Here is a 72,089-nt window from a genome sequence, read left to right on the forward strand (position 1 = left end):
ACGGAGTGGAGAGGAAACTAGTATAAAACCTAGGGTTAAAGAACTAAAGAATGAATAAGATACGATGCTAGAGCCCTACCCTAGGATCTACGGGAATGATACATTTTTTTTCACGTTAGTACCCTGCTGAAAACTGTAGGTTCTCACTCCCTTCCCTCCACTTTTTTACAAATGGAGAATTCCATATTGATCACCACAACACGGGTACTATTCGTAGAGATTTTTGAGAAACATTCATATGAGGATCATTTCTTAGATACAACTATTGTTTGGGGAGAGCTGTGTACTCAGATGTACATCGGCTATGGTTGTCTGTTCTCCTATCCACTGTACAGTTCGTAGTTCGATCCCGACCAACCCTATGTGACTACGAGCTTGCTCAGTTCTACCCTGATCGTGACTATCATACCTTTTCACCATAGTATTTTCATGATCGGTTCCACCCCTATTCGAGTTATGTCGACTCTCAGCCCGATCCTCCATCACAGCCTCAGCCCACTCCTTCACCAGAGCCTCAGCCTAATCCATGCTAATCGACTCCTTAAATGCTCAACTCGATCCTCTGTGAGAGAAATTTGGACCGACGAAGCCTGTCCGAGCTGGATTTATTTCTTCTTCTTCTGACGAGGATCTCGATTAGGATTCTTGGACAACAATTGGCTCCGATGCAGGAGACAAAGTACTTGGTACAAGTACAGTTCAAGACAAGCCCCATGAGGACGACCGTTGACTGATTTCTCGACTGGGAGGCGACCTGAGGATAGATCATCTTTTGTTGTTAGACTTTGTTTCCCTCCTTCTATAGTATTTGTGAGGGATAGGACTTTATTGTCTTTTGCTAGTTTAGATACCCAACTAGGAGTTTCCTGAATAGACCAGATTTCTAGGAAAGTTGTATGTCTAAAGAGTCTATTATGAACTGACCTCTGGTATATATATATATATATATATATATATATATATATATATATATATATATATATATATATATATATATATGAATGCTGGTTTGACAATCTGTGATGACTCTCTAAATTCCTGTCATTTGATTAGATTATATTCTATATTCTTAATGTATATCCTTATCTATGAAAGAACCATATGTTAAAAAAAATGGCTAACCTACAAGACACTGATAGTGCAACAGGCTCATATGTATATAAATAATAAAAAGTCTAGAGTCCCATTGGGTCGTTACAAGAAGTGCTTATCAAGATCGGAAAAAGAAGTGTTAGTGAAATCAGTCACCTAAGCCATTTCAGGTTACATAATGGGCTATTTCTTATTATCGAAAGGTCTATGCAACCACTAGACTATATAGTAAATTAGTTTTACCGGGGGAACAAAGAAAGGGAAAAGAAGATCCATTGGGTCAATTGGGATAGAATGTATAGTCCAGAGAAGGAAGGATGATTAAATTTCAGTAATTTTAAAGCTTTTAACTAAGTGTTATTAGTAATTTTAAAGCTTTTAACCAAGTGTTATTAATTTCAGTAATTAATAACGCATTCCTGGTTTCTCATCAAATCCAACATTAATCATCAAAATTAACAATCATCATCCTTTTATAATGATCAAAATCATACTCCAACATATACAAACTCATTCAATCTTCATTCACAAATCATATACCACACACACAATTCAATCAACAATTTCTTCAGTTCATTCCTATCTTAAGGTCTATTAGCCTAAGTTTTCACGTAATATTATACATTAACTACGAGAAAGTAAAACCATACATTGGCCGATTCCTTCCTACATCCAAAACACCTCAAAAACCTCTCCTCCACAAGCTCCAAGTCTCCAATTATCAAATCAACAAGCTCAACCACCGAAATTTCATTCCAAACCACCAATTGGACTCCAATTCAACATGAAACACAATCTAATTCATATAATATCACTATAATTAACATAGGGTTTACTAATCAGAAAATTCACAAAGGTTTAATAATTTTTTAACCTTACCCATGGATTAATTGGCCAAAAACCAAAAATTTCTTCAAGCTAGTTCAATCCTAAATATCAAGACACCACAATTTTCAATGCCCAAAACCAAAAAATTTGAAAATTGAAAGGAGGAAGAGATGGGTGAGAAAATTTAAATTTCTTACAGCTTTGTTTGGATAGTTTTGAAGAGCTCGATGCGGTGGTCACGTGGCCACAAACAGTGCGGCGATCGGAGCCCCGGATTAAAAGATATGGAGGATTGAAATTGAAACAAGGGCTAGGGTTCTTATTTGCTCCCCTCACTCCCAATTTCAGCATGATTCCTTTGTAAATGAAGGGAAGAATGGCTGAGTTATGTATTTATATGGTGGGTCTTGGGTCCGGTTTGGTTCGGTCCGATCGATTCAGCCCGTTAGCTCGATTTTGGAACAAAATTTTTAAAATTAGTGTCTAAATTCGTATTTTAAATATTTTTACTTTCACAAAGTATAAAATTTAATTTCTTAATTTCTTTGAATAATAATTAATCTATTAGCTAATTATTTATTAATTACCCGAAGTTTATACCAATTTTTTGACTAATTGCAAGTGTGGTTGAAGAATCAAAGAGTTACTGTAGTGAACCTGTTATGTTACCATAATCTTACACTTTACATTGCTACTGCTACAAGAGTGTATTGAACCTGTTACTGCTATAATCTTCTGAAAAACTTTCAATGATACTGTTAGCGTTATATTGTTTGTTCATTTTTCATTTCTATAGTTGTAATTTTGGACCGAGGTATGTAGTGCTAAGCATATCTCTCTGTAACCAAGTATTCAGAGTTACATTCTTCGCGTTATTTACTAGAATGATGATCTTATTGTTTCCTGATTCACTAGTGATATTGTTAACTATGGGTCGTTAAGGGATCAGGAAAATAAATACTAAAGTATTGAATAACACACATTAAAAAATAATAAAAAAACATGTATTATATGTTTATAAATGGGTGAACCTTACCATTATGATAAGTGTAGCATTTCACCAAACACTTAGAAAGCATGTGAAAAATAATAAGATACATAGACATAAACAAGGGAATGAAAGAATAAAATAAATCATAGTGTAATCGGCAAAGGACCCAAAATCCTAAGGCTCCACCAACACTGTATATCCCAGTTGTGTGTCTCATCAACCTGCAGCAAGGTTTTGCATCAAACTTCATCATCTCGTCGTCGAAAAATCTCAAAAAATGCCACAACGATATCTTATTACTTTAGCTGACACAATTTATTAGCATCATATTAGAAGAATGAATGATTATTCAATCTAGTTACTAGTTCACTGAATCAAAAGTTCAACCGTAGTTCAATCGGAATAACCGAATTATAATAAAATAATATATAAAATATAAATAAACACAACATAATTATATTCTAATATAAAATTTAGAATTTCATTAAAATTAAAAATTATACATCAACCAAAGTGTTATATAATCTCATCCAAGTCTGCATAAGTCAAATAACAAAAGAAATATCCAAACAAGATTAACAAGTAAGCAGTAATTAGTATGTAAATAAATAACAGCTAGAACAATAAGTAGGCAGCAATAACAATAACAGCTAGGCAAATAAATTCAATAATTACATAACAAAAAAATTAATAACATCTAAAAAAATAGCAAGAGAATTATTAGCAAGAAATGAACAATTATTAGCAAAAAATTTAACAAATTAACAAGAACAATGACAGCAACAACAACAATCACTAACAAATCAACAAAAGTCATAACACAATAACTACGAGAACCGAACAATTATTAGAAAAAAATTAAGTAATCAAGAAAAATAACAGCAAATAAATTCAATAACTACAAGAACTGAACATCTTTGCAACAACAACATAACAATTAACAAGAAGAATCAGTAACAAGAAGAACAACTAACAGAGACGGAAGAAGAACAATTAACGACAAGATGCTAAAGAACTGAATCGAGTAACAGAGTCGCACAATATACCTGAACGCCGGAAGGAATGGAGCTGGAGGTGAGCAGGTCTGAAAGCGACGACAACGAGAGGCAGAAGACGACGACAAGGCAACGACAGAGCTCGCAAAGTGGCAAATAGAAAAACTCGCTGCTTCAAGCTCTGGGAGAGGAAGGGAACGCACTGTCGGAGAGGGCAAAAAGGGGTCAGGATTTTTTATTAAAAAAATGGAAAGATAGAATAGGGAGAGGGATGAGTACAACCTACCTGGACGACGGAGGAGAGACACAACTCTGATGACAGAGGGAGCGGCAACGACAGCTCTTTCAACAGTGGCAAAGACAAAGAGAGCAATTTCGTTTGAGGCAACGATACACGATACACGCGACTTGAGGCACACTTTGGAGGAGAATGGAGGTGGACAGCGCTGACGGAGGGTGGCCGGAGGGGTTGCCTGAGGTAGTTGCAGGGGAGAGAGAAGAGAGAGGAGAATGGGAGAGAGAGAAGAATGTTCTTGAAAGTGAGGGGAGAGGGCTGCGCATTTTGAATTTAGATTAGGTTTACCGTCGGATTTACCGGTGGATAAATCCGATGGTAATGCATTGCGTATAACTAAAACATAGCATTCCATTAATTGAGTTTTACCGGTCCGCTGGTGATTTCAATGGTAATGCTCGCGTCAATTTTTTCCCTCTAAATATTACTGGCGGATTTACCGTCAGAAAATCTAAATCGACGATAACTTTTTTACCCACGAATTTATTGTCATATTCGTCGATAAATCCGTTGATAAACCCACTGCTAATATCCGACGCTAATTCCAACTGTATTCAGCGTTTTTCTTGTAGTGAAGGATAGAACACTAGCAACAATGCGATGATAAACACAAAACCAAATTGGAGCATGCTTTGGAAGCTCAAAATTCACCCAAGTGTCTTGAATTTTGTGTGGAGATTGATGAGGAATTCCCTCCCAACAAAACTGAATTTGCAAAGAAGAGGTGTGAATTGCCTAGCCCTTTGTCCAAGATGTTTTCGAAGAGAAGAATCAGATATGCACTTGTTTAGGGACTGATTTCATTCAAAGATTTTGGGTTTTGACTCCTTTTACCTTAAGGCCAAAGACTGAAAATGGGGTAAGTCTCCAAACCTAGGTGGAAAATATGCTGAAAAGTCTAGATAGAAAACAAAGAGAATTGTTTTATACTTGTTTGTATGCTATTTGGAAATCCAGGAATGCTCTGGTTTTTGAAGATAAAAGGATTGATGTGTTATAAATGATAGAGCTAGCTGAGAAAAGCTCCAAGGAATTCTGCGTAGCAAACACAACCGAGATTGCTGTTGGTCTGAGCATTTCAAATGAAGTTTCGGAGTGCCAAAAGTCATGGTCACCACCTCTTCTAAACCAAATTAAGGTGAATACAAATACTGTGTTGGTAGTGAATCAGGTGGCTGGTGCGGGTGCAGTAGAGAAGGACTCGGATGGGAATATTCTTGCTGCAGCGACCTGGAAGTTAGCTTTGGAGGTGGAATCTCAAATAGCTGAAACTCAAGCTTGTGTTTTGGGTTTGAAATTAGCTAAATATTGTTGTTTTTTGGATATTGTTCTTGAAAGTGATAATGCTGAGGTGATACTAGCTCTCAAGAATAGGAAGGTGGGAGATGACTATTTTGGTTCTTTATAGCTGACTGTCTGACTTTGACACATAGTTTTAGATCAATTGTTTTTTTATATGTAAAGAGGGAAGGGTAATAGATTTGCACATGGCTTAGCTAACCTTGCTTTTATCAGTCCTGATTTGTTGTGGCTAGAAGAAGCTCCTGATCATATTTGTAACTTAGCATCATTGGATTGTCTTAGTCCTATGTTGCCTTAATCAGTAAAGATTTATTCTTTCGGAAAAAAAAAATTAAATGTGAGTGCAAATAATTACCATTTATTTTTTAAGGTACATGATAAATAAATTTTAAATCTTAGTTAAACAAATTAAAATTAGATAAAGAAGACTAAATGATATATATATATATATAGAGAGAGAGAACGAAATTAAAACATAGGCTAAGATACAACAAAAAAAGGCTTTGCCGCTAGTAGTTACAGATGTACTAGATATACATTTATATGGCTATTGACATGTTTCAGTGAATCATCAAAGACTTTTGCCCCGAGAAATTCTTAGAAACTTGCTCTGTTATATTCATTATTTGATACTTGATTGTTTTATTTCTATATATTAAGACACTAAAAAAAATTGACCTTACATGTATGATGTATCAAATGGTGAATGTGAGAGAGCAAGAGAAGGAGCAAGCGATTCCTACTAATGTGCACTGAAATATGGAGTTATATTTCATATGTCATTCCAATCTTGAGAAGTCTCTTACGAGGAATTGCCATCAACTTGTCCCCTTGGCGGAAGTTCTTTCTCAAGAAGCTGTAAGCATAGTTGACAACTATCTTATTGAGAAAAGATGAATTTGGTTGAGCCACCACCTCTGCTTCGCCTAACATATACACCACACCCTTTTCCATTGCCTTGTCTATGAACTTGACCTCATCTTCAGCACCCTGGATGGGCGGATCAGAGAAAGTGGACGACTTGTTAGGTGCCACATGAACAATGGGATCCGAGGAGGCACGAGACACAATGCCTTGATTATTATTGTTTGGAATTATTCTGCTGGAAGAATTAGCAGACCTTACTTTAGTTCCTTCCTGCAATACTTGTGCTTCTGCTTCCTTGAGTGCCATCTGATCACTACTTTCTGCTACATCAGCCCCCTCAGTAAGCATAAAACTCTCTTGTTGAATGAAGGCCTTAAGATTTTGTATTAATTGGGATTCAAACTCGATAGGATCTTCAAGTCCATCCTTGTAACCGTGCCTCACCACACAACGGAACATTCGGTACTCTCTAGGCTCGACATGGCGAAATAGGAACCTCTCCTCCAAAGCAACTCGGCTGACAGGGATGGCCTTGATCGAAACAAAGACAAGGACTGAATGGATGGATGACACACTGGCAATAAGATGAGGGAATATTGGAGGAATCCCCTGAACAAGCTCAGAGTAGAGAAGCCCCATTCCCGGAACTCGGCTTATGTCTGGGTTGACGGCCAATTCTCTTATGTACTCACTGGAAACCTTGTTTCTGAGCTCAAACATGTATCTCTCTTTGTGCACGTAATGCCAGATTCCCATTACTGTTGTTACGAACAAAGCAGAAGCAATTGGAAGAAAGCCTCCACCCGTGAATTTGGTTATCTGAGATGAGAAATATAGAGCTTCTGTGCAACCGAATACCAAAAAGAAGATAGCAACTTGCCATATACTCTTCTTCCATATCACCAGCATTATCAACGAAACTAACGTTGTTGTGATCATCATATCCCCAATAACGGCAATTCCTGTATCATCCACATAAAAAATATTTAGAATTTTTTTGTAATGCAAAGTAATATATGCAGACATTCAAAAATGTTATGTGCAAATAAAAAAACATACATTAAATCAGTCATAATAATGAATTTTTGTTTAATTTATTTCAATATATATTTTAAACAAATAACTCATTTGGTGATTGATTTTTGGTATATAGCTAACATAGTTAGATAGATATTATAAGCAAAATTAATTACCGTATGCGTGACTAATCTTTTCTGTGGTCTTGAAGGCAGCACAAACAATAATACATGCAATCATGAACATATAGTTGACCTCTGGAATATACACTTGACCCTGGTGTTTAGTAGAAGTATGCACAACCTTAACTCGTGGGAAACAACCTAGACTCAGGGCCTGCGATATGATGGAAAATGCTCCTGAAATCATTGCTTGGCTTGCTATGATAGCAGCACCAACAGCCACCACAAATGTTGGCCAATATATGGAGTCTGAATGTTCATCACAAACCACAATAATGTGACAAGTCAATTGATTGATAGGACTTTACTAACTAATGATCATAAATTCCAGGAATTTTCTCTGATCGCTCAACTTACGTGGTAGACTTTCGTAGAAAGTATTCTTCACTTTTCCAGGGAACTTCCGTAGAAATGCTGCTTGCCCAATATATGCAGCTAATATTGCAGGACATGTAATGAAAGAGAAGCTCATCTGCGCCATTAATGATAGTGATAATGATAATGTATGTTAGTGAAAATTAAATCACACTTTGCTATAATTTTTTTTTTTAGAAATACTAGAGTGCCATTATAATTTATTAATCAAAATTTTAATATGTATTAAATAAATAAATGTTTAATAATTTTTATTAGAAGAAATTTAGATTCAATAAATGTTATTATAAGTAAAATTTGTTAGAAGAGCAAACTATCCAATTTGAAATTCCTTGAAACGAATTTGAGGGTATATTCTAAAATTTAATATTAAAGAAATTGAATATATTCACAAAGACAAGTTTAAATTTATTTATTTACTTACTTGGATTGCTCGTACATTAAAGTGACCCAAGTCTGCAAACATGGCTTCAGATCCTATGATTATAAGAATTTTAATTAGAATTAAAGAACATTACAACTTAACTAACAATATTGATAAACAAGGCATATAGATGCAACTCACCTGTTATACATAGAAACACTCCACCAAGTGATAACCATCCTTGCTTACCGTTGCGTTTGAAGTAATCGACTATATATTTTGGATTAAAAGCCCGTAACACTCCAAGGTCATATTTGAATAAATTGTAGAGGCCGATCCCCCCAATGAATGCAAACCACACAAAGATAATTGGTGCAAACGAGAATCCCACTTTATCCGTACCGAATCGTTGCATCGAAAATAGGACAATTAAGATCACTATAGTGATCCCCACTACAGCTTCTGATTTAGAGGAAAAGAAAGATATATGTATATAAGTATTAATTGAAAGTTTGTAACAAATTTCAGTGAGTTTACAGGAAATAAATCTGTATCACTTAGAAGTAAATCGATAAAAACTCAGTTAATTATTTTTATGTAAAGTTAATAATTAAATTTTTTTGTTAAATAATAATTTAATTAAATTTATCAAATTATTTTATAATTCCCATTTTATTTGTAAGTTTAAACATGACTAAGGTTTAAGTACCTTGACCCAGTGACGTACTGATTCCACTTACGGCAGAAAGGACTGCATGTAAAATAATGAACAATTATGTTATATACATATCAAGGATCCATTCAATTCGAAGTTAGGAGAGGTTAAAAGCTAGAGAGAATTAAAAACCTGAAATTGAAGGAGTAAGAATCCCGTCTCCTATGACCATGGAAGTTCCTGTTATGGTTGCAAGCAAAAGAAGAATACGAGCAGTGTGACTGTTCTCAAGCATCTGCTTCAGTCTTTGGGCTCGTTTTAACTTGTTAGACGGTGTGTCCAGTTTATAGTTAGAAAGTTCTCTGTCTTCTGGTTGTTGATTTGGAACCAAACTAACCTTTAAGTGTCTGCATATCAGCGAATACAATGCAAATGCTCCACCTACACACACAAGATTTTTCTCCTTCAAATATACATACACATCTCACTTGAAATTAAATGCAAACAAAACAACAGACACTATGCGTGAATGTATTGATCTTTTTTTTTTTTAATTTATATTATAGATTAAAAATAATGAATATTACCATATTAAGCAATGTGAGATTAGTGCGACAATTATAAGTTCCTTGATTTCATAATATTAATCGTGAGTTTAAATCATGTAGATAACAAAATTATTTTTCCAGAGAGAATAAAAAATTAAAAAATGATAATCAGGATTCAAGAGAGACCAAATATTTTGTTCGGTTTAGATGTTCTGTTTTTCTTTTTTCCAAAAATAAAAAAATAGTATAAAAGACAAGTTTGGTTATTTATTTATTTATTTTTTTTATTTTTAGATTTAAAAAAACAAACCCAAAATTTTAGAAAATTTTGAAACGACAAAATGACGATTTCTATGTTTTCACTTTGGGGCCATGGCACTTTTGTAGTTTTAAAGAACTAAATTCTTCTCTAACAAAATCCCACATGGCTTTGTCACAATCCAATGGTGGCTGAAGACTTCGTTTGTTGTCAACAAGTCAACAACATCAACATCCATCTTCATTGGCGGAATTTAGTTCATGAAAAAAGGGCACATGCCCCAAATTTTTTATAAAAAATTTAGTAGTATTTTTTTAAAAGATAAAAAATAGTTCAATTGACTTAAATACTTTATTATGACTTAAAATATTTAATAAGTTTAATAAACAACACTCTTTTTATCTTTAAGTTCAAATATAAAAAATGATATTTTTATTTATTTAATTTAATATTATTTTATATTTTACTATTTATTTAATTTAATTTTTATATGATAAAAAATAATAGAATATTCAATAAATATTAATATTATTGTATTTGTATAAATTGATAAAAAAAATTCAATAAATATTATAAATTTTAATATTTGTCCTTCTAACTTCTTTTTTACATATTTTACAGGATATATATTCAAATTTTTATATAAAATAATAATGAAAAATCAAAGAATTGATACATTTTTAAGAGAAAGGCTAATATTTATGAAGGAGAACATATAATTTTTACAATATCAACACATGTAGATAGTTCTTCTACTTTAATGAATCACGAAAAAAGTGAAATATATCCTTCAAAAGTTTAAAAAGTTATATCTGGTAACTTTAACCTTAATTTTTTAGAACGAGATCTTGAAAAACGGCTTTAAATTTGATAATATTATCCAAATAAGAGAGATGAAATTAGACGAACTTATCTTAAATAAAATTTATATCAAAAATATTTTGACAATTATTTTCTATCTAGCTCTCCCAAAATTTTGTTTCAAGTTCCGCCATCTTCATGTTGTTCACGTTCATAACTATGACTCTATGAGTTATGAGAATTATTATTCTTCTTATGATTGGTCATGTTACCATTAGATATTTTCCTTCTCTATTTAGCACTAAGAGTTAGACCTATAAAGTAAGGATATTTTTTTATTTATTGTGATTTTTTATCTTAATAAAAAAAATTAGACATATTTAAATAATTTAAATATTATCACGTATTAATGTGTTTAACGTATATTTTTTAAATAAATTTAAAAATAATATATATTATTAATTATTAAAATAAAATATAAATATTTTATATAATTAAAAAATTAATTTATATTTTAATATTAATAAAATATTAAAATATTATTATAATTTATTAAAAAATATTTCATATTTTTTATATAAATAATATTTTTATATTTTATAAAAATTTTAAATTTATGTATTCACATATTTTATATCTTATCATGTCCTGTATCTATACTAGTGTTTATAGAACTATCCATTTTCTCCTTTGATGCTTGAGACTATTTATTATTCAATTTTTCAATCAATGGCGGTGTTCAACAGGATAAACATGACAAAAAGTTGGAAAGATAATCAGATTTGGTTGAGTAACAACTAGTGACTGACACGGGAAGGTTGTTTAGTGTCATGATTGATTTATGGCGAGCGGTGACTTTGTTGTGACATGTACGTGCGGTGGTGTGAAAAGTGAAAACTGAAAAGAGAAAAGGGTAGGTGGGGTGTGAAAAGATAAAAGGGTAGGTGGGGGCAAGAAGCAAGTGGAAAAGTGTATAGTAAAAGTGGAAAACAAACAAAACAAAAGTTTTCAAACATTGGAAACTGAAAATGGAAATAAATCTTGAAGATATCAAATAGAAAACGAAAATTGGAAATGTTTCTTAAACTAAATATGCAAAAAATTTTTATGGTTTTGCCGTTTTGCTAATAATAAAAATATAATTGATTTGGTATCTAAAAATATTTGCTTAATTTATTAAAAATTAAAAAATAATATTTAATTTTAAAAATATAAAAATAAATAATTATTAAATATTTAAAATTTACTATAAAAATTAAATTAAACAAAAATTACTAAATCATAAATACTATAAAATTCACTTAATATAAAAAGGAAATGATTTTTTAAAGAATCTGAAATTTGCTTATAAGTATTTAATGCTATTGAAATTTTTAAAATTTTATTTTTTTTCTATAAATTTATTTAATTTTATATTCTTAACAAATACTTGAACAAAATCTATATATTAAAAATATCAAAGAATCTTAAATAAATATTTTTAATTGACGCTTATTAGTAATATTAAAAAATATATATTACGTGTATAGCCAAAAAAAAAATACTGAAAAAATGAAATAATTTTCTGTCTTTAATTCACACATAAAGACAAATACAAAAGAGAAACTTTTCTGCTTTAATTCCACATAAATGAGCGTTTGAACTTTGACCAATTTATAGATTTGGTACATGAACTTATGAAAGTTACTCGTCAACATAAAATTTCAATTTCACATTCAGCAGTAAAATACATCTTTTCTTTCTATACATAGAATAATTTTATGAGGTTTAAAATTGATAATTGTCACTTGTTATATTTTTTAAAATTGTATTCTTTAATTTTTTCAAGAATAATTTGTAAACAACATACAATAAAGAGTAAAGACTGGTATTATCAAATTAGAGATGACTCTCTTATATCTTCTAGAATTTTATTAATTTATCCTATCTGTGACGTTTTAATTTAAACTATTTTATATTTATATTATACGAGGTATATCAAAGCTGTATAAAAATTAAAAAAGGATCAAATATTGTAATTTGTAATACGAAAGAAGAATGAACAGGGACGCGAGCTAAGACTATCAAAAAGAAAAACAAGCGAAAGCTAACAAAGCGTGATTTTTTTTTTTTTTTTAACAAAGCGTGAATTTATTAGCGAATGAATCTCGTACCTTTATCTATAATCTAACAAAATACAAATTACCATTATCATTGATAGATAATAAATTAATAACAAAGTAACAATAAAGCACATAAACTAACTAATGCATTTGATAAAAACAAGAATAGATCGCTCTTGGCCGTCCGTTTTTGAAGTAATTAAAATAAAATATTAAGAATTAATGATGAAAAAATTTTGACACCAAAACTAACAATAAGAATCAATTAAGATATTTCTCTCCTACATAACCAAAATAAATAATAAATAAATAAAATAAAAAGAGAGCATATAGGAGGGAAGAAGATCAGAAGAGGTTACCGTTGCCGTTGTCATTAGCCCATAACACAATGAAGACGTATTTAAGCATAGGAATGAGCACAATAGTGTAGATGATTAGGGATAAGACACCAAGAACATCATCATTGTTTTTTATTCCATCAGTAAAGGTGCTGGCATACACATACAGAGGAGATGTTCCAATATCGCCATAAACAATTCCTATACTTTGAAATGCCAAACTCAACGTTGTTCTCCAACTCAACTGCCACGTTAATTATTTGTCATCATTAAAAAGTTAACTATAATATTAAAAAATTAATATTTTTTAATTTTATTTTATATTTTAATTAATATTAACAATTTTTTTATAATTAATTTTATAAAAATATATTCGTTATAAAATTATTAAATAATTGAATATATTTAATTAAAAGTGTTTAACTGAATTTTAATGTTTTTTCTACGATAAAATATCTTTTTGCAGAAGTATTTTTTTTCACCTAACATTCTCTTTCAGGGGTAGTGAGTAGTACTTAGTAGTTAGTATACCTTAGAGCCATGGCTGCCGCTGAGAGAAACTCTTCCAGCTTCTAAGTTGAGAGAATCTACGCGGCGGAGCTTAGCCCAAGACACCTTTCGGTCTTTGAGCTTATTGTTGGTTTCCACGGCGGTGGCCACCGTCTCCGTCTCTTCCTCTATGCCCATCCGATCTGCTTCCACTGACATATTTATCGCACTGCTTGCACAGTTTCCCTCGCCTGCGTTATTTATTTATTTTGTTGTAAATAAATAGAGGGATTGCTGGGTTTTGCAGGAGATGTTCAACTCGCATTTCGCATCCTCCGTTTTTATAGGCAAAAAAGTCAGATCTTGCTGGCTCACATACATTTCCACATATTTTTTAATCATCAATAATTGAACAACTTTATAATAAACAAACACCCCCGCCTCCCAGAACACAAAGTCTAACGTTGACTTTAACTTGCCATATGTATTATGAAGTCACTGGTTTGGTTTACTGCATATTCCAATAATGGGAGATCAATTTGAAACTGAATCATTTATTACATGCTGCGTCACTCATGGATTATAGTAGTACGTCTTTGAAGTTAAAGAGTTACCATGTATAGACAAATTCCGCGTGGCATTAATTATATATTATTGAGTTAACTGCACTTGCAATGCAAGTTGCTTTTACAAGTCTGAAAATATATGTAAAATTTCGTGTATCTAAAAGTAGCGCAACAATTTTATGCATATTTTATTTTATTATTATTATTATTATTATTATTTTTTTACCAAAGATATGAAATTTGAATCCGCAATTTCTTAATTGAGTATGGGGAGACTATGCCATTTGAGTTATAACTCATTGGCTTATGCATATTAAATGTGTTATATCTATATTAATGATTAGATTTTATTAAATAAAAAAAATTATTATTAAAAAGAAGAATATTAATAAATTTTAATAAATATATATAAAATATTGTAATACATAAATAAATATTTTTTAATAATAATATTTTAAATAATAATATAATTTTTTATTTTTAAATAAATAAATATAAAATATATTAACATAAAAATATAAATATTTTTTATTAATTTAAAAATATTTTTTTATTTATTTTTTGTTAACAAAATTTAAAATCGGGAGGGAGGGTCACTGACTCACTGCCCCCCTTCAACAGTAAGAAGTAAGAACCTCCGTCCCTGGTGACCTTTTGTCACTGTAAGTATATATTATTAGTTCAAACATTCACAACCTTTTATGATTGATGACTTTTCAAACCAACAAATATAATGGTTCATATATAACCGTTATTATTTGAAGTATCTCAAAATAAAATAGTTAATAACTAACCGTTTACTTAATTAATATTAATAATATTTATAATAATATTATTAACATTAATTTTTTAAATTTGTAGATACCTTTTAATCTCCTACTATTTACAAAATTCAAATATCATATAAGTATATGTATAAATAATATGTCATTAAGATTAAATATTCTTTTAGTATAAATTTGAGTAATACCTCAAATAGGTCCCCAAGAAATTTATCATCCGACAGTTTTGTCCCCCACAAAATTTAACTAAGATGGTAAATTTTGTGGGAGACAAAACTGTCGGATGGTAAATTTCTTGGGGACCTATTTGGGGTATTACTCTATAAATTTTTTTAAAATTCTAACAAAGTAATAAGTGTCTAATTGATTAAATCTAAACTTCATATATTAGTATAAAAAAATCACACACATTACTTGTACCTTCTAAGTTCAATTCAAGAGCCTATAATTTTAAGCACTTATATGACCTTGTACTCATCTTGATTTCATGAATATTTACGAGAATAAAATTTCTTAAAATTCTTGATTAGAGCGGCACTACCCTTATATTCATATAGGTGGAATCTTTTGATAAATAATATTATCAATTCATTAAAAGCTTCAAATCACCCTCCTAATTTATTTAGGGTTAAGTACGATTTTGACTTCTAAAGTATAGGCTGAAAATTTATTCGTTCCCAACTTTTTTTGCACACAAAATCATCCCTGAAGTTTAACTTGATTTTAAAAGCGTCATTTTTACTTAAATTTTAAAATTTATTACCAAATTATCCCTAACTAAAAAAATTATAAAATTAAAAAAGAAAAGAAAAAAAAGAGAAAGACAATGGACGAGAGGGAGAAAGGGAATCACGGGGAAGGGAAGAAGAAAAAAGGGGCCGGGGAAGGGAAAGAAAGGAAGAGCGAGAAAGGGAGATGGTGCCGGCGAGGCTTGGAGCCGCCGTCGTCGTCAGGAATCAGAATCTGTAGAAGAGGAGAGAGCTCGCGAGGGAGAGAGGAGACGCGAGCCAATGACGCACTGAGAGAGGAGGACGAAGGAGGTGTTGTCCCGTGCCTGGCCGCTACGCCTTGCCGCCGTTAAGGAGCTCGCGAAGAAACAAAGAGAAAAAAAATGACCAGGGAGAAGAAGAGGGGTGCCTCGTCGCCGTCGTGCTCTGCCACTGCTGCCGCTGCTACTGACCTTGCCGCCGCTTCGCGTCCTCGCCGTTAGTCCCCACCGCTGCTCTTTCCTAGGCTTTTGATTCTACTTTTGATTTGTTGATTTTGCTAATTACATTGTTGATTCTTCTGCTCCTGTTTCTTTTGTTAATTACATTGTTGATTTATTGATTTTGTTAATCACATTGTTTCTAATTATGATTATATTGATGTTGTTAATTTTGATTCTATTCTGATTTCATTGTTCTTCTGCTTCTATTTTTTCAACTTCTGAATTTGATTCTGATTTCATTGTTGTTGCGTTTATGATTCTAATTCTGTTTCTTTGATTTCATTGTTGCGCTCCTGATTTCATTGAACTTCTGATTCCATTGTTCTTCTGCTTCTATTTTTTTATTTCTGATTCTATTTTTTATGTTTATTACATTGGTTCTGCTTTTGATTTTATTGTTGTTGCTACTGATGTTGTGATGAAGAAGAAGAAGAAAAAGAAGAATAGAAACTGAGTATTTTGGTGAAGAAAGAGAAGGGTATTTTGATTTGAATGGTGATTTTAAAACCAAGTTAAACCTTAGGGACAATTTTGTATGCAAAAAAAAAAGTTGGAGACGAAAAAATTTTTTGGCCTATACTTTAAGGACCAAAATCATACTTAACCCATTTATTTATATAGCACTAAATCCTATACCTTAGTGCTCTGGTTGTTAAATAACTTGATATTACCCATTAAATTTCAAAACTAATAATCTATTAGAATGAGGTTAGGTTTCTATTATTTAACAACAATAGGTTTTAATCTAATTTTAGTAGTTATATCTTCAATTTTATCCCTTGACAATCCTTTAGTAAAAAAATCTGTTAAATTTTCTTGAGACCTTACACAAGTAATGGTAATTACACCATCCTCTATTAATTACCTTACAAACTGATATCTCAAATTTATATGTCTAGACTTTCTATTATTAACTTTATTTTATACTTGAGAAATGATTGATTTACTATCACATAAGATTGAAATGACTATCATTTGTTGTGGCCACATCTTTATATTATATAACAAATTCTTGAGCCATTCTACTTCTTTATCTACGGTTGATAAAGGTACAAACTCAACCTCCATAGAAGAAGGTGAAAAGCACGTTTTTTAAGCCCAATTTATTGCTCCACTACCTATGGTAAAAATTCATCCTGAATGAATTTGTTATGACTAAGATTTGTAATCCAACTTGCATCAGAATAAACTTTCAAACTGCAAAATAATCACTATAATATAATTCAAAGTTTATGGTTTTCTTGAGATAACCAAGAACTCTTGTTATAACTTTTCAATGTTGATTGCTATACTTTCCTGTAAACCTTGATAATTTGCACATAGCAAATGTTATATTAGGTCTGATGTAATGCATTGCATATATTAAATTTTCTATAGCACTAGCTGAAGAATTATTATGTGTTCATAACACACAGTGGAGGAAAAGAAAGTAATTTTAAAGATCTATTTTGTACTTGAACTTTATTCAAATAATATGAATCATATCTAAATATTTGAGTACACTAGTAAAATAACTTTCTCCTTTGATGGTATGAAGGCACTATACGTATCCACATCGAGACCAACCTTTACTATAAATTTTTTTATTAATGGATATCTGGTCTAAATTGAGAAAACTTCTTTGCAATTCTTTGCCCACCATAAAATTCTTCTCCAAAAATTATGATAACATATATTTGTGTATGTGGAGGTAAAGGAATAAACCTCTTGTATTAGTCTCAATTCCCTTTACTCTTGTCTTTATATATAGTATGAGATTGTTATTGATTTTAAATTTAAATTGTTTAATTCAAATTTAAATCATATCTTATTTCAAATTTAAATCTTATCTTATCTTATCTCAAATTGAAATCTTATGAATCATATCATATCACAATTCAATTTAAACCAAAATCGAGTAAGATCTCATCCAAATTTAAATTCAAATTTAGAAACAAAATAACCAATTATTCTTGATTCTCATTATCATATTATTATTATATTTTTGGTTCCAACAAAAAATATAATAATATTATATTTAAATTAATATAATTATTTATTTGATCAAATTAAAATAATAGTTAAATAATTCTTTAGCCAAGATTAGAATACTCGTTAGTGTGTGACCCCAAAGGTTTAACACTATACAGGTAGTAAATTAGTCATACCAAACTTATTAATCAAGGTTGGCATCTAGCAACTCTCATTATCGATCTGATAGTATGAAGTAATATATTTTTACTAAGAACCCGAGAAAAATAAAGTATACTTCCTTCCATCTTTTCACCTCTTGGTTAACCCTTAGAGTATGGTTTAATTATCAACTCTAACTTGTTACCATTATTATAACGAACCGTGAATAACTTAAGAAACTCATTCTTCATCCATTCAATCTCCTTGGCCAAGGTTTTATTCATTGTAACCATTATAATCATAGAGCTCAAACTTTTTACTGAGAGTTGATGGATTTTGTATTGACTAATCATTAATCCTACAAGTATTTAAATCATATCTAATGTCCATTCAACTAGCACCATAGGGTATTAGGTATTCGGAATCAAAGTGTAATAAATACATTGTTAATTGTTATGATAGATGATGAGATATTTTGGAGGAAAAATAAATCTCTCCCAAAACACCCAAAACTAACCGGCAAGTGCACCGGGTCGCATCAAGTAATAAAAACTCACGGGAGTGAGGTCGATCCCACAGGGATTGAAGGATTGAGCAATTTTAGTTTAGTGGTTGATTTAGTCAAGCGAATCAAGATTTGGTTGATGGTTTTGTGACTTGCAGAATTAAATTGCATTGAAGTAAAGAGAACAAGAAATAAATTGCTGAAATGTAAAGAACAAGAAATTAAATGGCGGAAGCTTAGAGTGCAAGAAATGTAAATTGCGAAATCTTAAAGTGCAAGGAATGTAAATTGCTTGAAATGTAAAGGGGATTGGGATGTGGATTTGCAGAAATTAAACAAGGAAAAATTAAATTGCATCAAACAGAAGAGGGAAAGGAAATTGGGATTGAAACGGATATAAAGCAGAAAAGTAAATGAATATAGAAAGCAGTAAACAGAGAAGTGAAATGGGAAATTCAGATCTCAGGACCCAGAGACTAGAAAAACAAGTCTAGATCTCAATGCCTTCCTAGATCCAACAAGAACAATTGCAAGGAAATTGTAAATTGCAAAGAAAAGAGATGAGAATCAAGTAACAGAAACGGAAATTCAAATTCAATAAATAAAGCAGAGAGATCCAAGATTGAGATTGAAACAGAATTTCTTCAATTCTCTAATCCAAGATCCAAGACAAATGTAATTAAAATTGAAAGCAATGAAAGCAAAGAAATTAAAGTTCAAAAGCTCTCCGAAAACTCTTATGAAAATTCCAAAAGGAAAGCTCTCCGAATAACTTGAATTCTATCCTATTTATACACTTTCAAAAATGATCTTCAAGCCTTGAGTTGGGCCTTTACTCTTGGTGGAATTGGGTTGAAAGAGGCCTTGGTTGATTGCTCTTGAAGTTTGAAGAAGAACCAAAGTGAACCAATTGAACCGGGTTTGAGGTTAGCAAAAGTTGGACCAAAAGTTTGAGCCAAAGTTAGGGGTCTAACTTTGACCCTAACGTTGGCCTTGTCTAGTGTGCTTGTGGTGCCAACGTTAGCCTCCAAGTTAGGGGGCTAACGTTGGCGCAAACGTTGGGCCCTCTCCCTTATGTTTTCATGTGCCAACGTTAGCCTCCAAGTTAGGGGGCTAACGTTGGCGCAAACGTTGGCCCTTCTCCCTTATGTTTTCATGTGCCAACGTTAGCCTCCAAGTTAGGGGGCTAACGTTGGCGCAAACGTTGGCTAGCCAGGGAGGAATTCATGTGCCAACGTTAGATGGCCAGGGAAGAAATTTCAAGTTCCAACGTTAGCCTCCAAGTTAGGGGGCTAACGTTGGGGCTAACTTCTTGCTTCCTGGTTCAATTTCACTTATTCCATTGTCCTCTCTTCACTCCTAGCCATTCCTCTTTGCTTCAACCTTTCTCCAAGCTTTCTTCACCTATCATTAATCAACCAAACTCATCAAAGCTATGCTCAAAATCATGAGATATTCATTCTTTCATAATATGCAACAAATATAGCATAAAACAAAACCTCATGAAATGGCATGAATTCATATATGGTTGGTTCAATCAAGGGAAACATGAAAATCTACTCAATTAGCTTGCTTGTAGCTCAAGAAAGTGCATAATTCTAATGAAAACAAGAGAAAAAGACTAGCTAAAATAGGCTAGGATGACTTGTCATCAATAGATGCAGGTCAAAGAAACTTTAGTACCATCTCCATCTTGAGAATATTTTATTGACAAATATGTTATAATTATAACCATTAGAAATTCTTAAAATGAGTCAGTTCAATGGTCATGTATCTATGTACACCATCTATATATAATTTAATAAAGGAGATCTATTAATCTTCATCAAATAAAAATTATTATATATATATATATATATATATATATTGATATTTCTGGATTATTAATGTCCTTTTAATAATCATATGATTAAGAACAATTTAGATTAAATTATAAAAAATTTATCTCTCAATATTATGATCATGATCACAATTATAAATCTCTAAATTTAATCAAGGACCTTATTATATTAACCTTTTAATTGAATAATACATACACTAATAATAACAAATTATTTGACACATGATATATTATATTGTGGTCATACTATTTATTTCTAACACTAGCATATTCTAATTGTACTATGAGTATCTCTATATTTTTTTTAATTTAAAATTAGAATCATATGGTATATTGGACTCTTTAATTGTAAGATGATTAAACTTTTTTAATACCGTTTTGATATAATGAGATTGACTTAAAATAAAGCCAATTTTATTCTTATGCATTTTTATTCTTAATATTATATCAACTTCATTCAAATCCTTCATCTTGAATTTAGAAGTTAGATATTCTTTCGTTACACGAATTCCTTCTAAATTTGTTCCGATAATTAACATATCATCAACATGTAGACAAATGATTACTCCATAATCCTTAGTAAATTTTGAGTATATATATTTATTCGCATTATTATGTGAGAATCCATTTAATAACACCACTGCATCAAACTTTTCATGTCATTGTTTAGCCGTTTGTTTTAAGCCATACAAAGACTTAACTAATTTACAAACTTTCTTTTCATTTTCAGGCAACACATAGCCTTCTGATTGCTCCATATAAATTTTTTCATTAAAATCTTTAGTTAAAAAAGTTATTTTAACATCTATTTGATATATATAAAGCTTGTGAATGGATGTTACTACTATAAGAGTCTTATAAGAGTCTTAATAGAAGTCATTCTTATCATCGGTCTATAGGTATCAAATTAAAATAGTCTAGACCTTTTTTTTGGTCTAAATATCTTGGCCACTAACCTTACTTTAAAGGTTTGTAATGAACTATTAGTGTTATACTTTCTTCTAAATATACATTTACATTTCATAGGATTTGTTTCTAGAGGCAAATCAACCAAGACTCAAGTATTGTTTGATAATATTGAGTCAATTTTATTATTTGTTATTTTTTTAAAAAAGCAATATCCCTAAAAGCCATTGTTTCTTTGAACGTTTGAGTATCACCCTTTATGTTTATCACAATAGGAATCTTGTTTAATTTGTTATAGAATCTGTAGTTCCTTCTACTAAAAAAGTGATAGTTTGAGAAGAAATAAAATTTAGACCTAAGTCCTTTTCTTTTCTCACTTCAAACTATTCTTTGATTCAATTAATTCTTTGTCACTTAAAGGTTTATTATTTTTTGAAGAATTAGTATCATTTTGGGATACTCTGAATTAGAAGTTGAATTATTGATAAATTTATTTTCTATAAATTTTATCTCTCTTGATTCAACAACTACATTAGATACTAAGCCTAATATTTTATATGTTTTAGAATTTTGAATATATCCTATGAAGGTGCCTTTTATGACTCTTAGCCCCAATTTAGTTTTCTTTTGATCATGAACTCGATAAAACGCTAAACACTCCCACACTTTTATATAATTCAAATTAGGTTTTCTTCCTTTTCATATTTTATAAAGAGAAATATTTCTATATCTTGACGGTATCCTATTATGGATATAACATGCTGTCAATAATGTTTCACCCCACAAATTATAAGACAATTTTATATTTAGTAACATTGAATTAACCATATCCACTAAGATACGGTTTTTTTTTTCCATCAAACCATTTTATTGCGAAATATATGGAGTAAAATTCACAAAAGTTATCAAATTCATTAGAAAATCTATAATTGAATTATCTATAACATTGAGACTTAAACATCTCACCAATCGCTTGATCAGTCCACAGTCAGAATTCTTTTAAGTTAGGTCTTGGACGACCTCAAAATTGTTGAGCGAGGAACCCCTTTCTCTAACTCCTCCTCCAGAAGCCCATCAAAGGTAGGCGCGCAAGTGCACACACATACGCACGCAAGCGCGTACTTTATCTCGTGTGCACGCATCGAACAAGAAAGCTACAAAATAGTATACCCTTTAAAGAAATGACCGCCGTTCTTTGTGGTATGTTTTAGGGTTAAGGCGCCCAAAATTCTCTTATTACTAAATTTGTACCTTACACTTGGTAGGTATATATATATTATGGTCCTTTTATTAACCATTCCTTACTGCCAAACTAAAAGTTACTACCCCTTCGAACCTTATTTCTTACTACGAAGAACTTTCCTCTTCTTATCATGCATATTCTCTATTTTTATTTTATATTTTTTAAATATTTTAAAAATTTTATCTTTATTTTTAAACAAATATACATAAATAAATTTAGAATAATTACCAATAAAAATTATAAAATATATTTTTCTTCCTCTAGTAATATTGTCATTTAATTCACAAATATCACTATGAATCATTTCTAATAAATGTGTATTTCTTTCAACTTTAGAAAAAAATTTAGTAATTCTGGATTGTATATAAATATCACATTTCTTTTTAAAATTCTTATTACTAAGATCAATATAGTTATTTTTATGCATATATTCAATTGATTTGTAATTTAAGTGTGCTAATCTATTATGTCATAAATCACAAGAATCAATAACATACAAAAAAAATTCATTTTATTATCAATATTAAGTTTAAATATGCTTTCAGTATATTATCATTTTCCTATGAATACATCATTCTTAAATAAGACCACTTTATTAGATTCTATTAGAACTTTAAATCCTTTTTTTATATAAGAGACTAACATAAACTAATTTTTTTCTCAAATTGGGAACATGAAGTACATTTATTAAATTTAATTTCTTTTTAAATGTAAAATTTTATTCCACAATTCTTTGACCACAAACTTTGGCTGAGATGTCATTACCCATTAAAACTTTTCTGTTGTTCACTTCTTCATATGTTTTGAATTAGTTGCGATCATTGCAAACAAGAACCCCAGAATTTCACCACCATTCAATTTATTTTTTTTTGTGTTGCCATATTGAATTCTTTAACCACAATATATATCTTTTGTATTTTTTCTACAACAGTAGAAATTAGGTCCTTTTCTTCCACTAAATTGTCCTTTGGTGCTTCTTTTTTCAGAAGTTTACATTCTTGTTAAATATAGCTTATTCGGTGTACCTGTGTATTTCTGGAGACGATGATAATGGTTGCCATTATTAAATATAATTTTTTTTAATTTATAATTAAAAAAATTCTTGAAGAAGCCATACTTGTTACTTGTGTATTTTTGTGTACTCCTATATACGGTTTGTAGATCTATATACTATTTGACATGGTTCTGAAAATTGGACCGGACCGGTCGGTTTAACCGGAAAAACCAGGAACCGGTTACCTGGCCGGTCCAGGTAACCTCAAAAATCGAATGGCAAAGAACAGGTGGAAAAACCAGTCGAACCGGCGGTTAACCGGCGAACCGGAAGAACCGTCCGGTTTTTTGACGGTTCAGTGGTTTGGAAATTCATAAGCCAAACGACGTCGTTTTGGCTATTTTTAAAAAAAAAAAAAAAAAAACTGGCGTACGCGTTAACCTTAACCAACCTAACCCTAATCAATCAGCCACCCACCAAACCCCCGAAGCTCCCAGCTTCCTCCCCTTTCTTCCCCCCTCATCCACCAAGGCCACCATTGCCACCACCCGCCAAGCTCCAGATTCCAGCAGCGCTCCTCATTCGCGACCCAGCATCGCTTCTCATTCGCCACCCAGCAGCGCTCCTCAGCAGCCGCGACCACCACCGCGTTGAGCCCGCCTCTCATTCGTCGGTAAGACTGATTTTCTTGTCTTCTTGATTTTGAACATGCTTCCTTCTAGCTCGCCTGTTCTGTTTGAAAAAAAAAATAACAGGGCATCTGATTCTGTTTGCTGGTTCATGGATAACATGCTGATCTTAATTTTTGTTTTTGATTCTCTATGATGCCTGTTCTGTTTGCTGATTCTGTTTGCTGGTTCATGAATATGCTCTATGCTTCTGTTTGCTCTATGCTCGACCATTCTGTTTGCTTCTGCTTTTTGTTGCTTCTGAATGGAAATAGTTTTAAATTTTTATTTTACCTGAATCAGTTGATTTCTGTGACTGTCAAGCTGCATGAAGTTGATCTATGCTGCCTGTTCTGTTTGCTGGAATCTGGAAATAGTTTTTGATTCTCTATGCTGCCTGTTCTGTTTGCTGGAAATAGTTTTTGATTCTCTATGCTGCCTGTTCTGTTTGCTGCTTCATTATTTTCATGGTTTTTTTGAAGTTGATTTCTTGTCTTTGATTTTCTTATTGTTATAGATGGAACAATCACAAAGTAACTCACAGCCACAAGATAATGCTGCTCAAAATTCTCAAACTGGTTCATCTAGAGGTAAATCTGATCCAGCTTGGCAATATTTTACAGTGAAGTATGACAAAAATAACAAGGCTCAATATACATGTATTTTCTGCTTGAATACTTATAATGGAGGGGGGATATATAGAATGAAATATCATGTTGCAAAAATCCCTGGACAAATTAAAGTTTGTACCAAAGTAACTGAAGATGTTGAGCTTCAATTCAAAAGGCTTTTGGAGAAAAACAAAAAAAATAAGGCAGAAAAAAGAAAATTTACATCTGAGTGTTATGATGTGGAAAGTGAAAGAGAAGCGGAAGAAGAGGGTGAGGCGCCTAATCCTGTACAACCTCCGGCTCCTGCAACAATGGGAGACAAAGGAAAGAGAAGAGCGATTGCTGCTACTCCAATTGGAAGTTATTTTAAGGAAAGGACTACGCCAGGCTCTCAACCAGCTTTGAAAAGTGTCTTGGCCAGTAAACAAGTTAAACACAAGGTTAAGTTGGGGCTTGCAAGATGGATCATTGATGCACGGATTCCATTCAATGCAATTCAATCGCCTTACTTTCAACCTGCCTTGGACGGCGTTGATGCAATTGGACCTGGTTTCAAGGGACCGTCGTATGACGAAATGAGAGTTCATTTGCTGGCCGATCTTAAGAAGGAGTGTCAGTTGCTTGTTGAAGGTTATAGGAGCTCGTGGAAAAGGACTGGTTGTACACTGATGGCAGATGGCTGGACTGATCAAAGGCAGCGTACGTTAATTAATTTTCTAGTTTATTATCCTGCTGGTATGTCATTTGTTAAGTCTGTTGATGCTTCTGATATGATAAAAACTGCCGATACCTTGTTTAAATTGTTTGCTGAGGTTATTGAGTGGGTTGGGTCTAGTAACATTGTGCATGTGGTTACTAATAATGCTGCGAATTATGTATCTGCTGGAAAACTCATTCATGAAAAGTATCCAAATATTTTTTGGTCTCCTTGTGCTGCTCATTGCATCAATCTTATCTTAAAAGACATAGCAAGTCTTCCTCACATAGCTGACCTTGCCTCTCGTGCTTCAAAAGTGACTGTCTTTGTTTACAATCATATGATTTTCTTGTCATGGCTTAGAAAAAGAAAAGAGTGGAAAGAAATTGTTCAACCAGGTGTAACACGTTTTGCTACTGTTTTCATTACTTTGAAAAGTATATATGATCATAAACAAGACTTGCAAGCATTGGTGATTGACAAATATTTCACTTCTCATAAATTATCCAAGAGTGTCAATGGGAAGATGGTTAGTTCAATTATCTTGGAAAGTAAGTTTTGGGAGGATTGTTTTACTATTGTTATGCTTGTTGGTCCTCTAATTAAGTTATTGAGGCTTGTTGATGCTGATGAGAAACCTTCTCTGGGTATCGTGTATACGGGCATGCAAAGAGCCAAAATTAATATCAAGACAATGTTTAGAAATAGGAAATCTGCATACACACCTTATACAAGTATCTTGAAAATGCGGTGGGATAAGCATTTGAAGCGTGACCTCCATGCAGCAGCATACTTTTTGAATCCAGATTACTTCTATAGTGAGGGGTTTGTTAAGAAGGCAAATATCTTGAGGTCTTTGCTTGATTTATTTGATATTGAAACTCTTTGTGATGACTCGGTTGCCGCAATGCAAGAGATACAGTTGTATCGAGATCGAAAAGGAAGTTTTGGAAGGGAAAGTGCATTGAAAGCAATTAAGAGACTTGAACCTGGTAAGTATTTATATTTCTATGTTCAATTTACTTTGAATATTTTTTAAATATAGAATGAGAATTGATAGTTGAATTTCATATTCTGGTAGGTGAATGGTGGAGGCTACACGGTGGGAGTGCTCCTAACTTGCAAAAAAATGGCAATTCGTCTTCTTCATCAAACATCTTCATCATCCGGCTGCGAGAGGAACTGGAGCCTCTTTGAACAAATCCATTCAAAGAGGAGGAACCGATTAGAGCATCAAAGGCTAAGTGACATTGTTTATGTCACTTATAATCTACGCCTTCAATCTAGAATGCATCGCAAGAAGAAGAATTATGATCCAATTGACATTCAAAACATTGACACGGTAGATTTTTGGGTAATGCCAGATGAAGAAGATCCTGAATTTACTAATGGAGACATTGAAGGCATTGAAAATTTAATTTATACGGATAATGCTATGCCTTCATATCCTACAGGTTATTGAAATAGCAAAACTTGTTTCATTTCCTCTCAATATCTGATGTAAAGTTCTAACTTTAATTTTTTCTTGGTTTTCTATTTTATTTTATTAGATGGAGGAGATGTGGAACTTGATGTGGATTTCCCTAATGTTGCTGATTCTTCAAATACAGCTTCTTTTGGTGGTACTTCTGATGATGGTGGCTTTGGATTACCTGTTTATGATGGAGATGTTGGAACACTTAATGATAATTATGATTTTTGATGAGTTGCATCTTTGATTAGTTGAAAACTTGCTAGTAATTGTATCTTTTGAATGTAGAACATTATGGGTTTGTCATTATGTACGTTTTATTTTTTGTTTAGTTATAAACTTTGATGTTTGAAGTTGTTTGTGAACCTCTAATATTAAGTAATGGATAATTTATTATGTGAAATATTAAATTTTATTAAGTTAGAAATTATTGAATTTATATACTTAAGATTATTTTAAGTTTTTTAATAATTTTATTTAATATTTAATTAAACCGGTTGAACTTCGGTTGAACTCCGGTCGAACCAGTGAACCATTAAACCAGTGACCTCACCGATTTATTGACCGGTCCGGTTCTCGCAACCTTGCTATTTGGAGATGATGATAATTGATTAAAATGGATTAAAGATGTGGGATTCAAAAAATTTAAAGGGAGTTCGCTGGGGTAAGGTGAACTCTATATAATTTGTATAAATTTCGTCGGGGGTGCGGCGAACTTGCTCTAAAAAAAAATCGTATTTAAAGAATTAAAGTTCAAAAATGGTGTTTGGGGAAATATGAATTTTTTTATTTTATTTCTGAAAATAATCCAAAAATCATAGGGTCAATTAGATAAAGTATTGAGAATATGACCTAGACATATAAAGGTATTTTCATCGCGTTTCTTCTTTATTTAAATAATCTTTTTTTTTTTCTTTCTGTGTGGCATTTTCAACGATATCAGTAATTAGTGTAGTCTTTGGGTCAATCACATATGCAATATTGAGATTCGAAAGAAGAAACATCATCTTACCCCTCCAACAGTTGAAATTTGTTCCAACAAATCAATCCAACTTGACAAATTCTTGATTCATGACCTTAAACGTAGTGTTTTGATTTTGTGTCATCTTCACAAATATCTCTCTAAAAATGATGGATAAATTATGATTAAGAACATGACAAAACTTATTGTGTTATAGTTTCAAGGCACGATTAGATTATTTTTTGTAGAGAAATACTTGTTCCCACACTTAAACTTGGTTTGGTAAAACTTTTTGAAGAGGTGTTTGTATTTTTTAAAAGCTCAAGCTCCTCATTTTGTGTTTGGTAAATCAAAAAGACCATGTGCTTGTGCTTGCAACTTTTAAAAGCACCTAAGATAGAGCTTTTCAAAGTTGGCTTGTACTTTTTAAAATTTAAAAGTCTAATATAACCTCATATGTTAACTAATTTTCAAATTTAATACTTACATTTATGTCTATTATAATATTTTTAAATTTTAAAAGTCATTTTATCAAATGCAATTGATATTGCTTGTATTTATTGAAAGTTATTTTTAATTTGATTTATTAAACATAAATGCAATAACTTTTAAAAAGTTATCTTTTAAAAATTAACTTTTATAAGCTACTCTTAAAAAGTAAAAATTTTACCAAACTAAATCTTAATTACAATAAAATTAATTACCATACTCTTTTAAAATACAATGAAACTTATAAATTTTTTACTTAACAATAATAAAAAATTTTCACTCTCTTTAACAAAAAAAATTTTTCGCTGAAAAAATCTTTCTGAAAGGTCATTACTTTTTGTCACTGGACGTACACATTACAAATTCAAACATTCACAACCTTTTATGATTGATGACTTTTCAAGCCAACAAATACAATGATTCATGTATAACCGTTACTATTTGAAGTATCTTAAAATAAAACGGTTATAACCAACTGTTTAATTACTTGATTAATATTAATAATATTACTAATATTAATTTTCTAAATTTGTAAGTACCTTTTTAAAACCTTAAAAAATACGCTCGAATTATTTTAGCGTCGATAAAAATTCTTTTAAATTTTGTTATCAACAAAAATATTCTCAAATAATTTAAAAATATGCTAAAAATATCAAGTCGTGATTAGAGACTTACTACGATAATAGAAAAACGTAGCATAATTTATTTGTCAAGGTTAAAATTTCACTTTTCACATCAAAAGTTCTGATTATCACGTCATTCGTTTTTATTAACGTAGGATATTTTAAAATAAATGATCAAATTCGTCTCTAAAAGATCAATCGTTCTCCAAATTAGTCTCTAAAATTTTTTTTAATTAAATTCATCTTTCAAATATTTTAAATTAACCACGTTACTCCTTCTATCATTTTTTTTATTGGCGGTGCCAAAAGTGATACTACAACACACATATAAGAGTTTTAATTGACTATTAGCATGATAATTTTATGAAATAAGATCAAATCAAAATCTAATTGAGGGGAGAATTTGAGGCATTAGAATCCCTTAATTTGGGGCTGATTTGATCTAATTTCATAAGCTTATCATGCTAACCGCAAATTAGAACTACTAGGGGTGTGTTTGGGAAATCCGTTGGAAGGGAAGAAGCACGTTTAAATTTCTTGAAAGTTTCAACTTTTGGTTTGGCAAATTTTTTTCTCATGAACGCAGAAGTGATTCTGTTGCCAAAACCAGCGTTTACAAGAAGCAACTATTTTTAGCTTCTGCGTTTTCTTAACGGGCTTTTAGCCATAGATACTAACCTTTTATTTACTTTTTACCACCTTTATCCTTTGTATATGTGTGTATTATTTATAAAATTCTTGTTATTTCTATTTATATGAGCTCTAATTTTCTATTATTTATTATTTATATTTTTTTAACTATTTGTTTGACATTATACACTTTTATAATCGTGATTTTTGTGTATTATGTTTGTTATTATCTTTTTATAATATGATTTATTAATTCTATTAAGTAAAGTAAATTAAATAAAAAAATTAACTGTAAATAATAATAATAGTAAAAAATTATAACATACTAAAAAAAGAGTACTAAAAATACTAAAAATATATTATATAAAAAGATCATTAAGAACTTTTAGATTTGTTTCAATCACTATAAAGTAAATATTTAATTTTTTTTTATTATTTTCAGTACTATCTTTTATAATTGTAATTCTCCTATACTATATTTTAGTGTAATTTTTTATAATATAGATTATGATTCCATTAAAAAAGATAAATTAAATAAAAAATTAATCATATATAATAATAAAATCATAAACGTTGGATTTCAAATTAATATTAAGAATAAGATTATTGAGAGTACTAGAATAAGAGTACGATGTAAAAAAAATACTAAAGTAACATTTAATACTTAAAAAATGTAACATATTTGATTAAATATTCTTTTATATATATATATATATATAATATATATAATTTTTATTTTTATTTAAAAAAATATTTTGTCTATTTTTATATGTTATTTTTATTTTAGTAAGTAAATATTAATTTTATTATAAAATTAACTAATAAAATCTATTTAAATATCTAAATTAAAACAATAGGATAATATAAAAAAAATCTAAGTTGATGTCCATTTTAGTAATTTTTTATCTAAAAGTGATTTTGAATGGTATAAGCCAAACAACATTTATTTTACTATAATCTATTTTGATACAAAAATTACCAAACATAAATCACTTTAACACAAACTTACTTTTGACCAAAATCAAGTTTGCAAAATCAATTTTATGCAAATTCCCGTTTGCAAACTGTAATCCAAACACACACTAGATATGTGTTGTGATATCACTTAACGCACGTGTTACATCAACAAATTTTGATGTCTTTAGCAATGAAAGTGACGAAAAGACTAAAATGACTAATTTAAAATTTTTGAAGGACGAATTTAATTAAAAATAATTTTAGAGACTAATTTAAAAAATGAATGATCTTTTAAAAGTATAATTTGACAATTTACTCGATATTTCCATTCACGAATATATATTTTGTCATATTTTAAAAATAATTTAAATGAATTTTTTTGGATAATAAAATTTTATTTTTTTGAACAATAAAATAATTCATGTTTTTGTTTTTTGATTTACTTTTTTTGGTTGAGAAACCTATAAAAAAAAATCGTATAATTAATTTGCTGACGTTGTTGTTACTTCTCGATCAGTTCTACGCATATCGACACATTTCCCGAAAAACAGTGTAAATTGACATTTCTAAAAGTAAATAGTAACTTAGTAAGTATTAACATTTTTCTAAATCCGTTGGTGACTTGGTGTGAAGCGTATCTTTAATTTTTATTGTATTTTAGTATGTTATTATTCGGACAAAGTATACTAAAAATATAAAATTTGTCATTGATATGCATAACACAAGCTTTTCAGAAAATGTAACACTTATACCCCCTTCAAGTTTGTTGAAATTTCACTCTACGTTGTATATACATAAGATAATTAAAAAGAATGAAAAAGATAATAGTGTTAAAATTGGGTATCATTTGAATTTATAATATAAGATGACGAAAAGGTATGGATAACCAATAATTTTCAATTAATAAAGTAGTTAATAATTCAAAATAAAAATATCTAAAATTAGAAATAATTAAAATATCAAAAACTCAAATTTAAAAAATTAGAATTTAAAGTTTAGAATTTAAGATTAAAAATTAAAATTTAAAATTTAAAGTTTAGACTTTAGAACTTAAAATTTAGTGTTTAGGATTTAGAATCTACGGTTTAGAATTTAAGATTTTAAATTTATGATTTAGAATTTAGGATTTAGGAATTAGAATTTGGATTTAAAATTTAGGAAGACTAGTGATAAATGGCTAAAAGTGATTACCAGCAAAGATAGCCTGTCATAGTTGTTGGAGGTGGTCACCTATGACTCATGGTGGAGATAAGTGGCTTGTCATGATAGATGAAATGTGGTGTTAGAGGATAAAAATGAATAAAATAGTAGAATAGTAATTTTAAAAAAATTGTAATGAATATTGAAATTTTTTTTTTGGATTATTAGTCTATGTTAGCTTATTTTTTATACGTTAAAATTAGTCACTAAAATTAATTATTTATATAAAATATATATTAAAAATAAATTAAATTATACTTATATTTATATATAAATATATGATGACTAATTTTAATGGTTGATTTTAGTGTATAAATAATATTTTGTATTTTTTTATTGATTAGCTCGCATATCTGTAAAATGAGTTAGAGTGCAATTTCTTAAGAAGTTTGGAGTGGGGTGCAATTTTGTCAAATCCAAATGGGTAGCTCGAGCTATTTTTCCCTCATCAAAATCGACAAATCATTAGCTGATTTTCAAATTTAAAAATTAGGTGTCAAGTGTAACTTCAGTATTGGTAATATTAAAGAGGAAAAAAATCAGCAAAAATTTATTTTATTTAATATATATTAATTGTTAATAAAATTAATAAAAATTAAATAAAATAAATTTTAATTATTTTTGTCTATTTTTTTTGGTTACTAAAAATTTTTATTTAAGTAAAGGGTTTAACTAATAATTAGAACTTATATTATTTACCATGATAGTCAATAAACACAAAGAGAAGTGAGAGCTATGAGCAGCAAAGAGGTGAACGGGAATGAGAGTGGCCGTGAGAATGGAAAACACAGTAAGATAACCGGCTTCGCCGATAGAAGTAAGAAAAAAGGACAAATAGGTCTCTGACTTTTTGCTCTGTGGACATTTTTGTCCCTGATCATTAAAAAATATTTTTAAGTCCCTAACCTTCACAAAATTTGGACGGATCAGTCCCTGACGGAGGCATTTGGACGGAGGGACTGATCCGTCCAAGTTTTGTGAAGGTCAGGAACTTAAAAGTATTTTTCAATGGTCAGGGACAAAAATGTCCACGGAACAAAAAGTCAGGGACCTATTTGTCCTTTTCTCTAGAAGTAATAAGGGGGAGAGTGTGATAGAGGTTGTATCTAGTGGCATAGAGGATTCCAAAAGGACGAGAGTCCCCTTTAGGAATAAAGTGGTTAGCGTGTCTAATTCGAAACTTTTTGTAGTTGATGATTCACTGGACGGTAATAGTTTAGCCATTGGGACAGGTAAACAAGGGGATCCAAAGCCGCCGATCGTAACGTTCTCAGAAGAGGCAAGACGAGCTTTATCTGCACCGTATGAGGATTCCACTGTCATTAAAGTGCTTGGAAAGCATGTGAGTTATACGGCCATGGTTCATCGTCTCAGAAGCATTTGGCGAGTGCGCGGCGGTTATGAGGTTATGGACGTTGGCTATGGATATTTCCTTGTGAAATATGATCTCATGGAGGATAGAGATAGGATCCTCCTGGGTGGTCCGTGGAGGCTAGGAGGACACTATTTGGCAGCCAAGTCTTGGATATCTGACTTTTTCCCTTGTGAGGAGTTTTTTGGATCCACTTTCGTGCGGGTACGCATTGTGGGGTTGAATATATGGTACTATCAAGAAAGAGCAATGAAAAGAATTGCTGCGGCTATTGGCACACCCATGAAGGTAAATATGGCAACAAAGGAGGCGAAACACAGAAAATTTGCTAGAATTTGTGTGTAGATTAACGTGGGACTGCCGGTGGTGACATACATCATCGTTGACGGTCACAAATATCAAGTGCAATATGAGAACTTAGAATTAGCATGCGAATAGTGCAAGTGTTTTGGGCATGAGAGAATAGCCTGTACAAAAAAAATAGGTAGAACAAACTGTGATGCGGATAGCCAATGATAGAATGTTGAGTGAAGAGGTGGCATCGCCGAACAAACGGTGGAAGTTTCAGAGGGTAAAGAGGGGACAGTTCAAATTCAAAATTCAAAAACGCTGTTTAAATTTGAAAAGGAACAAGTTATTAATGAACCAAATAAGGAAGGTGGGGATTTCTCACATGAGACGTTGCATGGGAGTGAGGAGATCATGCAAGGCAATCATACAAAAGAGGAGTGGGTCCAGGTGAATAAAAAAAAAGAAAAAAAGAAGATTGGTGGTCAGGGGTTGAAGGGGAGAGTTCTGGACTAAAAGCACACAAGCCCAATGTTACAAAAGGGTTTGTAATTCATGGTGGGCCAAAAATAAGGAATGGATTGACAACGTATGGTTTGAATCAAAGGAATAAGGCTGACTTTTTCGAGATAGGGAGGCATGAATAATTTAAATAGAGCATATGGTTATCATGAGGCTAGGAGCGTTGATGTAAAGACCCCGGATTTTGCTTCTAATAAAAAATGCATAAGGCCCAATTTCATTGAAAATTTACCTACTGATATTGGGGCTAGAAAATGTGATGAAGCTGGAACGGAGGCCTCCCAACAGCAGGAAGAGGTGGTGGCAGTGGTATAATTTTAATAGGCAGTCCATTCTAAGCCATGATGTTGGTATAATTTATGGATAGTTGTGATTTTAATATTTTGGCTTGGAATATTAGAGGAGTCTCTAATAAGATGGCTCGTATTCACTGTAAAGAGCTTGTTCACAAATATCACCCATCTTTTATTTGTTTGTTGGAAATACATATTATTTTTGACAAACTAAAATTTTTTTGGAGTGGTTTGGGTTATTCAGCTGTAGCCATCTCTAAAGCGCAAAGTCAAAGAGGTAGTATTTGGTTTTTATCTGCTGTCCCAGTTAATCATTGCAAAGTGATCAGTATCATGGAGCAATGGATTACGGTGGAAATATCTTTAGAAAGTAAATTATGGTTATGTAGTGCTATCTATGAGAGTTCTAACATGGGAATTAGACAAGATTTATGTGCTCACTTGATAGGCTTAGCTGAGTGAATTCAAATACCATGTTTAACAGTAGAGGATTTTAATGAGATTATGCACTCTACTGAGGTGAGAGGGGGTTTCTTTCATAGTGGAAGGGTAAAGAGGTTTGTTGAAACTCTAGACATGTGTGGCCTCATTGACATTAGTTCCTTTGGAAGAGCTTATACTTGGTATAAAAGGGTTTCTAGTGACAGGGATGTGGCTAAGAGATTGGATAGGGCTTATGCAAATCAACAACGGTGTCGGAGTTTTCCAGAAACATATTCAGAGACTCTATGCAGGCTTCATTCAGATCATTGTCCTCTTTTCATTCGATATAAGTGACCTTACCACTCCAAACATGAACATAAACCGTTCTGTTTTCAAGCTGCCTGGACAACTCATCCTGCTTTCTCTAGTATAGTTAAAGATGCGTGGAACAAGAAGACTACCAATGTGATTGCCAGTCTCAAATAGGTGCAAAAAGAGTCTATTAAATTTAATAACGAGATGTTTGGTAATATTTTTGTTAAGAAACAACAGCTAGAAGATCATATCAATAAGCTTCAGTTGACTTTGAAATCCTCAGATCACCCATATCTCTTGGTAAAGGAGAAAGATCTGAATGATGAGTACAACAATGTTCTCCTGCAAGAAGAACTTCTATGATACCAAAAATCTAGAGATCAATGGGTTAGATTTGGAGATAAAAACACAAGCTTTTTCCACATGCAGACCATCATGCGTCGACGAAGGAATAAGATTCATGGTATTTTCCTGGAAGATGAAATTTGGACTGACGATATAGAGGATTTGAAAGCGGAGACTAATAAATTTTTCATGAAACTATTTTGTAGAAGAGAACGGGTTGATATTGATGCTCTTGGTGATATTTCTCTTCCTTAGTTAAGCCAGGAGGCGTGTAGATGCATCGTAGAGCTAGTCACTTTAGAGGAGGTTAAGAAGGCGGTTATAGGAATGAACTCATTCAAGGCGCCAGGTCCTAATAGCTTTCAGGCATACTTCTTCAAGGAGTATTGGAATTACATTGGGAAAGATATCCATAATATTGTGAGCCTAGCGTTTTCAGGGGGACATATGGATGCATCGATTTTTGAAACTCTCATTGTGCTTATTCCAAAGGTTGGGACACCCAAATCTTTTAAAAACTTCAGACCTATCAGTTTATCTAATGTGATGTACAAGATTATTACTAAACCTCTTGTGAATTGTCTTCGGCCTTTTCTTTCTGACATCATTGGTCCACTTCAGGGAGGATTTATTCCAGGTAGGAGAGTAATAGATAATATTGTCATAACTCAAGAGATTCTTCATTTATGAGAAAGACGAAATCCAAAAAAGGAACTTTAGCTTTCAAGATTGACTTGAAAAAGGCATATGCAGAGTTGACTGGAGATTCTTGGAGCACTCTCTTCGTAATTTTGGTTTTTCTAGCACTATAACCAGGTTGATTATGAATTGTATGATTTCTTCTTCTTTATCTATTTTGTGGAATGGTAGTAAGCTTGAGAGCTTTAGTCCAGATTAGGGACTAAGACAAGGGGATCCAATGTCGTCTTATTTGTTTGTTCTTTGTATGGAGAGATCGGCCTGTTACATTTTGCATAAGGTGACTGAAGGAGAGTGGGAATCAGTTTCTGTATCCAGAGGGGACCCAAGGTTTCTTATCTTATGTTTGCGGATGATCTCCTATTTTTCTGCAAAGCTAAGAGACAAATTATTATGGTCATGGAAGTCCTAAACACTTTTTGCAAAGCATCTGGATTGAAAGTTAACTTTGAGAAGTCTAAAGCAATATGTTCAAAAAAATATTTTCAATGTAAGGAAGAAGATGTTTATCGGCGTATCATCTATCTGTTTTACTCGAAACTTAGGTAAATACTTAGGTGTTAACTTGGGGCACCCGAGAGTGACTCGGGTCTGTGCTATAGAGATTATTGACAAAATTCAGAACCATCTAGCATCATGGAAAGGGAGACTTTTGAATTGAGTTGAGAGATTATGTCTTGTTAAATTGGTCATATCAGTTATTTCTATTTATTAGATGTAATACTTTCTTCTTCCAGGCTATGCTTGTGAATAGATTAATTCTCTCATTTGACAGTTTTTTTGGAAGGGTAATACTGATGAGAGATATCTCTCTTTGGCCAATTGAAAAACGTTAATTACTCCAAAAAATTTCGGTGGTCTGGACATTTAGGATTCTTCTCTAGTTAACATGGCAATGATTAAAAAGTTAGTTTAGCAGATGCTAAATTGCCATGACAAATTGTGGGTCCAAATTATGCTAAAAAAATATCTCAAAAAGTCCTTGAACTTAAAATTTCTTGTTTCAAAGGCTGCATCTATTTGCTGGAAGGGCATTGGGAAGATAATGCAGCTTTTGCAAGAGGGTTTGACTTGGAGTCTTGATAAGTTTGGCCAATCGATTTGGTTTGTTGTTTGGCATCCAGGAGGCAAAATCTGTGATTATCTCCCTTTTGTCCATATCTCCGATACTCAATTGAATATCAGGGAGGATTGGAGTGAGTATGGTTAGCATTTGGGACAAATTGCAACTCCCTTATCAGAGTTAGTTCTCCACATGATGCAATCTTCCAACTGGTTTTGGCAGCACACAGTTGAACCTGTATGGATCTGAACAAAAAATATTAGTAAAGGTTATTCAACCAAAGAGGGATATGCATGGTTACTGAAAAAGAAGATTCAGTGGAATGGGGGATGAAGTTGGAAATGGCTATGGCAGGCAAACACCCCAGAGAAAGCAAAACTCCTGGCGTGGTTTGCCATTCATGATTCTCTACCAACGGAGACTTTTGACACCAGTGTGGACTCTCTGAGTCAAACATGAGCCCTCGATGTGGCGAAGAGACAGAATCGGCGATGCCTTTCTTGCTATGTTGTCGACAGGTGCAAGACATTTGGATGAGATTGGATCCATCAATTCTAGGTCAGTGTGGATATGTTTTCTTTTATGCGAGTTGCTGTTTTGGAACAAAAAACTTATTTTTTTGGCATTTGGTGGATCTGTAGGCATCAAAATCAGAAAATTTTTAATCCATATGAAGCTTAGACGCAACATAAAGTGGTGATCTTGGCTAGAAAATGGAAGATGGAGTTAGAACAGGCTCGGTTTCAACCTCGTCAGCTATCTTTGTTCAAGAATGTGAATTAGAAACTTCCTCAGCTTGATTTTTTGAAAGTAAACTATGATGCTAGCATTTTTTTTGGAAGTTCAAAAATTAGATTTTGGGTGTGATTAGAAATAATGAAGGTGTTTGGATAAAAGGTTGTTTGGGGAGGATTCCAATTTGGAGTATCAAAAAATCCGAACTCTTTGCAATATAGAGAGGGATGGTTTTAGCGTGGGAGTGTGGCTTAAAGAAGATTGTATGCAAAACAGATTCCAAAGAAGTAGTCATTGCTGCTCAAAGTGAGCCTGCTTCAGAAGACAGGGAAGATGAGGATCTGGTGGTGCGTATTCATGAAATGCTTGGCAAGGAGTGGGAGATTCATTTTTAGCTTAGTGCTTTGAGAGGAAAATAGGGTGGCCGATCTGATGGCAAAGCTCGAAGTTTGGAGTCAGAACGAGTACGTTGAGTGGTTTGATCCTCCTGATAAAATTGTTGAAACTCTTCTTCAAGATCGAGAAGTTATTTGAGTTATAAAGGTCTCTTTTGTGTCGTTTTTGCTTTTTTAATTTCTTTAATTTTTGTTTAGACACAAAAAAAAAAAAGAGTTTAGCTAGTAATATGTGTCCTAAGGACACATGATAAGCTTACTACTAGTAGAAAGTTTTAAATATTTTTATTTAATAAATACAAAACAAATGCATTGAAAACTTAAATTTTTTATATTTTTGATGAAATTTTTTTCATTTTGTACAGATAAACCCTTAAGTAAATAGAGTCGTTGTATAGGGTATGTCTAAAATGAGCACAACAATTATGTGTGTATTGGATGTACCATATTTATATACACCATTAGATTTTATTAAATGAAAATCAAAGACTAACATAAAAGAAGAGCATTGATGGACTCTAATAAATACAGAATATCCTAATACATAAATAAATATTTTTTAATATACGATACTTTAAACAACATAATCTTTTATTTTTAAATAAATAAATATAAAGTATATAAATACAAAAAATATAAATACTTTTTATTCATTAAAATTAATTATTATGCAAGAAAATTTTATAATATTAAAAATTATATTAAAAATATTTTAAAGTATAACATAAAAATATAAAATAATTAAATTTTATTTTATATTACTTTACGAATAATTAGATTATTATATTCAAAACTTATTAACAAACTATTTCTGTAAAAATATTATTATATAATATGAGTTTTTTTTATCAAAATATTTGTAAAAATATAATTTATTTAAAAATTATATATAATACATGGAAATATTAAATTTTTGTTTTTTCATTTTTTGAAAAAATTGATGAAATAATATGTATCAACTACGTATATGTATCATATATTTGTATATAATAATAACTGATGTATATTCTTTTATTTTTTAGACTCTCTAATATATATGCTATTTTATGGCTCTCTCCTCTAATCTTCCTTATTCTTATTTATCTTCTAAAATTATTTTGAATTTATGTCTCTTTTTACTTTACTTGCGTTTACTTCAAATTTGATGGAACTTAGAGAATCTGTTAAGTCTGCTTTTATTAAAAATGTAGGAGATACTTTTATTTTGTCTCATGTTGATAGAGGAGACAAAACAGATTTGCGTGGGAGTAGAATTGCTGTGACGTCTTGTTTGATAGAATAAGTAGGAGACAATTTTATTTTATCTCATAGAGAATAAAATCAGAATCAGAACAGAGAAGGTAGAGTGACACAGTCATATATCTTGGTTTAGCCACCATATGCAGTGCGACCTACATCCAGTTTTTCCCAAAAATGTAGTAAAATTTTCACTATCTTTCAAATATTACAATCACCAAATTCCCTAAGATTCAATCCAATCCTATATGTGACAAATCCAACTTCTACCCAAGCTAAAGTTGGCTAGGTTCACTCCTTAAATTTTCAACCACTTAGTGTTCACTTAACTTAGTAAGGGAATTCTCTCAAGATCATAATTACAAAATAAAAAAATGTACAAAGGATATCTGAAAAAAATATTTGATTTTTCTCCAAATCTAACTCTCTTTGCCTTTTCTTTCAAAGGCTTTTTCTTAATTCCTCACATTAATGCCTTTTTTCATTGAAACAAAAAAAGATAAAACTGAAAAAGTAGAATATTCAATAGAAAACCATGAATGAGAAGGTCTAGCTTTGTAAGTTATGAAAATCCAAACTTTGTACTCTCACTCCTTCCTTCAATCCTTGGTCGTTTACCCCTTTAATAGAGGAGTAATGTAAAAATCGAGAGATTAGTAAATAATTAGCTAATAATTATTTATTAATCAAGAAAATTAAAAAATATAATTTTATAGTTTAATGTGATAGAGAAAACTAAAACGAGAATATTGACACTAATTTTAAAAGAATTTGGCTCAAGATTGGGCCGAACGGGCCTAGCTGGCAAACCGGGCCCGTATTAGGCCCAAGGGTCAATCCAAATTCACTGCCACTTAAAGGGCAACATACCTTCTTCCTTCTCTCATTGTGTTCACACTGGAAACTTGAGGAAGGGGAAGAACACATTACAAATTCACAAACCCTCACTCATAATTTAATCCTCCATAACTTTTGATTCGGAGCTCCGATCGCCGCACCATTTGCGACCACGCGTTCAGCGCGTCAAGCTCTACAAAGCCCAACAACCAATTTTGGTAAGAAATCCCATTTTTCATCTCAGCCTCTCAATTCCCTTGGTTTTCAAATTTTTGGGGTTTGGTTATTTAAAGTTGATGTGTTGATGCTTAGGCTCAAATTAAACTTGATGGATTAGCGGGTTTCGCTTATTTGAGGTACGGATAAGGTAAGAGATTTCTAAACCTTGTGGATTCTTGGACTATTGTGTGATGGGTGTTAAATATATATATATATATATATATATATCTCCTCATGTGTATATTACTACTTTGCTAATGTACCTCCTAGAGGTTTTATGGAGAACTAGGGCTTTTAAACATGTTCCTTTGGGCTTAAGGTTGTATATTATATATGTAAAGATTCTTCGGCCAGCCTTAGCTTCGCAGGCTGAGTTAGGAGCTTGTTATTATATACCTTTGTTCTCTATTCCTAGTTTCTATTATATCATGCTTATAACTTTAGTTTTTTTCTTAAGCAAGTAATCCGCATTTCTGAGCGTTGCGCTTTCTATTTTGCGATCTTTGTTTTACCTGTTTATCGAGGCTCCTAGTATACTATTTTTATTTCATTATTATCATTATATACATTTTATTTTAGAGGTCGTAATACCACACTACCTATGTTTTATGGCTTAAGCATAAAGCTCTGTGTGGTAGGATGTTATATTATGGTATCATGGCAGTTCGTTCCTGTATAGCCTGAGGGACAGATTGACTATGCTCTTGTGCATACTCTGTGTGCGTGTCTATGTGCTACTTAGGATATCTGACGAATATGTGTAGCATACTTGTTTGTGAGCATGCATTTGGGACTCTAAAATACCGAACTTGAGATATTGAGACTGATCACCTTAATATCAATTATTTGGTGTGAACAGGGACCAAATGATGTCTCACGGATCCGAGCGAGGTATTCAGAGAGAAAATCCCGTGGTAGAACCCATGCAAGGACATCGAGATGGAAACTCTGGTTCCGGTACAAGTAACGTAGGTCGATACTATAGGTCTTTGACCCTTACTGATTTCCTCAAGAGTGGTCCACCTTGGTTTAACGGAGACGCCAATGCTTTGGAGGCTAATCAGTGGCTTCGAGACGTGGAGATATTTTTGTACACCTAGCATGTTTCTAAAATACAGTGAGTGGAGATAGTGACTTACATGTTAGAGGAAGATGCTCAGAATTGGTGGCAGGAGTTATGTCATACCTTGTAGGTGGAGTTGACAGATGTCCCTTGGAATAGGTGTAAGATAGAGTTCTACGGAAAATATTTATTGCATGCGTTTCACACTGCAAAGGAATTGGAGTTAACGCAGTTGAAGCAAAAGAATGACCATTGCTGACTATACCCGTGAATTCGACAGCTTGTGCCATTTCTCAAAAGTTTGTTAAGAAAATCCAGCTGATTATGAGGAGTGGATGTGTGCTCAGTATGAGAAAGGACTTAGGAGAGATATCTTTAACTACGTATATCCCCAAAGGCTAACGAGTTTCACTGAGTTGGTCAAGAAGAGCCAGTTCGCGGAAGATTGCTCCATGAATTGGGCGCTGCTATAGGAAGGTTGTGGTGAGACTGCTCCAGATGAGCCATACAGGGCCAAACTGGGGATGCATTTTCGATGTGGAGCACCGGGGCTCATGTCGAGGGATTGTCTGCGGGGGAGGGCCACAGGTGTAGGATGGCCGCGACAAGATCGAGGTAAGTGCGATATCAAATTTGTAGACCGAATTTGTTCCGCTTGGAGCTGGGACCCCGCTTTTGTTTAAATTACAAAATAGAGTTGACGAGTTTAGGACTGGAAAGATTGGACGTAGTATTAAACGTGGATACAGACCAGGAATTGTAGACGAGGGGAGCGCCTCAACCCGTTCTCGTTAGTAATTAGAATTTTCGAGGGCGAAAATTTCTGTTAGGGGGATAGGATATAAAAACCGAGAGATTAGTAAATAATTAGCTAATAATTTTTTATTAATCAAGAAAATTAGAAAATAGAATTTTATAGTTTAATGTGATAGAGAAAACTAAAACGAGAATATTGACACTAATTTTAAAAGAATTTGGCCCAATATTGGGTCGAACGAGCCGAACCGGGCAAACCAGACCCGTATTGGGCCCAAGGCCCAATCCAAATTTACTGGCACTTAAAGGGAAACAGTCCTTCTTCCTTCTCTCATTGTGTTTCACGCTGGAAACTTGAGGAAGGGGAAGAACACATTGCAAATTCACAAACCCTCACTCATAATTCAATCCTCCATAACTTTTGATCCGGAGCTCCGATTGCTGCACCGTTTACGGCCACGTATCCAGCGCGTCGAGCTCTACAAAGCCCAATAACCAATTTTGGTAAAAAAACCCAATTTCTCATCTCAGCCTCTCAATTCTCTTGGTTTTCAAATTTTTGGGGTTTGGTTGTTTAAAGTTGATGTCCTGTTGCTTAGGCTCAAATTAAACTTGATGGATTAGTGGGTTTTGCTTATTTGAGGTACGGATAAGGTAAGGACTTTCTAAACCTTGTGGATTCTTGGACTATTGTGTGATAGGTGTTAAAATTTTTTGTGTGTATATATATATATATATATATATATATATATATATATATATATGTGGTAATGTGAATTAGGTGTGTATATTTGAAATTGGAGCTTGAATTGTGAACACTTGAGGCTTGGTGGAGTTTGGGTGTCATTGCTTTGGTGATTTCGGATCCTTGGGATTGTGTTCAATGCATTAGTGGGTTGCCTTGGGTAATACTTGGAAATTGGCCAAGATATGATTTAAGTTTCTCGTATTTAATATATAATGTTCTATGAAAATTTTGGCTAGTGACCCTAAGATAGGAAATGGATTGTGATGTTGTGTTGGTTGAGAATGATTATTATGTATGTGATTAATGATTTGTGGAGGTTGAGATGGGAGCTTGTATGTATAATGTGTATAATTTGATATGAGTATGGTGGTTTGATGATGATTGATATGGGTAATAAAGCTAGAATGCTATATGATGATTGATGATGATTTTGTTGGTTAATTGAGAAATTATGTATGAAATTATGTAAAATTGAGGTATGGTTGATTCTAGTAGGATCTGGGGATCATGATGCTGTAAATGGTATGTTATGGTGCTATTTATATAAGTGGAATGTAGGAATTAAATTTGTTTTGATGAAAATATAAGTGGAATGTAGGAATTAAGTTTGTTTTGGTCCCCGTTTGGGGTAAGTCTCAAAGTTGTCCCTAACGTTTCAATCATCCTATTTAAGTCCCTAATATTTCAAAACTGACTCAATGTTGTCCTGGCGTTAGGGATCCGTTAACAGAATTGACGGCAGGACAAAATTGAGACGATTTAGAAATATCAGGGACTTAAATAGGACGAAAACGTTGGGGACAAAAATGATACATAGAAATAAATTTTAATTTTATCCTTCAATAATATCAATTTTTTTTACTATACATAGTATTCAATTACTTTTTAATCACATCTAAGTAAATTACACTTAGTCATATTACTTTTATTTTAAATAAATTAATTTTTTTATATAATTTTACTCTTAAAGATTTTTAGTTATCATGAAATATTTGTAGAATGACTAGTATATAAACTTGCGAAAAAGAAAAACTAATATATATACAATAAAATATAAATTATACATTTTTTCTCTAATGTATCAAACTTCTTTAAAATTATAAAAAAATAAATTTATTTAAAATGAAAGTAATGTGATTAAGTATAATTTATTTAGATGTAATTAAAAAATAATTGAATACTATCTGTACAGCAAAAATTTATATTATCGAAAGATAAAATTAAATTAAAATTTATTTTTATGTATCGTTTTTGTCCCTAACGTTTTCGTCCTATTTAAGTCCCTAACATTTCAAAATCGTCTCAATTTTGTCCGGCCGTCAATTCTGTTAACGGATCCCTAACGGCAGGATAACATTGAGTCAATTTTGAAATGTTAGGGACTTAAATAGGATGATTAAAATGTTAGGGACAACTTTAGGACTTACCACAAATGTTGGGGACAAAAACGAACTTTACTCTTTTATGAAAATAGAGGTTTATGAACTTTTGTGAAAAACTAAATTTTGGCTGAACTTCGGTGAGCCATAACTTTGCTTCCGAACCCTCAAATTGCTTCAAACTTCTTTCATATGAAAATTGGATCCGTGAAGTTTATGCTATTTGAAGAATGGATGAAAAATGTTTTAAAACAAAAAAGTTATGCGCATCGGAAGTTTGGAGGGCAAGACTGAAATTCTGTAGCACTCAGCATTTTTACTAATCTGCAGGTCTTCCGTACACGACCACTGCACGTAACGCGACCAACCTCTACCGGTTGGGCATATCGCGTACACGAGTAGGGTGCTTGTGTACGTGAGTAAGAAAACGTACGCCCACCGTACTTGTGGCCGACCCGTATGCGTGGCCCCAATTTCAGCAAACATAAAGTGTTTTAAAGTTTAATTTCAAACCTCTAAACGTCTATTTTCATTCCTTTGGCCTTAGATCTTGTTAGTAAGCCTAGTAATAGAATGAAGTTAGGAAATAGTGGTAACTTGGAGAGGAAGAAAGACTTTTAAAAAGGTAATATGTAGTTGGAGAAGATGGTACTTGATTGATAAGGATGATGAAAGTGGCATATAAGACAATTGATGATGTTAATTAATGGAGAATGATGAGATGAGTTATGAGTTAATATTGAGAACGTAAATGTTATTTCTGAGATATGATTGAATTGTTATTGAGCTTGGAATTTTTTCCATGAAATGTTATTGAGTTTGGGGTGTTGTCTCCCCCATGTCAGCCTGGGATTCGTCCCACGGATAATATTAAGTTTAGGGTGTTGTCTCTCCCATGTCAGCTTATTGGGATTCTTTCCATGGACATTGTTGAGCTTGGGGTGTTGTCTTCCCCATGTCAGCTTGGGACCCTGCCCATGGTTATCTTTGAGCTTGGAGTGTTATCTCCCCCATGTCAGCTTGGAATTCTTTCCATGGTTAATTTTCACGATTAGCTACCAGGACATGTCGGGCTAGTGAAGAACAAAACTCTTGCGCGATCTAGAATTTTCACAAATAAATTTCCGTTGTAAGTATAGCTTCTAGACCGACAAGAATTCCTTTCTTACAAAAGTTTGGTTGTCACAAGTAACAAAACCCAATAAAATTTATAACCGAAGTATTTAAACCTCGGGTCGTCTTCTCAAGAAATTGCAGGGAAGTATGATTTATTATTGGTTATGGAAAAAGGTATATTTTTTGGTTTTTAAAATAGAGAACAAGTAATTTAAATGGCAAAAAAAATAAATTAATAATTATAAAGAAAACTCTTGACAAGGTATGAAAACTGGACGTCCTATCCTAGTTATCCTTATCAATTGTGATGAGAATTGGATTTTTCTCCCACTTTGTTAACCTCTAACTATGAAGGTAAGTTAAGTGGATGAATCAATTTGATTCCTCAGGTCCTAGTCAATTCTTAAGAAAAGACTAGAGTTATTGGAATTCAAATCAATCAGCAAAGAATTCCAATTTTCAATCAACAAGGAGTTTGATAACTCAAATGTCTCCAATTTATCAATTCATCAATTAAAACCAAGAATATAAAAAGCTAAATAAAAATCATAAATCTGAAATACCTCAAATTGCATTAATAAAAGAAATCAAATCTAACATGGAAATTCATAAATTAAATTGGAAAAATAAATAAAAGAAACATTGAACCTGAAATTGAGAAATAACCATAAACTGAGAGGAATCCTAATTCTAAAGATCTAAATCCTAAATCCTAAGAGAGAGGAGAGAGCCTCTCTCTCTCTAAAACTACATCTAAATCCTAATAATTGTGAATGTGTATGTTCTATTTGTTGTTGTGTTGATGAATGGATGCATTCCCCCACTTTATAGCCTCTAGTCTGTATTTTCTGGGCAAAAAACTGGGTCAAAAACAGCCCAGAAATTGCCCCCAGCGATTTCTGGTACGTACAGGTCGCTGCAAAGTGACGCGAATGCATCGTCCACGCGTTCGCGCGGATTGCCTACGTGATTATAATCTGCTATTTTTTATAATTGTTATCTGTATTACTTGTGAACTACTTGTGTTTGCCTTGTTTTGCTTGTTTGTCTGTGCAACTCATAGGAAACGGAGGAACGGAGGAAATGATGAAAAGATTAGTGTGCAGGTTAAGTTTGGTTAGGTTGAGAACCTTTAGACGACCACCCTAATTCATGGTTTCTGTTTTAGTTCCTTAAACTTCTAGGATTGCCTCTGACATTTTCAGGACCTTATATCTTATATGCGTGACACCTTTACCATGTTGAGAACCTTCGATTCTCATCCCATACTATATTGTTGTTTTCAGATGCAGGTCAAGAGGCACCTCGCTAGGCGTTTGAATTTCTGCGGCGAAGTGGAATATTTTGGAGCGAGAAAAGGACAAATAGGTCCCTGACCTTTTGTCCCGCGGACATTTTCGTCCCTAACCATTGAAAAGTACTTTTAAGTCACTGACCTTCACAAAACTTGGACAGATCAGTCCCTGACGAAGACATTTGGACGGATCAATCCTTAACGGAGGCATTTGGACGGAGGGACTGATCCGTCCAAGTTTTATGAAGGTTAGGGACTTAAAAGTATTTTTCAATGGTATATATATATATATATATATATATATATATATATATATATATATATATATATATATATTAGACTCTATTCATGTGTATATTACTACTTTGTTATTGTACCTCCTAGAGGTTTTATAAAAAATTAGGGCTTTTAAACATGTTCTTTTGGCTTTCATTAATTTTATTTTCTATTCTATTAGAATATATTTAATAAATAAATAAAAATAATTAAATTTTTTTATTCAAATAAAATTAAAATATTTTTGATAAAGGAATGTATTTTTTAAAACTTTATACAAATATAAAATAAAACTTTTTTAAAAATATATTTTTAAGAAAATAAAAAAATAAGTATTTTTTAAAACTAATCCAAAGTAACCGTATAATACGTTATTGATAACTCTTTTTTTTTTTTTTACCAAAGATATAAGACTCGAACCCACAACTTCTTAATTGAGTATGGAAAAACTATGCCATTTGAGCTATTACTCATTGGCCGTTATTGATAACTCTTAAAACAATTTAGTAATGGTAATCAAATTTTGGAAGTTCATATATTTTCAACTACTATAGAGTACTAAACCATGCAGCTTCACCTACAGAGAATACATACAACAGGAACATTTCCGTTACGTCTCTATATATCCATATCTGTTTTATAAATTTTTTATTTTTTTAAAATATAATTGATTAAAAATTAAAAAAAATCATACTATAAAAAGATTATATAAAAAAAATCTATCAATAGATGTTTGAATGCAACTCAATATATATATATATATATATTGTTTATAACACATCACAATTATTTAATTTGCTGCAATTAATGGATTATAAACAAAAAAAAAAAAATACAAGTTGTTGAGTTGCATTCAAATATATATTGATGGATTTTTTTATATAATTTTTTTATAGTATAATTTTTTTTAAACTTTTTAATCAATTATTTTTAAAAAACCTAAAAAATTTATAAAATAGATATACAAAGTAATGAAAATATTCCTATTGTATCATTGTATACATTCTGTAGGTGAAGCTGTGATGGTCTAGTACTCTAGTTGTAGAAAACATATGAGCTTCCAAATTTTGATTACCATTACTAAATTGTTTTAAAAGTTATTAGCAATGTAAATATACGGTTACTTTGGATTAGTTTTAAAAAATACTTATTTTCTTAGCTTTAAAAAAATATATTTTTTAAAATTTTTATTTTATATTGTATAAATTTTAAAAAATATATTCAATTATCAAAAATATTTTTTGTTTTATTTGGATAAAAAAATTTAATTATTTTAATTTATTTATTAAATATATTTTAATTAATCCAAAAATTATAAATACACGTAATCCCTCTTAATATTGATGCTGCTTGGCTTGCTTCCTTTGTTTATACTACTGCTCAATAGGCACGTCAGCCGCTTTTCTATTGTTTTTAAAAAATTAATTTTATTTTTTTGTTAATATATCATTCACTCTTTAAATTTATTAGATAAGTATTTTTTATTTTAATGTTGATGTGATTTTATTTATATCATATTTTATTAAAATTAAAATTACTATAAACTAAAATATAATTCAAAAAATAATGATAATAACATTATTCTGATTTAAAAAAAAGTATATATAAACCAAAATACATATTAGTTATTTACAAAAGATAATTTTTACTTAAATATCATGGATATTCATATTTGTCTTCATCTTTTTTAAATGGTAGGCCAAAATATGAATCTAAATACGAAGAGGTCTTCATTTTTTTTATAAATAGTGAAAAATAGAATAAATGAGAATGCTTATTTTTTTCGTTTTTAAATATCAAAATATAAGAATAATTAATAAACAAAAAAGGAGAGTATAAAAATTGTGTATCTGAAAAAAATTCTTCGTAATTCATCATACATCTTCTTATCAATAACTTCTTTAATATTGAAAAACTATCAGATTTATTGACCATAAAAATAAATATATAAATCCTTCAAAACTATTCAATTAAAAATTATATGTAAAAAAATCAAAATAAAAATTTAGAAAAATTATTTATAAATTAACTATTTATAAATGTTATTAAATTTAATTATTTATTTTTTAATTAGTATTTAATTTGAAACCGAAATAAAAATTTATATTCAAAGCACTCTCTATCTTCATGCATAATTTCAATTGTTAAAAAATATTTTATTTTTTTTAATTTTATATTTAATTTTGTTAAATTATCTTTAATTTTATTATTTTTTCAAAATTATTATCCCTTACTATATCAAACACTATTCTTTCTCTTGCTATTATTCTACACATATCTGTCATTGTCTCGTCGCCATTATTATTATTATTACCGTTTTCTCCTTTCTCGTTTTTTCTTTCTCTTTCCATCTTCTGTTCACTCGACCGTCCGTAATTAATTATCACCAAGTATTATTATCGCAACTTTTAATCTTGTCTATCACTTTGATTTATAACCATCTATTCGGTTAACTTTTATTAGTTATTGAAGTTTCGCTAAAAAAAGTAAGACACAAACATTTAAAATTTTTACCCAAATTATCAAATTAACTTTTAGAATGTATAAAATTTATAAATTTAAATTAAATAAGATATTAAACAAATTTATTATGTTGTTATTATGCATAACAAAATCAAAATAAAAATTTATAAACATTATTTACAAATTAACTATTTATAAATGTTATTAAGTTTAATTATTTATTTTTAATAGTATTTAATTTGAAGTCGAGATAAAAATTTATATTCAAAGGACTCTTTATCTTCATGTATAATTCCAATTGATAAAAAATATTTTATTTTTCTTTTTAATTTTTTATTTAATTTTTAAATTTTTTTAATTTTATTATTTTTCAAAATTATTAATTTATAACTTTTATTATATCCCCTTACTATATCAAACATTATTCTTTCTCTTATTATTATTCTCTATACACAAACCTGTCATTGTCTAATCGCTATTATTATATTATTTTGTTTTTTTTCGTTTTTTTCTTCTTTTCATCCTACCGTAATTAATTATCATCAAGTATTTATATGTTACATTTTTTATATGTTAATCAAATAACCAGTGCCATATGTCAAACAAATGATATTATAGAAGTTAAAATAAATTATATTTTTATAATATAATTCATTTATTTTAGTTTAATTTAAAAATAAAAATTTATGTACTCAAATTTTAAATATAATACTCTGTATAATTAATCATTTAAAAATTAAAAAATAATATTATCCCATATGAAGTAATTTAAAAAAAATGAATTTAATAAAATATTAGACTTTTCCAATTCATCATTGATAGGTACAGACATATTTAAAAAAATAAAGAATACATATAAGATGAAAAAAATTAGTACTTCCTTAGTAAGAGAAAAAGATAGAACACTATCTTTGTACGTAAAATATTGAGAACAAATTAAAAAGGTAAAAGAATGATGAAAATATTAATTGGGTAAGTAAATTAAAGAGAAAAAAATATAGGTGAAAGTTATACGTGAATGTAGTAACTGCAATAATAAAAAAATAATGGCAGCAAGAGAAATATAACAAAGTGTATTGAGAAGTAAAAAAAAAGTAGTAGAATGGATGAAATTATAAAAAAAAATAAAAAAGATATATTTTTTATGATTACAAAAAAAATTCTAATAGAATAATTAGAATGAGGCTAAACTGCTGGTCAGACCATCAAAGTACAGTACTCACAGACATACTCAAAACAACACTATACAAACAAAGACTAACATAAAATTAAACAAAACATAATTTAAATAAATACCTCAATATAATAAGATCTATACAAAAAACTATTTATCACCACTGGTTAAATACTCGTTGACTTCTAATTATTTTTTTTCTCATTTCATATATGGCCACGAAAATAAACTTTTTGAAATCATCTTTATCTAGTTTAAGATGTTACAAAAACTTATTTAAATAATTATTCCGTACAGAGAAGAGTTCATAAGATAAAGGAGAATTAGAAAAAAAATAAAAAAAGAGAGATTGTGAGAATAAAGAATTGAATAGAAGTTATGCGTGAATTTTTGTAACTGTTAATAAAATTTGCTAGTGAAACAAATAACCGTAAAATATTTTTGAATTATGTTAGTAGGGTTAAAATAGAAAATAGAAAATTGGACACCAAACCTCCATGTTTTAACATTATATATTGTTTTATATATATATATATATATATATATATATATATATATATATATATATATTCATTCGATTATTCATATATTGTTGTGTGCTTATAAAGTAATATAAGCATATTCTATTTTTTATATAAAATGATATTCATAAAATTAGTAATTTATTCTAAAATATTAACGGACTATTATTGAATTATAATTATTTCGTTTTAATTATATGTATTATTAATTTAGTATAAAATTAATTTATTATTCTTTTAGAATATAAAAATTATTGTGTATGTAACTTATTTAAATATTAACCGATTTAAAAGAAAATTTATGTTTAGCCAAGTTATATATATACATTAAAAATATTTGAATAATAGAAAATTAAAAATAAATTAATATTTATTATTTATGCGAACAATAATCAATTTAAAAAAAGTTTGTTGTTTGACTAAATAATAAGCATTGCACACTTTTTATTTATTTTCTATTAATTATGCGGTCAATAATCGACCTAAAAAAGGTTATTGTTTTAGCCAATTAATAAAAAATATATGCGCTAATAAATAAGTTGCAAAGTTTAAGTTTTTATGTGCGCATTCAGTCGGTCCACAAAAAGACTTAATGTGTGACAAGAATTTTTGACAATATTTGATTACTGTAACGAAGATATCACTTACAGTTAATTTTTCTATCCAAAAACTAAAAATTAATGTTGTTCTATATATCTCAATATGGACTTTTTTTTTCATTATTTAACTAATGTTTATCGCATGTTTTTTGTTTTTATCTAGTTATTATGGTTTCAGCTACCAATGTTTCTGATCTGCACAAGATAACAGTATTCTTATGTTGAATGGTATAAATTTTAAAGTTTGAAAGGATACCGTGGAGATTGTTCTCGATTGTATGGATCTGGATATAGCTCTTTCGGAGTAGAAACTCACTTCCACTCCAAAAAATCCCAATGAGGTTAAAATAGAAAAGTGAGAGAGATCCAATTGGATGAACATTATGATTATTATTAAACCACTCTTCCACCTTAGTCTATGACAACAATAAAGGCGTCTCACGGCCCACAAATTTAGCCCAACAGAATACACAAATTAAATTATAATTTAGTCTTTATCTTATCTTATAGTTATCTTTATCTTTATCTCTATCTTATCTTTATCTACTTTTATCTTTCATAGGCCAATACTCTATATATACTTAATTTTACCTTCATAGTTCACAATTCATTCAATCAACAATCAATAAAATTTCTTCATCTTTTTCTTTCACAATTCTTTTATTTTCCTATTCTTTCACAATTTTATTATGGTATCAGAGCTCCTCTTGAGCTCTGCTGACATCCATGAATCAAGGAGAAAGGGCACACCAGCAACTTCATCCGGAGCCTCTTTTGGACCTTTCGTCAGCCCAACACTTTTCTTTCATGGCACTTCCTTTCAACGAAGAAACTCGTCCTTCAAACCAACTTGAGCTTTTGCCAAGTCCAACTACTCATTATCTTTGTTCTTTCAATACCTTTTCTACTGTTAACAATTCATCCACTACACACTCCATAAATTCCATCCAATCTCCACCCATTACACCTTCCAATATATGGCATTTTCGTTTAGGACACCTTTCTGGGCAAAGACTTAATCATTTACATAAACAATTTCCTTTTATCTCTATGTATCATGACGAGGCTTGTGACATTTGTCATCTTTCTAAACAAAAGAAACTTTCATTTTCTCAAAGTTTTAACAAAGCCAATGCAAGTTTTGATTTATTACACTTTGATATTTGGGGTTCGTTTCGACAAAATTCTATTCATAATCATAAATATTTTTTTACTATTGTTGATGATTTTATCCGCTTTACATGGGTTACTTTATTAAAATCAAAAGGAGAAGTACAAAATCAAATAAAAAATTTTATTACTTTAATTGAAACACAATTCAACTCCAAAGTCAAAACTATTCGTTTCGATAATGGACCAGAATTTATTTTACCTGATTTTTATGCTTCAAAGGGCATTATTCATCAACGTAGTTGTGTTGAAACTCCTCAACAAAATGGAAGGGTAGAACGCAAGCATCAACATATTTTGAATATAGCTCGTGCTCTTATGTTTCAATCTAATTTACCATCATCTTTTTGGTCTTATGTTGTTAGACATGCTGTTTATTTACTTAATAGAGTTTCATCATCCGCAATTAATTTTAAAACACCATTTGAGATTTTATTCAATCATCCACCAAATTATCATGACATTAAAGTTTTTGGATGCTTATGTTTTGTTTCTACCCAAATGGCAAACAGATCAAAATTTGATCCAAGAGCCAAAAAGGCTGTATTTATTGGCTTTCAATATGGTTTTAAAGGGTATATTGTTTATGTTTTCGAAGATAAAAGAATTGAGATTTTTAGAAACGTGATTTTTTATGAAAAGATCTTGCCCTTAGTCACAAAAAATGTCCAATTCCAGACACTCAGCCCAACATTGCCAAACACACCTTCTCAAAAACAAGATTCAGTTAGTCTTCCAGTTGAACCCTCACCTATACCCATTGTCCCAACTTCACCTAGTTCTTTATTTTCTCCAACAACCTCTCCTTCTTCCTCACTATCGTTTCCTAACCAAGTTGAACCCATGACCACCAAATCACTTTCAATACTAGACACCAGTCCACCATCACCTTCTCATCCCTCGTCACCTTCTTCACCACCTGAGCAACCCCATCCTCGTCATTCTGACCGGCCTCACCGACCTCCAGCATATCTCTCTGATTACTTGTGTAATTCCTCTTTCATCTCTACAAATCAATCTCCCTCAAAGTGCAAGTATCCTTTATCTTCAGTCATGTCTTTTTCTTCTCTTTCATCTTCACATAAAAAGTTTCTTTTATCTCTACATTCTGACATTGAGCCAAAGTCTTTTAAGGACGCCAATCAACACTCTAATTGGCGTAGTGCTATGAAAGATGAGTTGGATGCTCTTGAGCTGAACAAAACTTGGCGTCTTGTTGATTGCCCTGCAGGGGTTAAGCCGGTTGGCTGTAAATGGGTCTATCGCATCAAACGCAAGCCTGATGGTTCATTTGATCGATATAAAGCACGCCTTGTGGCTAAAGGGTTCACTCAAACTGAAGGTGTTGATTTCTTGGAAACTTTCTCCCCTGTTGTCAAGCCTGCCACTATCAGATTAGTTTTGGCATTGGCCTCTATGAAGTATTGGCCTATACATCAGTTGGATGTCAATAATGCTTTCTTACATGGGATCTTTCTGAAGATGTTTATATGACTCTGCCACCCGAATTTATATCTCCTCAACCGAATCAATGCTGTAAGCTACTAAAGTCACTGTATGGTTTACGACAATCTAGTCGTATGTGGTATGACAAACTTTCTCATCTTTTGCTATCTCATGGATATCAGCAAACCTCATCTGATTATAGTTTATTTTTCAAATTTATTGGTGATCAAATTTCTATCCTTTTAGTCTATGTTGACGACATTGTTCTCACTGGTAATTCCATTTTTGAACTTGCTGCCATTAAGTCTATTTTGCACCAACACTTCCGAATTAAAGACTTGGGCCCATTAAAATATTTTTTGGGTATTGAAGTTGCTCAATCAGAGAAGGGAATTTGCTTATCTCAGAGAAAATATTGTCTTGATCTTTTGGAGAATTCTGGTTTATTAGGTGCTAAACCTGCCTCTGTTCTAATGGATAGTACCACAAGACTATATCAAGACAAAAGTCCCATGCTATCCGACCCTTTTGTATATCGTCGTTTGGTTGGCCGTCTTATCTATCTCACCACCACTCGACCGGACATCATGTATGCCACTCAACAATTAAGTCAATTCATGGCATCTCCTACTGAATCTCATCTTCAAGCTGCCAAGCATGTGTTACGATATCTGAAAACTAGTCCCGACAAAGGACTTTTCTTTCCAAGGGAATCAGAAATTCAGCTTCTCGGCTTCAGTGACTCTGATTGGGCTGGATGTCCTGACACTCGGCGATCTTTAACAGGTTATTGTTTCTTCTTAGGCAGTTCTTTAATCTCTTGGAAGACCAAGAAACAAACCACTGTTGCCCGCTCTTCCACGTTAGCAGAATATCGTGCACTTGCCAACACAACTTGTGAACTTCAATGGATACTAAATGTGTTACAATTTTTACGCATCTCTCCTATCCGCCCACCAGTTTTATATTGTGATAATTAGAGTGCTCTTCATATTGCTGCTAACTCGGTTTTTCATGAACGGACCAAACATTTAGAGGTTAATTGTCACTTGGTTCGACAAAAAGTTCAAGCTGGAGTGATGAAACTTCTCCCAATTTCCTCTTCTGGGTAACTAGCTGACATCTTCACCAAGCCTTTGTCTCTTCAACCCTTCCATCTTAATCTGAATAAGCTTAGTGTTCTTGACATCTTTCATCTTCCAGCTTGCGGGGGCATATTAAACCACTCTTCCACCTTAGTCCATGACAACAATAAAGACGTCTCACGGCCCACAAATTTAGCCCAACAGAATACACAAATTAAATTATAATTTAGTCTTTATCTTATCTTATAGTTATCTTTATCTTTATCTCTATCTTATCTTTATTTACTTTTATCTTTCATAGGCCAATACTCTATATATACTTAGTTTTACCTTCATAGTTCACAATTCATTCAATCAACAATCAATAAAATTTCTTCATCTTTTTCTTTCACAATTCTTTTATTTTCCTATTCTTTCACAGTTTTATTAATTATGAAACGCTCAATTCCTGAGGATAAAACTAAGGATAAAGATGCCAAAATTTTTTTGAAAGATTTTAAAATTTTTTTTATCAAGAATGAAAAAGTGGAGGCAAGTAACCTTTTGAGAAAACTTGTCTCTATGAAGTATAAAGGTAAAAAGAACATAAAAGAGTACATTATGGAAATGTCTCATCTTACTTCGGAATTAAAAACACTAAATTTAGAGTTGTCTAAGGATTTACTCGTGCATTTCATTTTGATCTCTCTTCCTGTATACTTTGGATAATTCAAAGTGACTTCTAACACTCTAAAAGACACTTAGTCCCTAAATGAGCGAACTTATATCTCATTGTGTGCAAGAAGAAGAGAGGTTATAGTGAGATAAGACTGAAAGTGCTTATATGGTTTCATTTTTTCAGTATAAAAGAAAGCGTGATACTACTGCGAATGCACCTTCTCAGTAGAAAAAAGGCTTAAAAATAGGATCAAGTTTCAACCTGTTTTTTCTATAAGAGGTGGGACATATGAAGAAGGATTGTACTAAATATGTCACTTGATGTGCAAAGAAAGGTACGATTCTTACTTTCATTTGTTCTAAAACTAGTTTAAGTTATGCACCAGTTGATACCTGGTGGGTAATTAAATTCTGCTGTTACTACTCATATAAGTATTACTATGTAAGGTTGCATGTAGATCCAACCACCAAGTGATGATGAAAGATACATTTATGTGGTAGACGATAATATAGTTGCAGTCAAAACTATAGAAACTTTTAGATTATGTTGCATGCGTGAATTTTACTTGAATTTGTTTGAGACATTTTATGTACCGTCATTTGGCAAATCATGTTATTTTTGTTCATTTGAAAATAATAAAGTCAGTCTCATTTATAATTCGAATAGTATTTGCTCTAGTTGGTTGACAGATAATCTATATAAGCTTGATTTGAATTTCTATAATAATAAAATACTGCAAAACAGGTACAAAACAAAAATTAAATGGAAATTCGGCATCATTATGGAATACTCCTAAATCATGTTTCTAAATAGTAAATTCAGAGGCTCGTGTCGGATGAAATTCTTAGACCCCCTAAATTTGGCAGACTTTAAAATTTGCATTGAATGCATAAAGGAAAAAAGAACAAACGAAAGAAAATTAGGTACCGAAAGAGTTAAAGATATCTTAGAACTGATACATACTTATATATGTGGTCCATTCTCTATTATTTCTTGGAATGAACAACGGTACTTTATTGCATTCATAAATGATTACTCTCGTTATGAATATCTATATTTAATTTTTGAAAATTCTTAAGTCCTAGATATTTTGAAGTCTTTTAAAGTTGAAGTTGAACTTTAACTTGAAAAGAAAATTAAAGATGTCAAATATGATTGTGGTGGTAAATACTATGAATGATACGATAGTTTAGGTGAGCATTGTCCCGGGTCATTTGCGCTTTTTTTTTTTAGAGGAGTGCGGTATTATTCCACAATATTTCATGCCATGCAAACCTAGCATGCACGGTGTTGTAGAGCGAAGGAGTCGAACTCTTAAGGACATGGTGAGAAGTATGATTAGTCATTATTTCTTGCCTAAATCACTTTGGGGAGAAACCTTAAAGATCGCAACGTACATTCTTAATAAGGTGCCAAGCAAAGTAGTTAATAAAACTCCTTATAAAATTTGAATTGGAAAAAGGCCCAATATAAAGCATTTACATATTTAGAGATGTCCAGCTAAGCGCGACCTTATAGGCCGCATAAAAGAAAATTGGACTCAAGAACAATTAGTTGCTATTTTGTTGATTACGCTGAGCGATCACGGGATATAAGTTTTACAATTTTGCATCAAAGTCTATTTTTGAAACAGAAAATGCGAGATTTTTTGAGGATGTTGAGTTTTGAAAAATAAAATATTAGGAATGCTGCTTTTGATGAGATTCTGTAACTGATAATAATCAAGTTTTCATACCTATTATTATTCAAGATACAGTTACAGTACAAGAGCACAATGAAAATCGTATTGTAAATTCAGTTACAATACTAAAGAACAATGAGAATATTATTGTTACTCAAGATACTGCTACGGTACAATAGAATAATGAGAATTCTCCTCAACTCTAACCCATACAACAAGCTCAACAACCTCAAGAAGTGTTATTAAGGAGATCCAACAAAAAAAGAATACTGAAATTTCGGATGAATATGTAGTCTATCTCCAAGAACACGAGAAAAGCATTGGTTTGACAAAAAATGACCCAATCAATTTTTAGGGCTATTTACATATTTAAAACATTTGGAGAGAAAGTTTTTCAGATTACTATTTTTTAAAACACCAGACGCAATTGCAACTTTCTTATTTATATGTAAAACACTCTAACACGAATTAGAGTTTGCACGTAAACACTACATCCTGTCGCAGTTTATGTTTAAATGCTGCAAGTACATAAACCGCTACAGGGAACGTCTAACACAAAAAAATCGCAGAATCCTTTAACAGTTTACGTAAATTATATTGGCTTGATTTTATCTTTTACTTTAGTTCAATTTGATTTAGTAATTTAAAAAATTAAATCAATACCAAATTTATTATACGAGTATAACATTTTAAAAAATTATAAAATTTATAATTTAACGTATAAATATATAATTTAAATTATAAAAGTTTTAAAATTTAAAGAGTAATACCAAATATACTATATGAAATTATGAGTATACTATATCAGTAAGTATTATCGATTTATATTCAATTTTTAGATAAATAAAATTTAAATTATAAACCTTTTAAAATTTAAAATCAATACCAGAATTGTTATATGAGTAAAAAATATGAATATTGTCTATTTAAATTCAATTTTTAGATTAAAAAATAAATTATAAAACTTGCTGTATGAGTACATATGAAAACTATTCATTTAAATTTGAGAAATGATAATATTATTTTTATTTTTGTTTAAAATTTTAAAAGTTAAAAAATTAAATTATTTCTTTCTAATAATTTAAAATTTTAAATTGATTAAATTAAAATAAATTAAATTAAAAAATAAAAATAAAATCAACATTATCCAAGTCGATTAAAATCACACTGCAAACATTTTTTATTGTATATAATAAAAGATTTTTTTTATTTTTTATTATGTGGTTTGATTGTAAAAAAAAGGTTTAATTATTCTATTGCTCCTATAGTTTTGCAAAATTTTCAATTAGGTCCCTATACCTTTCTTCCTTTTAATTGGTCCCTGTATTAAATTTTTTTTTTAATTAGGTCCCTTTTAGCAGTAATTGGCTTAATTTTGTAGGGACCCAACTAAAAAAAATTAATGCAGGGAGCCAGGGACCCAAATAAAAAGAGAAAGAAGTGTAGAGACCCAATTAAAAAAAATTTTGGTACAAGAACTCAATTAAAAAAAAAAAATATAGAGATCTAATTAAAAATTTTACAAAATTATAAAGACCAACAAAGTAACTAAACCTAAAAAAAATTGCTATATAGAAGATATTTTGTATAATAGTAAATGACTAAATGTTATTAAACTCAATAAAAAAAATAAAACCAATCCTGTCAAGTATCAACGGATAAAAATAGCTATACAAACAAAAATTATGGCCATGTAATAGTCTAGCAGCAAATCCAAACGAATCTATTTTTTTTGCAATCAAAAGTTTGAGGAATTTTAAAATAGAGAACAAAGATTAATTTACTGTTGTTTTAAGTGTGAATTTCTAAAGGAGTTGAACATTAACAAATAAAATTACCCAACACGTTGATAAATAAAAAAGGAGAGAAATAAATACAGTAGATCTCACATAAATAATTTTTGTTATTTATATGAAAAAGCACAACAAAGTATAAACATAGATCTATCAAGATCTATCAAAGATAAAGTGAAAAATGTATAAAAATTTATATTTTTTGGTGCACGCCATTTCTTCATAAACCGCCACAGGGTGTAGCAGTTTACGTGCAAACTTTAATTCACGGCAGGGTGTCGCGGTTTACATATAAATAGAAAAGTTGCTTCTGGTGTTTTGAAAAGTCTTAATCTGGTAAGCTTTTTCTTCAATTGTTTTAAATATGTAAATTGTCCTACCAAGCCATAATTTGAATGCCATTAAATCGATAAAAAAGATTTTTTTTTTCAATGAAAAAAGATATTTTTTTTAGTGTGTTTAAAATTTCTAATAGTAAAAGTAAAAGTATTAGAAAAATAAAAAAAATATTTTTTTTGAGAAGTTACAATTTACATATTTTTTAATAGATATTTTTTTCTTAAAAAAAAGATATTTTTCACATAATAAATGAAAAAAAATTACTTTTATCTTATTTTATCCAAACATAATTGATAGATAAAAATATCTTTTTACATGAGATATCCAAACATAAAATTACTTTTACTTTTGTAAAAGATCTTTTAAAAAAACATCATTTGAAAAAAGATATTTTTCGAAAATGGCACCCAAACAAGCCCAAAGTTCTAACTCTGAAAAGTGGATCAATGCTATGAAAGAAGAGATAAAGTTTGTAAAAGAAAATGATGTTTAGGATCTCGTAGAATTATCTAAAGGTGTGAAACCAATTAGTTGTAAATAGATATTTAAAACTAAAAGGGATTCTAAGGGTAATATCGAGAGAGATATAAAGCTCGTCTAATCGGTAAAGACTTTACTCAAAAGGAAGGCATGGACTATAAAGAGACTTTCTCTCCGGTATCATCAAAGACTCCTTTAGAACCATAATGACACTAGTAGCTCATTTTGACTTGGAGCTACATTAGATGGATGTAAAGACAGCGTTTCTCAATGGTAACATTGATAAAATAATGTATATGGAACAACCAAAAAATTTTGTGTTAGATGATTCAAAATCTATGATTTATAAGTTAAAAAATTTATCTATGATCTCACACAAGTTTTCCATCAATGGCATCACAAGTTTTCATTAACTCATTACCTCGTATGATTTTGAGATAAATATTATAGCTGAATGTGTATACTGTAAATTTAGTAGGAGTAAATGCATATTTTTTGTCTTATATATTGATAACATTCTATTTGCCAGTAACGATATACACTTATTGCATGAAACTAAGCAATTTTTATTGAATAACTTGAAATAAAAGATCTTGGTGATGCTTCTTATGTATAAGGAATTAAGATAATAAGAGATCGCTCTCAAGGTATTCTTGGATTATCACAAAAGAACTATATCAAAAAGATTTTAAGTAACTATAGCATGAAAAGTTGTAGACTAATGGACACACTCATAACTAAAGGAGACAAATTCAATTTCAAGCAATGTCCCAAAAAATAATCTTGAGAAGACTGCAATGTATGATAAACCTTATGCATCAGCAGTAGAGAGCTTAATGTATACTCAAGCTTGTACACATTTTGATATATCATTTATAGTAGGAGTGTAGAATAGATACTTGCACAATCCTGGCATGAATCATTAGATAACTTTAAACGCGTAATGCGTTATCTGATGAGAACAAGAGATTACATGCTTACTTATGGTAGATAAGAAAATTTGGAGATCATTGGGTACTCTGATTCCGATTTTACGGGATACCATATTAGTAGATGCTCTACTTCATGTTGTGTCTTCATGTTGGTTGGAGGAGCTATTGCATGGAAGTCTAACAAACAGATTCTTGTAGCTTCTTCAATAATGAAGGTAGAGTACATTGCTTGCTTTGAGGCATCCAAACATGCATATGGCTGCGAAATTTTGTTACTGAATTTCGTATAGTAGATGACATTGAAGGGCCATTGAAAATATTTTCTGACAATAAGTTAGCAGTACTTTATTTTAACAACAATAAGAGCTCAACGAAATCGAAGCATATAGACATCAAATTCTTAGTTATCAAAGAGAAAGTTTAAGAAAAAAGATTTTTATAAAATATATAGGAACATAATATATGCTAACAGACGAATTGACCCTCTAAAGTCTTTCATGAGCACACTACTCGGATGGGTGTCAATATATATGATGTCTTGCTTTAGTGGAAGTTTATTTCATAATGTCTTATGACAGATATTGAAATCTTTCTGCAGAATTAAGTTGATAATTTATTTCATGTTATGTGCAGCATTTATTTTGCAATATTTGTTTTGTATTTGATCTCAATAAAGTTTTAAAGTTGGACCAGCTGGAAATAGACATGCATGAAATCACTTGGCATGTAATTTTCATATTACTCATCCAAATGTGATCTATGTCGTTAAGTATATTAGTATAGTGATCATTGAGGTTTTGTCACGATACTAATGTGATAAAACCTGCGTTAATTCCATAACTGATATATAACATGGGCCAGATTGTTAAAATAATTAGAAAAATAACATTCAGATACGCGCATAAAGTTTATAAGATACGATTATCTCAGTAACGTATATATGTATAATCCAGGTGGGAGATTGTTAAGAAATTAATAATTTTCTTACCTATTTATGGGCAATATATATCAGTTATAATTGCAAATTAATCTATTTGATAATAAATAACTTATATAGGGTCTGTCTAAAATCAGCCTAGCTCTTTTGAGCTTATCTGATGTACCATTAAATTTGAAGCGTTAGGTTAGATTGATAAACGATCTAATATTTTATATTTAAATTATTATTAATTTAATAAAAATTACACTTAAAGATAACAACTCTTTTGATATTTTAAAATGGCCCAATATAAAATTTGAGAACCAAATCCTGGTTTCCTACAGCGATGAGCTCCCGCCTCTTCCTCCGCCCACTTCCTTTGTCTTCTTCCTCAAACGATGAACCTCCATTTCTTCTTCTACACCATTTCCGTCTGCCTTCTTCCTCTTCGTGATGTCTCTCCACTTCATCCTTTATCCATTGTCCTCTGTCTTCTTCCACAACGACCCCATTTCGTTTTTCTTCTCAAATTTTCCAAACCTTTTTAGGGTTTTGGTCAAAAGAGGTTGAACTTTAGTGGAGTCTCGAGTTGGAAACAAGTTGTGTATCGGTCGAAAAATTAGTAACGGATCCTTTGGAGAGATCTATCTCGATGAGCTTTCTCTCCTCTCTCTTTTTTTGTGCATGATTGAACTTCGAATTTCTGAATTTTTTGATTAAGTTTTTCAGATTAATTCATTTAAAAAATTTTGTGTAGGTACCAATATTCAGACAAACGAAGAGGTTGCGATTAAGCTTGTGAGGACTCTGATCTACCTGTGTTAATTTTGAAAAAGAAAAAATAATAATCAGGAGGGGCAGCTGCGGTGGCAAAGGGAAAGAGAAGGGTGGTGGAGGAACCAGTAAACAAGGCCACTCTTCAGAAGCAGAGAAGCATGATCAAGAATCGCAATTCTACTGTTAGGTCTAGGGAACGCAAATAGGTACTTACTCCCTTTTTCGATATTTTTTAAAAATAAATTTTATTTTTTATATATTTTGATTTGATGTTTGAAAAATAGAGATTTTTAACAGGAACTGAATTAAAGTTGAGATTTTTCAATCTTATCTCTACAACTTTAAATTACTTGTTGCAGCTTCTAGAGTTCGTCATTCCAGTATCCAGTTGTGAAAATTGGTACAAAAGATCAATCTTTTATTGACTCTATTATGGTGATGTGAAAATTATTGGTTGAATTTAGATCTAATTGATTATTGAATACCCGTGAGCTATCAATAGTGAGTGAAATAGATTCAAAATATATGTTGATGATAATATATATAAGATTGATGTGACACTGAATGTGCAGGAACTAATAGATGTATTGGGTATATATTTTGTGCAATATGTTGGCTCCTAATGTTGCTTATGTCTTGTACTTTTTTTTGTTACAGTCACTATTAATATTTCTAATTTTATGGCACTCCTTACCTTCTTGGAGTCCTTTGTTACACATAGAATACTTCTATGCGGTTTAGGTTTGGGTTCCATTCCCATTGTTAATAACTAATCTTTTTTATCCATCAGCCATGACTTCAGCATATTCTTGCTTTTCAGATGATCAACCTTATATAAGCAATTATGCAAACTCCTTATTGTATGTGTTGGAATGGTTATTAATGGTGCGGTATTTATAACCCACAAACTAACCGGCAAGTGTACCGGATCGTACCAAGTAATACCTTACGTGAGTAAGGGTCGATCCCACGATTGATGGATTAAGCAACAATAGTATTTGATAGGCTTAGTTAGACAAACAGAAAATAGTATTTGAATATTCAAAGAGCATTAATTAATAAATTTAGATGTTTGAAGACAGGCGGGTGAATAAGTTGAGAGTAAAATATTGAGAAGGTAGTTAAGGCTTTAGAGTTATCTATTTTTCCGGATTTACTTTTCTTACTAACTATTTTAATTATGTAGGATTTAATTTATGGCAAACTATATGTGACTAGACCCTAATTCCTTAGACCTTTCTAGTCTCCTCTAAAATTTCATTAGCTGCCAATTTCTTAGTCAATTAATTCCAATTAGAAGCTACATGATCAAATTCCAGTTTATATGCCACAAAAACTCTAATTACCCAAAAATAAAAGGATTATATGTCACGTATCCCGTTAAATCCAGATAATTAAAATTTAGGAGAATATGTTTTCAAGCTGTTGTTCAAGTAAAGAGCTTTTCCAAGTTATAATAGAAGTCAAATAGAAAGAGGATCATACTTCCGTTCCACCCAAATTCATAAGATAAAGAGCGAAAACAATTCTTAAATTATAAATCCATACATGAATTAAAATAGATAAAGCAATAAAATCAATCCATACAAATAGACAGAGCTCCTAACCTTAACAATTGATGATTAGTTGCTTATGGTTCAGAGTAGAAAACTAGGATTACTGAATGTAAATTTGTATAGAATTGGAAGTCTGGAATTGGAATAATGTTGAGGTGGTATCCCCCTATTTATATCTAATCCTAATTAATTTAAAATCTATCTTTAAAACTAAAATAATATCTTTTCCTATTTTTAAAATTTGAATTTAAATTAGAATTAATTATAGCAATCAGCAAATCTTTAATTGATGGATGGGGACCACTTGGCTTCACTAGGATCCACGCCTAACTTGGGCTTGGCAGCATGAATTGGAGTTTAGTTGAGTGAAGCTGCGCCTAACTTGGGCTTTAGTGCGCCTAACTTGAAGTGGGCAGGACCAATCTCAGGTATTGTTGTTGTGTCTTGCGCCTAACTTGAGAAATCTCAAGTTAGATGCAGCCTTGGCAGCGAGTTCGGAGAAGAAGTATGGACTATTATATATCGTTGGAAAGCTCTGGAAGTTAGCTTTCCAACGCCACTAAAATCACGTCCATTGGATCTCTGTAGCTCGAGTTATTTAGGTTTGAGTGCAGAGAGGTCAGGGTTGACAGCATCATTCGCCTTCATCTCTTCTTCTGCAGAAACTCCATCAAATCCAGTTGAATGCTACCTAAAATAAACAGAATTGCACAATATTCAAAGTAGCATCCATATTGGCTAAAAGATAATTAATTCTTAATTAAAATTAACAATTTAAATACAAATTCACTAGGAAAAGATAGAAAAGATGCTCACACATCAATTAACAAGAATTGGACTTCCAGACAAGATTACAGTGAAGGATGTAAGAACATTATGTGTAAATCGTACTTTTAACTTTTAAGTTAATCAAAATTGGCTTTTACTAGATTCATTTTTTACTTTTTGCTGAACTTGTAGGATGGTGCTTTTGTTGATTCATGAACTATAGTTGTGGACGGTGCCAATTATGGGTGAGGAATTCTTTAATATTTCAGTTTTTGTTTGTTGTGCTGCTAGCTGATGTAAATATAGGGATTCTTTTAAGTTTATGTTTGTTGTGCTGCTAGCTGATGTAAATATAGGTTTAGGAAAAGTTAAGGGAACATGTTGTTTTTGACACATTTCTGGGTGATTGGATTGTGGCATTTGGCAACTAGGAGTTTGATCCATTGAAGCTGAGCAATCCATTCGGTCACAATATAAGTGAAGTTCACGTTTGGCAGGGATATAAAGACAAGGTTGTGCCCTCTCAAATCCAGAGATTTGTTTCAAGGAATATGCCATAGATAAATTACCATGCAGTTTCAGATGGTGCACATTTGATTATCCATTATAGTGGTTTGTGTGAGGTCGTTTTGAGGGCACTTTTACTTGGTGAATGTAATATTTTATATAAACCTAGACTAGACAGAAACATACATAATTTATTCTCGTGTTTTTTTCTGTTTTACATTCAGAGAGAATGTCATAGATCATATGTAAATTAATTTTCAGTTTGCTAAAAGTTTGAAGAATTATGCACATGATATAATAAATCATATATACATGTTATCTTCATAGACCTATTTCTTCTTCTTGTTCTTTATTATTGTTTCTATGATTGACAAATTAAAACGGATCAATTTCCTAAGGTAATCACTTTGCATGAGTTAGAAGACTATTTGCTACCTTGATGTGGGTAAAGGCTAAAATTGCATAATATGATGCTCAATAAAGTTGGAATGTTGAGACTTGAGTGTGTACAGAATTAAACTGAACAAACAGAAACAACAAGATCTTTGAAACAAGTTCTACATAACAGAAATAATACAAAAAGAAAGGTATCTATCTATTTATATATAACAACAGATTTTCTTACATATGAGAGGAAAAGAAACAAATCAGATAGCCCAAAATTATATTCTCCAACAGGGGATGGAACAAAAACAAACCAAATCAAATCAAATAATAATGTGAGACTACTTTTGGGATTCACATGAGGAGATGAGACTGAATCAGCGTTTGATATGCTTGACTTTGTTCCAGCCTTTCTTGCATGAATCTCCCACAAACTTGACTCCCTTTTGAATCAGATGCTTTAGCTCCTTGGCTCTCTCCTTCACCTGCTCTTCAAACTCACCCATAATTCTTCTCACAAATCGGTTGAAAGTGTGTTTGCATTACAGTTTGTCCAGTTGATGATTTAAAGTCTACCAAAAAATTTTAAACCCAACAAAAAAATTTTTTCGGATATAAGCGGTAGCCCACATGTTTCTTTTAGAAATAGAAATTAAAATTGTAAACCTGCCATGGCTGCAATGCAAAATACAAACAAACTACACAATTCTCATACCATTGTTTATAAAATTCATAAAGCCTGATGCCTTACTATGTTAGATACCAACAGAATAATAATGGAGAATTACAATTGCTACATATGATTACTAAATTGGCATGAATCTTAGCTACACCAACATGCTTGTACCACAAAACAGAACAAATATAGCATACAACCCCTGAATCAGAACAAATAAACAGAACAAAAAAATTGAATGAAATCAATGAAAGAAAGAACTACAACAGAAATTCATACAAGGGAGTGGGGAAATACAACAAGAAGATAAAATGAACAAAAAGAAAATGAAATCAATGAAGTAACTTCATACCTGAGTTTGAGGCTCCATTGTTACTGTGGAAGTGGAGGATGAAAGGGGAGACGGAGCACCACGACACTGACGACCACTTGATGAGAGAAGAGAGAAGAGAGAAGAGGAGACGGTGAGGGAGAGCCTACGAACGACACTGGGAGATGGATTGGACGGTAACGGCGACGGCTCAGCTGGACGGCGACGGCAAATGCTGAGACCAACGGAGAGTAGAGTAGGTGGTGGTGAGTTAACAGGGAAAGGAATTGGGAATTAGGGCGGTGAGTTTGGGGGTGGAGCTAAATTTGGAGTGTGGAAAATTAAGGATTTTATTAGTTAAATTTAAAAAAATATTTATGATAAACATAAAAAAAATAATAGTAATTATTAAATCCCATGTGAGGTATATTTATAATTTATATTTTGTGTCTATTAGAAAAGCTCAAAAGATTTGAGCTTACTAAAGACAGATTCACTTATATAACGGTGATCTCATTTATTATCATAAATGCTAAATTGAATAAGTCATGATTACTTTTGATTTGAAACTAAATGAGAATAAAACAAGAGATACTATTTTATTTGGACTTTAGAGATTAATAGGTGACACGCTCAAATATAAATAATCATAGTTTTGGTCCCCAACACATCAAACTTGCTACTGTCATTCTTTTTCCCATTAGAGGAGTTACAATTCAACTTTATCAGGCATATAAAAGGTTTTGGTTGAAAAAGACTGAGACATCTCTTCAATCACTTTTATAAATATAAATATACTTTCGCACTATGATATATATTTTTGATAATTTATTATGGATGATCTAAATTATAAAATTATTTGTTCTAACACATGACTTATGTTACGAGGTTACATGCAACACATATATATGTATACTTTCCCATTATATTTAGTTACAAAAATAAAAGATTTTTCAGCAAAAAAATTTCTTGTTCAAGAGAGTGAATTTTTTTTATTGCTAAGTAAGAAATTTATAAATTTTATTGTATTTTGAGAGAGAATATTGTCATCAACTCTATATAGTAATTTATTGTAAGGACAAATATTTTTCTAAAAAAAAAAAATAATCTAATCGTGCCTTAAAATTACAACACAATTAAATTTTGTCATCTTCTTAATCATAATTTTTCCATCAGGTTTACCAAAAAAAAAATAGAAAAATAATTCTTACAATAGTTGGCTGAAACCTCCTCAATTTCAAGTTATGATGCATAGACATTACTGACACATGGACACGGTATTATGACATGGGACATACGGACACATAAAATTTAAAATTTTATAAGATACAGAAATATGTATATATATAATATAAAGTATTTTTTAGATAAATTATAATGATAATTTTATAGTTTATTGATATTAAAATATATATTAAATTTTTAATTATTTTTAATATATGTTTCTAATGTTATAAAATATTTAAAATATTTTTTATTTTAATAAATAATAATATATACTATTTTTATACTCATTTCAAGAATAAAGATTAAGAATAAGGTTGGACATGTTGATATGTGATGGTGTTTATAAATGTTCAAATGTGTTCAGCAAAATTTTTTTTATTTTTTATTAAGATACAATTGCACACAACAAACACATATATTGAACGAATATTAATAAATATTGTGTCCAAAATGTGTCCGACACATTAATACGATAACTCAATAAAATATTCGTAAATATTCGTAGTTCAAAGATTTTCAACACCGCCAAATCATTTTGCAGCAGGACCATATTATTCACAAAATTACTAAAAAAAAATCTATATATGCACAATATATTAGTAAAATAAGATTAAGATTTAAAATTTAAAATTTAAATTTAAATTTTAAAATAAAAAATAATTTTAAAAATTAATGGATGTTAGTTAAAAAATTAAAATTTTGATTAAAAAATAATTTAATAAAAGATTTAGATTTATCATTTAAGTTGGTATGAAAATATTATAGTGTCAATATTTTTAGTAAAATAAAACATTGAAAAATGTTGATTTAAATACTAAGTTAAATAGAAGCAAAAATTTTCTCATTTAATTATGTCTTTTCAGCAATGTTTTTTATTTTCATTAATTAGGATGTGATTGTTTTTGTGTTTAAAGGATAAAAAGTACCGTTAAATTTTTTGAACGCTTTAATTTTTGGTTTTGTTATTTTTTTTCCTTGTACACGCGAAACAAGAACCAACAAATCCTTGCTTTTGCATTTTCCTATAATTAGCTTTTGTATTTCTTTAATTCTTTTTTACCAACTCTACTATTTATATGTGTTATTATTTTATTTATAAAATTTTTATTATTTTTTTATGAGTTTTCTTTTTTTATTTTAATTAATTTTTTATTTGATATTGTATATTTTTATAATTGTAATTTTTGTGTATTATATTTATTATTATTTTTTTATAATATAATTTATTTATCCTATTAGATAGAGTAAATTAAAAAAAAAATATTAATTATAAATAATAATAATAATAATAATAAAAAAAAATTATAACATATTAAAAAAAGAGTACTAGGAGTATTAGAAAAAAATATTATATAAAAACATACTAAACAAATATAAAAAAGTAAATGTATTTAAAAAAATAATATTATAATTTAATAATATATTTTTTTAATAATTATTTATCTAAAAATAATTTTAATTAATATTATTTAAATAATATTTATTTTATTAAATTAATTTTAATATAAAATTACCAAATATAAATTATGTTAACATAAATTCATTCTTACCTAAAATTAATTCTATAAAATCACTTTTATTCAAATCTCAATTTAAAAATCCAATCCAAACACACGCTAAGACTTAGTTTGGTAAAATTTTTACTTTTCAAAAGTAATTTATAAAAGTTAACTTTTAAAAGATGGCTTTTTAAAAGTTGTAGTATTTATGCTTGGTAAATCAAATTAAAAATAGCTTTCAATAAATACAAACAACATTAATTGTGTTTGGTAAAATAGATTTTAAAATTTAAAAATACTATAATAGATATAAATATAATCATCAAATTTAAAAATTAGTTAACATATAAGATTATATTAAATTTTTAAATTTTGAAAAGTACAAGTCAACTTTAAAAAATTCTATTTTATATGCTTTCAAAAGTATTCTAATCTTTTAAAAACTACAAACACAAATAAAGTTTTATGAGTTACCAAAACACAAAATGCTTTAAAAAACACAAATACTTCTTCGACAAGCTTTACTAAGCTAAGTCTAAATGGTGGAGATTGAAGTATTGTCAATACGCAAACCAAACACTGATGGGCCTAGTTGTTGGGCTAGGTCACTGAAAGGCCATGTGATTATGTGAATGCACTTTGTAATTTGTATCATGAGGCACTTTGTAGTTTGTACTATAGGCTTTAATCTCGAATTTCTAGCTAATCAGATTGATTTACGGATTGAGTTCCGTAGTGAGCCTTGGAAGTTGGAAGTTGGAAGTGGGAATGACCATCAATCGCTATTTGCTAGTCCCTATGCAGCGTGGTTAAGAGAAAAGAGAGAAGAGAAGCGAAGAGAAGAGACGAGTACAGCTGTACAGATAAGAGAGAATAAAAGCAGAGCAGTTATCAGTTGAGACTTGAAGAATGAAGAATGAAAAGTCCGCAATGTACCGCAGAGGCCGTGGTTGGTCTCCCAGTACGCCATTGCCATTCAATCCTTCCCAGCCGGCAAGGGTAATGCAAATTCTGTTCGTTTCTAATTTCTATTGGAATCGAATCCAATTGGAAGCAGATTAATTATGTTCTGTTGGTAATTGATTAGGTTGCTGCAACCGGAGACGGAGACATTGCATGTGGCGCCAGCGAGCAGGAGGGAAGAAAAACATGCTCTTCAGTGGATGATGATAAGAATATGAAGATGCCTCAGCCTCACTCACATGATCCTTTCGATATTTGCCCCCGCCCCTCTCCTTCTAAACAAACTGCAGCAACTGTTGTTTTGAAACCACCACTGCTGGTAACCAACCGAGAAAGACGCAAACAAGGAGGAGGTCCTTCTCCTCCTCAAGTGGTAAGGCCCGGCATGATCCTTTTGAAGTCCTATATTTCACTGTCCGATCAGGTGAGTATAGTCAAGATATGCAGGGAGTTAGGGATGGGCTCTGGAGGGTTCTACCAGCCTGGCTATGGAGATGTGGATGGGGAAGGGGCTAAGCTCCATTTAAAAATGATGTGCCTCGGCAGACACTGGGACCCACTCTCCAGTCAGTACACAGACTACCGCCCTTCCGATGGAGATAAACCTCCCCAAATTCCCCCCGACTTCCATCGCTTGGTTCGTGACGCAATCGCCCAAGCCCAGACACTTCCCCCCATCAAACCCGACATTTGCATTGTCAATTTTTACTCCCAAAGCGGCCGCCTCGGTCTTCACCAGGTAGGTACCTTTATCTATGATTCTTGCTAGCTTAATAAATAATATTATTATTAGCAATTTAGTGTTGGAATATATTCGCTTGTG

The 72,089-nt window shown here is 31.0% G+C and overlaps 5 protein-coding genes across 5 annotated transcripts in view; 4 read left to right on the forward strand and 1 right to left on the reverse strand.

Annotated features, from left to right (window-relative positions):
• Positions 1–5,201: 5,201 nt before the first annotated feature.
• On the forward strand, positions 5,202–5,609 carry LOC148554869 (uncharacterized). Its single transcript, XM_088490530.1, has one exon. It carries the CDS (start codon positions 5,202–5,204, stop codon positions 5,607–5,609), a length of 408 nt encoding a protein of 135 aa, XP_088346656.1.
• Positions 5,610–5,968: 359 nt separating this feature from the next.
• LOC107646152 (potassium transporter 5-like) lies at positions 5,969–14,020 on the reverse strand. The gene is made up of 9 exons (XM_088490092.1): positions 13,543–14,020; positions 13,033–13,255; positions 9,156–9,404; positions 9,018–9,059; positions 8,510–8,770; positions 8,369–8,421; positions 7,927–8,041; positions 7,564–7,818; positions 5,969–7,332 (listed from the first exon to the last, which is right to left on the reverse strand). The coding sequence occupies exons 1-9, from the start codon at positions 13,717–13,719 to the stop codon at positions 6,269–6,271; spliced, it is 2,439 nt and encodes an 812-aa protein (XP_088346218.1). The 5' UTR covers positions 13,720–14,020; the 3' UTR covers positions 5,969–6,268.
• A 10,823-nt stretch (positions 14,021–24,843) lies between these two features.
• Positions 24,844–26,673, forward strand: LOC107646649 (uncharacterized). Its single transcript, XM_088490531.1, has one exon. It carries the CDS (start codon positions 24,844–24,846, stop codon positions 26,671–26,673), a length of 1,830 nt encoding a protein of 609 aa, XP_088346657.1.
• A 90-nt stretch (positions 26,674–26,763) lies between these two features.
• LOC148554870 (uncharacterized) lies at positions 26,764–27,369 on the forward strand. The gene is made up of 2 exons (XM_088489261.1): positions 26,764–27,088; positions 27,185–27,369. The coding sequence occupies exons 1-2, from the start codon at positions 26,764–26,766 to the stop codon at positions 27,334–27,336; spliced, it is 477 nt and encodes a 158-aa protein (XP_088345387.1). The 3' UTR covers positions 27,337–27,369.
• Positions 27,370–70,977: 43,608 nt separating this feature from the next.
• Positions 70,978–72,089, forward strand: part of LOC107646154 (DNA N(6)-methyladenine demethylase ALKBH1C) — a 1,562-nt gene continuing 450 nt past the window's right edge. Inside the window, exons 1-2 of the mRNA XM_016350348.3 lie at positions 70,978–71,302; positions 71,391–72,005. Of these exons, the coding sequence (XP_016205834.1) occupies positions 71,213–71,302; positions 71,391–72,005 (705 nt within the window). The 5' untranslated portion in view covers positions 70,978–71,212. The remainder of the gene's footprint in view (positions 71,303–71,390; positions 72,006–72,089) is intronic.

The sequence above is a fragment of the Arachis ipaensis genome, chromosome B6 (assembly GCF_059453495.1).
Source record: "Arachis ipaensis isolate K30076 ecotype BB chromosome B6, ASM5945349v1, whole genome shotgun sequence".
Classification (NCBI taxonomy): Eukaryota; Viridiplantae; Streptophyta; class Magnoliopsida; order Fabales; family Fabaceae; genus Arachis; species Arachis ipaensis.

Bases quoted from the DNA above. Each gene is read 5' to 3' on its own strand.
- LOC148554869 (XM_088490530.1), top strand. From the start codon at position 5,202: ATGATAGAGCTAGCTGAGAAAAGCTCCAAGGAATTCTGCGTAGCAAAC.
- LOC107646152 (XM_088490092.1), bottom strand. From the start codon at position 13,719: ATGTCAGTGGAAGCAGATCGGATGGGCATAGAGGAAGAGACGGAGACG. The intron at 13,256-13,542 runs GTATACTAACTA...TTAACGTGGCAG, and splicing joins GCGGCAGCCATGGCTCTAAG to TTGAGTTGGAGAACAACGTT. The intron at 9,060-9,155 runs GTTTTTAATTCT...TTTTACATGCAG, and splicing joins TCTTACTCCTTCAATTTCAG to TCCTTTCTGCCGTAAGTGGA.
- LOC107646649 (XM_088490531.1), top strand. From the start codon at position 24,844: ATGGAACAATCACAAAGTAACTCACAGCCACAAGATAATGCTGCTCAA.
- LOC148554870 (XM_088489261.1), top strand. From the start codon at position 26,764: ATGGCAATTCGTCTTCTTCATCAAACATCTTCATCATCCGGCTGCGAG. The intron at 27,089-27,184 runs GTTATTGAAATA...TTATTTTATTAG, and splicing joins TATGCCTTCATATCCTACAG to ATGGAGGAGATGTGGAACTT.